The sequence below is a fragment of the Bos indicus genome, chromosome 12 (assembly GCF_029378745.1).
Source record: "Bos indicus isolate NIAB-ARS_2022 breed Sahiwal x Tharparkar chromosome 12, NIAB-ARS_B.indTharparkar_mat_pri_1.0, whole genome shotgun sequence".
Lineage (NCBI taxonomy): Eukaryota > Metazoa > Chordata > Mammalia > Artiodactyla > Bovidae > Bos > Bos indicus.
In genome coordinates, this window is record NC_091771.1 from 72068301 (window position 1) to 72129248 (window position 60948).

Genomic DNA, 60948 nt, shown 5'->3' on the forward strand with positions numbered 1-60948 from the left:
ATTCTGTCTACCAGATATAATCCCTTGAATCTATTTGTTACTTCTACTGTATAATCATAAGGGATTTGACTTAGGTTGATTTAAGTTATACCTGAATGGTCTAGTGGTTTTCCATACTTTCTTCAATTTAAGTGTGATTTTTGCAATAAGGAGTTCATGATCTGAGCCACAGTCAACTCCTGATCTTTTTTTTTGCTCGCTGTATACAGCTTATGCATCTTTGTCTGCCAAGAATATTATCAATCTTATTTCAGTATTGACCATCTGGTGATGTCCATGTGTAGAGTCTTCTCTTGTGTTGTTGGAAGAGGTTGTTTTCTATGACCAGTGTGTTCTCTTGGCAAAACTCTGTTAGCCTTTGCTCTGCTTCATTTTATAATCCAAGGTCAAACTGTTACTCCAGGTATCTCTTGACTTTCTACTTTTGCATTCCAGTCCCCTATGATGAAAATGACTGTGTGTGTGTGTGTGTGTGTGTGTGTGTGTGTGTGTGTGTGTGTGTTAATTCTAGAATGTCTTGTAGGTCTTCACAGAGCCATTCAACTTCAGCTTCCTTGGCATTAGTGGTTGGGACTTAGGTTTGGATTATCGTGATATTGTATGCTTTGCTTTGGAAATGAATGGAGATTATTCTCTCATTTTTGAGATTGCATCCAAGTACTTCATTTTGGACTCTTGTTGACTGAGCGCTACTCCATTTCTTCTAATGGATTCTTTCCTACAGTAGTTGATATAATGATCATCTGAATTAAATTCTCCCATTCCCATCCATTTTAGTTCATTGATTCCCAAAATGCCAATGTTCACTCTTGCCATCCAGCACCTATTTGACCACTTCCAATTTACCTTGATTAATGGACCCAACATTCCAGGTTCCTATGCAGTATTGTTCTTTACATCATCAGACTTTTTTTCACCACCAGATACATCTACAACTAGGCATTGTCTCTGCTTTTGCTTAGCCTCTTCATTCCTTCTGGAGATATTTCTCTGCTCTTCTCCAATTGCATATTGGACACCTACCAACCTGGGGAGGTAGGTCTGTGCTGTAAATAATAACACTGTTGCTTCCTCTAAATAGTAACTGATAGTGTATTTTAGGGCTTCCCAGGTGTCTCATTGATAAAGAATCCACCTGTCAATGTAGGAGACACAGGAAACAGGTTCAATCCCTGGGTTGTGAAGATCCCCTGAAGGAGAACATGGCAATCCACTCCAGTGTTCTTGCCTGGATAATTCGAGGGACAGAGGAGTGTGGCAGTCCATGGGGTCTCAAAGAGTCAGACATGATTGAGCAACTGAGAAAGTGAGAATGTATCTTAAAGGTCACTGCTGTAGTCACCAACAAAAGGAAGGACACCTGACTGCTGTGCCTAGAAGGCAAAAGGACTCCAAGGAGTCCTGATGTGCTCCAAGGACTACTGATGTCCTGACATTTATTTTTAGGTCCTATGGCCTACCTGCCCTTGGAAGCTTATGCTGGCATTTTTATCTGATGACATATTGGCATCTGATTATTAAGGGACTTTGGGGGCACAGTTTTGGAAAAGTGAGCATAGCAATGGTCAATCATGGACAAGTACATAAAACCAGGATGGCATTTTCTTGCCTTTCTCTAGTCAACTTTTTACATTTGGCAATGCCTCAATGATGAAGCCATACCCAAGTTCTATCTGAAAGATGCTGGGATCAACTAGCAGTGTCTGCCATGGCCATTGCTAGGGGAGAGTTAGCACATGTGTCAGGTGTATTAGGATCATGGGTCCTAATACACCTGTTTTAAGGGGTTCTCATGCCAGATTCCCAGGGACTTTGTTCAACATAAGGTAATTAATGGGGCTTCCCAGATAGTGCTAGTTGTAAATGCAGGGGATGTTAGAGATGCGGGTTCAATCCCTGGGTTGGGAAGATCTAGGTATTCTTCCATGGAGAATTCCATGGACAGAGGAGCCTGGTGGGCTACAGTCCATGGGATTGAAAAGAGTTGGACATGACAGAAGCAACTGAGCACAAGGTGATTAATAAAATATTCAATAATGGCTAAGGCTGTTGGATATTAGCTGAGTAAGATTTGGTGGTTTTCTGAACACAAATAAAGTCTGGAGAAAAATGCACATCATCACACACAGGCATCCTTAACCCTGATTATTCTCCCTCTGAGACACTGCAGCTGTGATTAAAAGCACAACCTTGGGAATAAGATAGTCTGGGTCTCATGCGCAGGTCTATCTCTTAGATGGGTTAATATAGTTAATACTGGGCAGTCAGTGCTCTTAATCCCTTAGTCTCTGGGGATCTCAAGAGGATTTCTTGAGTAGATTCTTGTAGAGTGCCTGCTGGCCACTACCAAAGGCATTAGAACCTTGAACAAGAGACAATTGAGAACTTATTCACAACTAGCAGGTCTCACATAGCTTGAATAATAACCTTCAGCAGGGCTATCAGCCAGGGAGGTCTCCCTGCCAAGGAATATCTACACCCCACACTTGTGGGGTGTGTTCCCAAATGTCCTCAGCATTATGGGAAACACAGCTGTGAGTCCTGTGAACTGTAGGTTTACACATCTGTGACTGTGGGCTGATGCTATGGCTGTGGCATAGTCTTCTTCAAGACAGTGAGCTCAGTGCTTGTGGGAAAAAGATGGTACTTTGGGCAACATAACAGCAGAGCCTTGACATCCCCTCTCCCCATGTTCTACTTAACTTTTTGGCAGACCTTCCAGTTCACTCATCCTGGCATTCTGCTCAGCCCTAAGTGGGGTTTGAAAGAAAAAGGATAGATTTTCATGGCTCCAGATTCCCTGGCCTATAACTCTTGGGTTTGAGGTGAAGTAGGTGATGGGGTGTTTGGGTTCCCTGGTTTTCAATGCTGAGATAATACCTGGTTTCTAAAGTCGACCCCACCTTCCATGCCTGCTGGAGAGAATCAGCTGCACTTTGATCTCCTGACAGGGAAGCAGGTGAGGGAGGCCACGCTGAAGAGTTCACTCCAGGACTCTCCATGGGGAAACAGCCATGTCTGCTTCCTCCTCAGAAGCCCTGTCTGTGATGAACAGTGTTGATGTCACTCTCTGTGGAGTGGAAATGGGAGCCTGGTTCTAGTGAGTTTTCTCTGCTCTCTGGAGCTGGGTTTTCAGGTCCTTCTGACAGGGTGATGAGCCCCAGAATTCACCTGTATCATCCCTGTGAGCACCCAGTGTTCAGACTGGCTGAGTTCTACAGAAAAGACCTGAATATAGCTCCCAGAATTTCTTATTTGGAGCTTGAGCTCAATCTGAGCTTATGTTGCTCTTAACACAAAGCTATAGGCAGCTAAAAAGTTACTCAATAGAGTGAAGAGAGAGAGCAGTGTGGATGCTGAAATGAGAACACAGGTACACAACTGGATGATCAAAAGCATCACTGAATCACTTTCAGCTCTGTGCCTAAATGAAGTAAAAAGGGGAAAGGTTAGAACATATCGCTGGTCAGAGAAGGGTTTTTCCTTAAAGTAATATTACAGCTGAGGGTCCCTAACAGTTAGGTTCCTGGTCAGATGTCCCAGATAGGAAAGAGTCCCACTCAGGGCTGAGTGGATGGTTACCTGGCCCCTAACCCAGGCTGTTCTCCCCTAGCCAAGGGCTTTCCACCCTCTCTGAGCCCCAAAGACTTACAAGAGGAAGCCAGCTCCTTCTGTCTTTTTTTTTTAAATTCATTTATTTATTTTAATTGGAGGCTAATTACAATATTGTAGTGGTTTTTGCCATACATTGACATAAATCACCCAAGGGTGTACATTTGCTCCCCATCCTGAACCCACCTCCCACCTCCTTCTCATCCCATCCCATCCCTCAGGGTCATCCCAGTACATGAACCTGAGCACCCTGTCTCATGCATTGAACTTGGACTGGTGATCTATTTAACATATGGTAACATACATGTTTCATACTACTCTCTCAAAACAGTCCACCCTCGCCTTCTCCCACAGAGTCCAAAAGTCTGCTCTTTACATCTGTGTCTGTTCTACTGTCTCGCATATAGAGTCACTGTTACCATCTTTCTTCAGTTCAGTTCAGTTCAGTTCAGTCGCTCAGTCATGTCCGACTTTTTGAGACCCCATGAATTGCAGCGCGCCAGGCCTCCCTGTCCATCACCAACTCCCAGAGTTCACTCAGACTCACATCCATTGAGTCAGTGATGCCATCCAGCCATCTCATCCTCTGCCTTCCCCTTCTCCTCCTGCCCCTAATCCCTCCCAGCATCAGAGTCTTTTCCAATGAGTCAACTCTTCGCATGAGGTAGCCAAAGTACTGGAGTTTCAGCTTCAGCATCATTCCTTCCAAAGAAATCCCAGGGCTGATCTCCTTTAGAATAGACTGGTTGGATCTCCTTGTAGTCCAAGGGACTCTCAAGAGTCTTCTCCAACACCACACTTCAAAAGCATCAATTCTTCAACACTCAACTTTCTTCACAGTCCAACTCTCACATCCATACATGACTACTGGAAAAACCATAGCCTTGACTAGACAGACCTTTGTTGGCAAAATAATGTCTCTGCTTTTGAATATGCTATCTAGGTTGGTCATAACTTTTCTTCCAAGGAGTAAGCGTCTTTTAATTTGATGGCTGAAGTCACCATCTGCAGTGATTTTGGAACCCAGAAAAATAAAGTCTGATACTGTTTCCACTGTTTCCCCATCTATTTCCCATGAAGTGATGGGACTAGATGCCATGATCTTCATTTTCTGAATGTTGAGCTTTAAGCCAACTTTTTCACTCTCCTCTTTCACCTTCATCAAGAGGCATTTTAGTTCTTCTTCACTTTCTTCCATAAGGGAGGCGTCATCTGCATATCTGAGGTTATTGATATTTCTCCCCACAATCTTGATTGTAGCTTGTGCTTCTTGCAACCCAGCGTTTTTCATGATGTACTCTGCATATAAGTTAAATAAGCAGGGTGACAGTATACAGCCTTGACATACTCCTTTTCCTATTTGGAACCAATCTGTTGTTCCATGTCCAGTTCTAACTGTTGCTTCCTGACCTGCATACAAATTTCTCAAGAGGCAGGTCAGGTGGTCTGGTATTCCCATCTCTTTCAGAATTTTCCACAGTTTATTGTGATCCACACAGTCAAGGGCTTTGCCATAGTCAATAAAGCAGAAATAGATGTTTTTCTGGAACTCTCTTGCTTTTTCCATGATCCAGCAGATGTTGGCAATTTGATCTCTTGTTCCTCTACATTTTCTAAAACCAGCTTGAACATCAGGAAGTTCGTGGTTCACATATTGCTGAAGCCTGGCTTGGAGAATTTTGAGCATTACTTTACTAGCATGTGAGATGAGTGCCATTTTGTGGTAGTTTGAGCATTCTTTGGCATTGCCTTTATTTGGGGCTGGAATGAAAACTGACCTTTTCCAGTCCTGTGGCCACTGCTGAGTTTTCCAGATTTGCTGGCATATTGAGTGCAGCCTCATCTTTCGGGACTTGAAATAGCTCAACTGGAATTCCACCACCTTCACTAGCTTAGTTCGTAATGATGCTTTCTAAGGCCCGCTTGACTTCACATTCTAGGATGTCTGGCTCTAGGTCAGTGATCACACCATCATGATTATCTGGGTCGTGAAGATCTTTTTTTGTACGGTTATGTGTATTCTTGCCACCTCTTCTTAATATCTTCTGCTTCTGTTAGGTCCATACCATTTCTGTCCATTATCGAGCCCATCTTTGCATGAAATGTTCCCTTGGTGTCTCTAATTTTCTTGAAGAGATCTCTAGTCTTTCACGTTCTGTTGTTTTCCTATATTTCTTTGCATTGATCGCTGAGGAAGGCTTTCTTATCTCTTCTTGCTAGTCTTTGGAACTCTGCATTCAGATGTTTATATCTTTCCTTTTCGCCTTTGCTTTTCGCTTCTCTTCTTTTCACAGCTATTTGTAAGGCCTCCCCAGACAGCCATTTTGCTTTTTTGCATTTCTTTTCCATGGGGATGGTCTTGATCCCTGTCTCCTGTACAATGTCACGAAGCTCATTCCATAGTTCATCAGGCACTCTATCAGATCTAGTCCCTTAAATCTATTTCTCACTTCAACTGTTTAATCATAAGGGATTTGATTTAGGTCATACCTGAATGGTCTAGTGGTTTTCCCTACTTTCTTTAATTTAAGTCTGAATTTGCAATAAGGAGTTCATGATCTGAGCTGGTTTGGTGGTGCTGAATTCTCTCAGCTTTTGAGTATCTGTAAAGCTTTCTCCTTCATATTTGAATGAGATCCTTTCTGGGTATAGTAATCTGGGTTGTAGGTTTTTCTCTTTCATCACTTTATGTATGTCCTGCCATTCCCTTCTAGTCTGAGGAGTTTCTATTGAAAGATCAGCTGTTATCCTCATGGGAATCCCCTTGTGTGTTATGTGTTGCTTTTCCCTTGATGTTTTTAATATTTGTTCTTTGTGCTTGATGTTTGTTAATTTGATTAATATGTGTCTTGGGGTGTTTTGTCTTGGGTTTATCCTGTTTGGGACTCTCGAGTTTTCTTGAACTTTGGTGGCTATTTCCTTCACCATTTTAAGGAAGTTTTCAGCTGTTATCATCTAAAGTATTTTCTTATGGCCTTTCTTTTTGTCTTCTTCTTTTGGGACTCCTATGATTCGAATGTTGGAGAGTTTAACATTGTCCCAGGTGTCTCTGAGGTTGTCCTCATTTCTTTTAATACTTTTTTCCTTTTTTCCTCTCTGCTTAATTTATTTCTACCATTCTATCTTCCACATCACTTATCCTATTTTATGCCTCAGTTATTCTACTGTTGGTTCCCTCCAGAGTGCTTTTGTCTCAGTTATTGCATTATTCATTATTGATTGACTCTTTTTTATTTCTTCTATGTCCTTGTTAAAATTTTCTTGCATCTTCTCAATCCTTGTCTCCAGACTATTTATCTGTAACTCCATTTTGTTTTCACGATTTTGCATCATTTTTACTCATCATTCAGATCATTTTTCTGAATTCATTTTTAGGTAGATTCCCTATTTCTTCCTCTTTTGTTTGGGTTGGTGGGCATTTATCATGTTGCTTTACCTGCTGAATATTTCTCTGCCTTTTCATTTTGTTTAGATTGCTGTGTTTGGAGTGGCCTGTCTGTATGCTGGAAATTTGTGTTTCCTCTTTATTGTGAGGGTTCCTCCCTGTGAGTGTTGTTGGACAAGTGGCTTGTCAAGGTTTCCTGGTTAGGGAAGCTTGCATCAGTGTTCTGGTGGGTGGAGCTGGATCTCTTTTCTCTGGAGTGCAATGAAGTGTCCAGTAGTGAATTTTGAGGTGTCTATAGGTTTGGTGTGACTTTTGGCCACCTGTATTTTAATGCTAGGGGTTATGTTCCTATGTTGTTGGAGAATTAGCTTGGTATGTATGTCTTGCTCTGAAATTTGTTGGCTCTTGGGTGGAGCTTGGTTTCAGTGTAGGTATGGAGGCTTTTGGAAGAGCTCTTGTTGATTAGTGTTCCATGAGTTTTCTGGTGTTCTCAAGTTTTGTATTTAAGCCTCCTGACTCTGGCTTTCAGTCTTATTCTTACAGTAGCCTCAAGACTTTCCCATCCATACAGCACCAGTGATAAAACATCTAGGTTAATGGTGAAAAATTCTCCACAGTGAGGGACATCCAGAGAGGTTCACAGAGTTACATGGAGAAGAGAAGAAGGAGGAGGGAGATAGAGGTGACCAGGAGGAGAAGATGGGGAGTCAAAAGGAGAGAGACCAATCTAACCAGTAATCAGTTCCCTAAGTGTTCTCCACAGCCCAGAACACCCAAAGAGATCCAACAGAGTTAGGCAGAGAAGAGAGGAGGGAGGGAGGAGATAGAGGTGACCACCTTTCAAAGAGAATGGGCTGCCTTTCTGAGTGGCTGGTGTCCTCTGCCAGCATTCAGAAGTTGTTTTGTGGAATTTGTACAGCATTCAAATGATTTTTTGATGAATTTGTGGGGGAGAAAGTGGTCTCCCCATCCTGTTCCTCTGCCATCTTAGGACCGCCCCTGCTCCTTCATTCTTTATAGAACTGGGGACACTAAACAGAAGAGGAGGTTCTGTGTCTTTACTTGTTTGTACCTCAACCCCTCCAAATGTGCAGTGTCCAGGTGCACATCTGTACTGACTGAACTGTCACCAGACAGGCATTCAGATACTGGACTAAGGAGTGAGGACCTGAAAACAGTTTAGAGTTTCCCCCTGGATTCTTTCCCCATCATTTTATAAAATCTTCATAGCCTCATGTAAGATGTATTACTAACTTCCCATAAACAACCTAGTTGTACTAACAGGTCTTCTCTAGGACCCGCACAGGTAACAAAGTGATGTCAGTATTCCCTGCTCATACAGCTCAAGTTATCACTCATCCCAGACAGAGGTCAGAGGTTCACTATGTGCCCCTGGCAATAGCAAGTTGCATCCTCATTCATGGTGGTGAATGAGAAATGTAAGGGTCCTCCCTGCCTGGTAGCCTGCAGCCCAGCTGTTCCCTGACAGGCAAGAGCCTGACCCTGGTGCTCATGGTCAGTGTGCTCTTAGAGAAGATGGCAGGAAATGAATGGGAAGTCATGTGACATCAGGCCCCCAACCACATGAAGTCACTCAAAAGATGGACACTGAGGCTGCTGTCAGATTATAAAAGGGTGATATGAGTGTCATGTGCCACAGTGCCTTTCAAACACCAGGACAGGTGTCCAGCAGGAAGATATAAAAACACCCATAAGGTTTCCAGAGCAGAAGTCAAGACCATTCAAAGGCTCCTCATCTGTTGGGTCATGTGGGCACAAGGGCAGTGCAGTACCGGGTGCTCTGTGACCACACAGAGGCTTCTGGCGCAGGTGCAGGGAGAGGCCCAGGATGGGGAAGGCGGCAGACTGTCTACTCCCTTACTCATCTCATTCCTGTCCTGTGTCTGGGTCTGGTCCAGGGTGGGGGATGTACTGACTCTATCCCAGTCCTTGGTTACTTATCTAAGGTGGAAACAATACACAGGTAGCTAATCAAAATTCAGTGTGGTGAGGACTCTAATGAGGAATTAAATTTTAAAATGCTATTGGTTAAAAAATTAGTGAATGATAATTACTCATCTATGGGGAAAAATATGAAATATTGCCATTTGCAGCAACATGGATGGATCTAGAGAGTATTATTCTTAGTAAAGAAAGTCAGAGAAAGACACATATGATATCACTTAAACATGGAATCTAAAAATAATACAAATGAGTCTATACACAAACTAGTAATAGACTCAGAGTCATAAAAAACAAACTTGTGGTTACCAAAGGGCATTGGGAAAGTGAGGAGCAAATTAGAAATATGGGATTAATAGATACACTACTATTAATACGTCAAATAGAGAACAAGGATTAAGTGTAAAGCACAGTGTCTTGTAATAACCTATAATGGAATATAATCAGAGAAAAGAACTGAATGACTACTACATACCTGAAACTAGCAGATTATTGTAAATCAACTATACTTCAATATACTTTTAAAAAATTGTGAGCAATTTCCACCTGGAAAGATGCCAGAAGTATATGGAGGGAGAAATGTTTGAGAGGATCTTGATGAAAGAACCAGTAAAGAATTTCTTTATCTAAATCTGGCTGGGATTTTGAATTTGATCAAAGATAATTTCAAAGAGAATCTCTCATTCCCAGGTCATTAAATTGAAACTTGGTGTGAGCAGGAGTTTGAAGGTCACATGGAGGATTCCCTTTGGCAGGACATGTGACCACAGAGCCCAGGAGGCAGTGGTTTCCTCGCATCCAACCTCCCCTGACTTTCTCTGTCATTTGTCTGTCTTTGCTCCCCCAGCTCAGAGCCTGGTGTTTTCCCACTTAGCATCTTCTCTCCGGGGACTCTGGACCATCCGGGCGTACAAAGCTGAACAGAAGTTTCAGGAGCTGTTTGATGCACACCAGGATTTTCATTCAGGTCTGTAAGTTTCTGAAGATGATTTCTAAGGATGGGATGAACTCCCTTCTGAGGCCTGACCTCTGTCTCAGGTGGCCTGGCTGGCCAGTGCCTCTCTGTATGTCAGCCCCTGTCTCCCTCTGCACACCTGCCTTCCCCACCCCTTCCTCTCAGCATCTCCTCTGTGTTCCCCTGTTCCCCTCTTCCCCCCTCACAGCCCTGCTTTTCTCCCCTGACTGGCCTGCATTGTCCTCCATCACTGTGTCCTGTGGATGTCTGTCTCTTTAAGGCAGGAGTCAGTAAACTTTTCTTTTTTCCAAAGGTCCAGATAGAAAATATTTTAGGCTTTGTGTGCTGTCTCTATTGTAACCACTCATCTTTGCCATTGTAGCACAAAGACAGACAAAAAGCATACATTAGTCAATGGCTGTATTCCAATAAAACTTTATTTTCAGAACCAGGTGGTAGCTGTTCTTCCCCCTCAGGGTGTGCTTTGCCAAGTCTTTTGAGAGCAGACATTGAGGGTAGCAGAAGTATTGAGGAAAATAAGTTCCTGATTTGCTACCCATTTGATTATGCTTTGTATCAATGAAATTTGTTTGTTTTCCATCTAGGTATAAAATTCAGAATTTCTTCTAAGTCTATAAAATCCTTGCCAAACTTTCCAATCATTAATGTATTTTGAAGATAACATGCCATTTGAAAGTCACATACAGATCCTGTTAACTGATGGTCATGTGGACACTGGTTCCTAAGAATAACCACCTCAGGCCTTGTAGTGAGGGCATAAGGTGCTGGAAACGGTGTGAGCTGTGCTCTCTGCTATCAGAGCTGGGAACAGCTGACCCTTTGAGAGGAGGATCTTCATGTTGAGGCCCAGAACTGCAGGGAACACACCAATGAGATGTTTTTCCATCTTCTTTCTTATCATGGTATTTCTCTTGATAACCTGTGGGTTGAACTTCTCAAAACATGCTTACTGGACTGATTCCTTTGTGTCCCATATGTTGTTTTGTGTTGAACCTAGTTTTCTGAAATCTTCAGGTTACTTTGAAGTTACAGGTGTGTAACTTTGCTGTCCTACCCCTTGTGTAAAATCTTCTGTAGCTCAACTGAGAAAATGCTCTCCTTCATGAGAAGCAGCTAACATGTTTTTTTCTGTTTATATATTGCACTTATTATGGTTCACAAATGCAGAGGCTTGGTTCCTGCTTTTGACGACGTCCCGATGGCTCGCTGTGTATCTGGATGTCATCTGTGCCATCTTTGTCACTGTTGTTGCCTTTGGGGCCCTGATTCTGGTAGAATGTAAGTACACATGTGAATATTTGTGGTATGTTTACATTTGATAGCTTTGTTTGTAGTTATTAAACTGTTGTCATCTTGTCTAATATATACTCTTTGATTCTAATGAGTTGTATTAAAGTGTCTGCAGCATGTGACTCCGCAGGGTGTCCATGTGAAGTCATTTATGTCTTGATGAGAACTTTTATCTTTTTTTTTTACTTTTACTTATTTATTTACAGTAAGCCCTTGTTGGGATAATTTTTAAAAAATTTTTTTGATTGGCATATGGTTGATTTATGATGTTGTGTTGGCTTTGGGTGTATAGCCAAGTGAATCTGTTATACATATATTCACGTTTTAAAAAATTCTTTTTCCACACCCCACGAACATTGGGGTGCCTGTATTCTTTTTAGTAATTTGCACTTGATTAATAATTCAAATGAATAGTCCTTTAGAAAAGAATTTCTGGTTTTGACTTTTGGAATCTTTAGGAGCAAAGACCAGGTATGACATGCCTGCTGCAGCAGACCTGTGGTGCCTTGGGCCCCTGCTTTGGCTCACTCAGGCCATTCTTTAATTTTTATTTTAAGTTTTATTGGGGTATAGTTCATTTACACTGTTGTCTTAGTTTCCAAAGTACAGCAAAGTCAATCTTCTATACACATACATATATCCACTCTTTTTTAGATTACTTTCCCATATAGATCATTACAAAGTTCTCTGTACTTTACAGTAGTTTCTTATTAGTTATCTTTTGAATATTTTATATATAGTAGTATGTATGTGTCAGTCCCAGTCTTCCAATTTATCCCTCCCCTCCCTTATCCCCTGGTAAACATAAGTTTATTTTCTACACCTGTTACTCTACTTCTGTTTTGTAGATACGTTCATTTGTAGCCTTTTGTTATAATCTATATGTAAGCAATATCATATTCTATTTTTCTCAGACTTATTTCACTCAGTATGCAAATCTCTAGGTCCACCCATGGTGCTGCAAATGGCATTATTTTGCCCTTTTTTTATGGCTGAGTAACATTCCATTGTATATGTGGTACCGCATCTTCCTTGTCCATTGATCTGTTGACAGGCATTTAGGTTTCTTCCATGTCCTGGCTGTTGTAAATAGTCCTGCAGTGAAGACTAGGGTGCATGTATCCTTATAAATTATGGTTTTCTCTGGATATAGGCCCTGGAGTGAGATTGCTGGATCTTAGTAGTGAGAGAGTCAATTCCTAGGCATATTGATAAGTCCAGGGGTCCCCAAGGAGAGAGGGGTCTGGAATTCTCAATGAGGAAGAAAGGACAAACTTTTTTTGTCCTTCTACATTCCTTAGGATTATATAACAATAATGTATGCTGCTTGAGGACAGTCTCTGGAAAAAACCTTCTGGCTAATCCTGTTATCTTAAGGTACAAATTATGGGAGTAAGTCTATTGAGGTCTTTACAACCTCCAGACATTCTTTTGATTCACTGTAATAACTAATTAGAAAGTATATAACTCCATGGCTAACATTAGCAAGGGGGTACTCTTTCTGTCCCCTTCTGATGCCTATGTCAGAAGCTTTCTCTATCTCCTTTATACTTTAATAAAACTTTATTACACAAAAGCTCTGAGTGATCAAGCCTCATCTCTGGCCCTGGATTGAATTCTTCTCCTCTGGAGGCTAAGAATCCTGGCATCTTTTTGTGTGTCTATTTTTAGTTTTTAAAATAACCTCCATATTGTTCTCCATAGTGGCTGTACCAGTTTACATGGAGGGTTCCCTTTTCTCCACATCCTCTTCAGTACTTATTGTTTGTAGACTTTTTGATGATGGTCATTCTGACTGGTGTGAGGTGAAACCTCACTGTAGTTTTTTGCTAAAAAAAAAAAAAAATTACTGTAGTTTTGATATTCATTTCTCTAATAATGAGATGTTGACCATCTTTTCATGTGCTTTTTGGCCATCTGTATGTCCTATTTGGAGAATGTCTGTTTTAATCTTCTGCCCATTTTTTGATTGGGCTGTTTACTTATTTATTTTTGGTATTGAACTGCATGAACTGTTTGTATATTTTTGAGAGTAATCCCTTATCAGTCACTTCATTTGCAAATATTTCCCCCCATTCTGCAGGTTGTCTTTGTTTTGTTTTGTTTTGTTTTTTTCTGTGTAAAAGTTTTTAAGCTTAATTGAGTCCCATTTGTTTGTGTTTTATTTATTTTCATTACTCTAGGAGGTGGGTTAAAAAGCTTACTGCAATTTATGTCAGGGAGAGTTCTCCCTATGTTTTAATCTAAGAGTTTTCTAGTGTCTGGTCTTACATTTAGGTCTGTAATCTATTTGAGTTTACTTTTGTTTATGGTCTTAAGGAGTGTTCTGATTTTATTCTTTTAGATGTAGCTCTCCAGTTTTCCCAGCACCAATTATTAAAGAAACTGTCTTTCTCCATTGTATATCCTTGCTTCCTTTCTCATAGGTGACACAGGTACATGGGTTTATCTCTGGACTTTTGTCCTGTTCCATTGATCTATATTTCTGTTTTTGGTGCCAGTAGCATACTGTTTCAATTACTGTAGCTTTGTGGTATAGTCTGATGACAGGGGACATGATTCCTCCTTGCTCCATTTTTCTTCTTTGTTTTTCTCGAGATTACATTGGCTATTCATGGTATTTTGTATTTCCATACAAAATGTAGATATTTTTGTCCTAATTCTGTGAAGAATGCCATTGGTAATTTGATAGGGATTGCACTGAATCTGTAGATTGCTTTTGGGTAGTTTGCTTCTTTGTTTATAGTAGGTTTTCATTGAGATCTTTTATCTTTTTATCTTTCTTTGAATGGGTTGAGATCTACATAACTGTAGCAAGATGGCCTCTGAACATCCTAGGTAGTGTCCTATAGCTGGATGGAGAGAACCAGGTTTACTCTTAAGTTTTTTGTACAGATTAGGTTTTAGGTTTTAGCTTTTGGGCTACGTGGAATCCTTGATTGTAGGGGTCTGAGAAAGATTCTCTATAGCAAAAACAGTATCCTCGCTGCTGTGTGGGTCCCAGATGAGCAGTTGTTGGAATGTGTGGCATGAATTCACCATCCCTCACTATTCCATAGAAATAGCCCTGAATTACAGTCTTTAATAATGGAAAAATGAGAGTAATATTTTAGATTTAAAAGCACTGGCTCTTAGAATCCATTGCCTTGTTTTTGTGATTTCAACTGCAGCTACATTGGATGTAGAAAGTGAAATTACATAATGGTAATTGTAGCATAAGGACAAAAATCTGAACAATGGCATCCTCAACTGTTTTATACTGTCAAGTGTATCTCACTCCAGGTGGGATTAAATGATAAAGGACAAAAATGGTAAGGACCTAAGAGAAGCAGAAGAGATTAGGAAGAGGTGGCAAGAATACACAGAAAAACTGTACCAGAAAGATCTTAGTGACCTGGATAACCACGATGGTGTGGTCACTCATCTTGAGCCAGACATCCTGGATTGTGAAGTCAAGTGGAACTTAGGAAGCATCACTACGAACAAAGTTAGTGGAGGTAATGGAATTCCAGCTTAGCTATTTCAAATCCTAAAAGATGATGCTGTTCATATAATATGCCAGAAAATTTGCAAAACTCAGCAGTGGCCACAAGACTGAAAGTTGTTTTCATTCCAATCCCAAAGAAAGACAATGCTAAAGAATGTTCAAACTATCATACAATTGCGCTCATTTTACATGCTAATAAAGTTATACTCAAAATCCTTCAAATAAGATTTCAACAGTATGTGAACTGGGAACTTCCAACTATAAAAGCTGGGTTTAGAAAAGGCAGAGGAACCAGAGATCAAATTGCCAACATTCATTGAATCATAGAGAAAGCAAGGGGATTCAAGAGAAAACATCTCCTTAATTGACTATGTTGAAAGGTTTTGACTCTGTGGATCACAACAAACTGTGGAAAATTCTGAAAGAGATAGGAATACCAGACCATCTTACCTGTCTCCTGAGAACCTGAAAGCATGTAAAGAAGAAACATAACTAGACATAGAACAATGAACTGATTCAAAACTGGGAAAGGAGTATGACAAAGCTATATGTTATCACTATGTTTATTTAACGTATGTGCAAAATACATCATGCAAAATGCCAGGCTGGATGAAGCGTAAGCTGGAATCAAGATTGCTGGGAGAAATATCAATAACCTCAGATATGCAGATGAAACCATTCTAATGGCAGAAAGTGAAGAGAAACTGAAGAGCCTCTTGATGAAAGTGAAAAAGCAGAGTGAAAAAGCTGGCTTAAAACTCAGCATTCAAAGATCTAAGATCATGGCATCCAGTCCCATCACTTCATGGCAAATAGATGGGAAAAAATTGAAAGCAGTGACAGATTTTATTTTCTTGGGTTCCAAAAATCACTGCAAACTGTGACTGCAACCATGAATGAAAAGACATTTGCTTCTTGGAAGGAAAGCTATGACAAATCTATACAGAATATTAAAAAGCAGAGACATCACTTTGCCAACAAATGTCCATATAGTGTAAGCTATGTTTTTTCCAGTAGTCATGTAAGAGCTGTCAGTGGATGTAAAATTTGGGCCATTAAGAAGGCTGAGGGCTGAAGAATTGAATGCTTTCAAGTTGTAGTGTTGGAGAAGACTCTTGAGAGTCCCTTGGTCAGCAAGGAGATCAAATCATTAAATCTTAAAGGAAATCAACCCTGAACATTCACTGGAAAGACTGATGCTGAACCTGAAGCTCCAATAATTTTGCCACCTAACTCGAAGAGCTGATTCATTATAAAAGACCCTGGTACTGGGAAAGATTGAAGGCAGGAGGAGAAGGAAGTGACAGAGGATGAGACGGTTAGATAGCATCACGAACTCAATGGACATGAATTTGAGCAAACTCTGGGAGATAACAAAGGACAGGGAAGCCTATAGTGCTAGAGTCTATGATGTCACCAGAGTCAGACATGACTTAGTGACTTAACAACAACAACAACTTTGTTAGTTCTTTCTAAATTCATATTTTAAAAAAATTAACTTAATTATTTGGCTGCATTGGGTCTTAGCTGGGGCATGTGGGACCTTCAGTCTTAGTTATAATAGGCAAGACTTTAGTTGCAGTATGTGAACTCTTAGTTGTGGCATGTGGAGTCTAGTTGCCTGACCAGGGATTGAACCCGAGCCCCCTGCATTGGAAGTTTGGAGTCTTAGCTATTGGACCACCAGGGAAGTCCCTCATAGTGATTTTTTTTGTTTGTTTGTTTTTAATGTATTGTTGTCTCATACAACAGAAGTAATATTATGAATGATACTATCATTACATGCAAATGATTTAAATATTATAAAGGAGTCTTCTCACTACTATATAATAAAATAGATAACTAAAAAGGACCTACTGTATAGCACAGGGGATTCTATTTAATACTCTGTAATGTCTGGATGGCATCACTGACTCAATGGACGTGAGTCTCAGTGAACTCCGGGAGTTGGTGATGGACAGGGAGGCCTGGCGTGCTGCGATTCATGGGGTCGCAAAGAGTCGGACACGACTGAGCAACTGATCTGATCTGATCTGATTGGCATATATGGGAAAATAATTTAAAAAGAGCAGATTATATGTATATATCTGGCTAATTCACTTTACTGTACACCTGAAACTAACACAACTTTGTAAATCAACTATACTCCAGTAAAAATCATAAAAATAAAGGAGTCGTCTTTGTAAAGTGAAGAGAAGGAGCTGTGTGAGGGGTTGAGAAGTAGACTAATTTTATTCCTCTTCTTCCTCATTTAGCCTTGGATCTCGGGCAGGTTGGCCTGGTCCTGTCTCTCTCTCTCGTACTCACGGGGATGTTCCAGTGGTGCGTCAGACAAAGTGCTGAAGTTGAGAACATGGTGATGTTTATTTTTCTGTTCTTAGCCTTTTCAGGTCTCCTTACTGTTATATGGAATAAAAGCAATTCTTACATAAAATAATAAAGCTTTTTTTTTCTTTTTCACATTATCTTACAAAGTTTTTTTATGTTCTCCTCCATTTGTTTAAGGGCTTCCCTTGTGGCTCAGATGGTGAAAAATCTGGCTGCAATGCAGGAGCCGCAAGAGAGAAAGATTTTATCCCTGGGTTGGAAAGATCCCCTGGAGAAGGGAATGGCTACCCACTTCAGTATTCTTGCCTGGAGAATCACCGTGGACAGAGAAGTCTGGCAGGCTACAGTCCATAAGGTTGCAAAGAGCAGAACACGACTGACTGACTTTCACTTTCACTTTCCATCTGCTTAAAGTTAATAAATATATATGTATATTTTCCCACATATGATGTCATGTCAGAGGGTTTTATATTCATCACAAACTGTCTTCAAATACAATAAATGTCTCTGTAGGAGAGAGGTTCTGAAATTCTGGACACAAGCTCATTTCTTAGCAGCTAGTTTATCTTTGCTTCTTAGAGGGTAATTCCTTATTTTTGGCAAAAGAAAAGAATCCAGTATTTTAAAGTTTATTTAATTAATATCTTCCTCCACCCCTCCCCTCCATTTTGTCACTTATTCGTGTGTGTATTGAGCACCTGAATTTGCTGGCAGTCCTTCTCTCTGGTAGGATAGGCTCTCTCCCAAAATGTGCTCTCAAAGGTATGGAGTTATGGTTGTTTAAGCCTTTGACTGTGTGGCTCACAATAAACTGTGGAAAATTCTTCAAGAGATGGGAATACCAGACCACATGACCTGCCTCTTGAGAAACCTATATGCAGGTCAGGAAGCAACAGTTAGAACTGGACATGGAACAACAGACTGATTCCAAATAGAAAAGGAATACATCAAGGCTGTATATTGTCACCCTGCTTGTTTAACTTATATGCAAAGTACATTATGAGAAACGCTGGACTGGAAGAAACACAAGCTGGAATCAAGATTGCCGGGAGAAATATCAATAACCTCAGATATTGCAGATGACACCACCCTTATGGCAGAAAGTGAAGAGGAACTAAAAAACCTCTTGGTGAAAGGAAAAGAGGTTAGTGAAAAAGTTGGCTTAAAGCTCAACATTCAGAAAACGAAGATCATGGCATCTGGTCCCATCACTTCATGGCAAATAGATGGGGAAACAGTGGAAACTGTCCGACTTTATTTTTTTGGGCTCCAAAATCACTGCAGATGGTGATTGCAGCCATGAAATTAAAAGATGCTTACTCCTTGGAAGGAAAGTTATGACCAACCTAGATAGCATATTAAAAAGCAGAGGCATTACTTTGCCAACAAAAGTCCATCTAGTCAAGGCTATGGTTTCTCCAGTGGTCGTGTATGGATGTGAGATTTGGACTGTGAAGAAAGCTGAGCACTAAAGAATTGATGCTTTTGAAGTGTGGTGTTGGAGAAGACTCTTGAGAGTCCCTTGGACTGCAAGGAGATCCAACCAGTCCATCCTAAAGGAGATCAGTCCTGGGTGTTCTTTGGAAGGACTGATGCTAAAGCTGAAACTCCAATACTTTGGCCACCTCATGCGAAGAATTGACTCATTGGAAAAGACTCTGATGCTGGGAGGGATTGGGGGCAAGAAGAGAAGGAGACGACAGAGGATGAAATGGCTGGATGGCATCACCGACTCGATGGACACGAGTTTGGGTGAACTCCAGGAGTTGGTGATGGACAGGGAGGCCTGGCATGCTGCAATCCATGGAGTCACAAAGAGTCAGAAACGACTGAGCAACTGAACTGAACTGAAGAGGCCTTAGTCAATAAGTAAATTATACACTTTTGAATATTTGTACCTTCTCTTAAAGGGAGAAAAACAATAAAAATGAAGTTTCTCTATTTATTTCTTCTAACAGAGTAGAAAGTGACTAATTATTAAAATGATGTTTGATGACTGTCCAGTTCTGGACATCTGTAACACGTGGCCCTTCTGTAGCCACACATACTGATTGATGTCCATAAGTGTTCTTTTTTTTTCAAAAAAAAATTTTTTTTTAATTTTGATGTGAAAGGTGGATCAATAAAATCTTACTATTCATTTCTCTAATTTTTTTAGCTTTTATATAAAATTGAAGGAAGTAGTCATGTGTAAAAGTTTTGCAGATGATGAGCAAGTTTGCAAATCATCCAAACTCATCAGACTCCTACTTCTGTCCTTTGCGGATGTTGAGACCTGAGATATTCTGAACCATAGAAAAGCAGGAGGTTTCATTTACAGTCTCTGAACACCCATAAACTGGATCCTCTGATACTAACTCATGTGATGTCATATGTCTTTCAGATGACGTCAGTAGAAAGAGTGATTGAATATACAGACCTTGAGAAAGAAGCACCCTGGGAACTTGAGTATCGTCCTCCACCATTCTGGCCCACCAACGGAAGGATTTCCCTTTTCAGTGTGAACTTCAGATATAACTTGGACAGTCCTCTGATATTGAGGAACCTGGAAACATCCATTTACTCAAGAGAAAAGGTTAGTTTAATCCATTTGCCTCTTTAAATCCAGCTAAAGATTTAGCACCACATCTGTTCTTGGCTTCCTTATCACTATGTCACAGGGATTGTTTGCTCCTAATGGATGCAGATTAGATCAGTGACATTGTAGGTGAATCTTTCTTGGAAACTGACCATGGGAAGGGTATACCAGCAATTTTCCCCCTGTGTTGTGAGCTCCCTCATGGTGGTTGATGGGCTCTGGGATCTGGGGTTCCATCTTAACCTGACTCAGGACACTATATGTGACACCTGATTATTCATACAAAGTCTGGGATGTCAGCCTTGTCTTCCTGAACTTAACTCCAATCTCATTCCTTTCCATCTTTCCTTGTTTGTATTTCTGAGATCTCCTCCTCCTCCCATGGTGCCCTCTGGTTGCAGCCTCCTTCCCTGTCCTTTAGCCCTTCCTGTAGCCTTGTCCTCCACTCACCCACACTGAGCTGCCAGCCCCCTGCCCCCTCTGCCGCCCCCACAGACTGCTTCTTTCTTAGCCCAGATCTGATCCTTACTGGGCTGTGTGAGCTGCTGCTGGAACCATAGCATAGCCTCAAGTCCACTCCCGCAGGGGCCGTGAGGTGACCTTGTGTCCATCAGAGAAGAGCTTCAATAATGACCCAGTCAGGAGTGAGGAACCAGGACTTCAGATAGAGGTAGGGTCTAGAGACTGGCTCAAAGTCAAAAGCAAGTTGAAGGGAGCAGAGAAGATCCATGTGAAAGATGGCAGAGAGGCTTGTGACCTGGACCTGTCAGCATCCATGTCTGCTGGTGATGTTCCTTCCGCACTCAGCTTGAAGCCCTCACCTGGGACTAGGACAGAGTCGAAGAAGACACTAAACCAGAACAGACAAGGTGTTAGGAAGCTCTTCCCCACCTCCCTCTGCAGCCGGTATGTCTGACATACTCACACCTGCACTCGGATTGTGTGTAGGTTCTCCCAAAGCTCCACATCCTCCCTGTTCCCAGTGCACATGCTCGTCCTCTACCTCAGAGACCCAGGCCCTCCATCATCTGGATGGTGAAAATCTCATTTTCTCAGTCAACTCGAATGCATCTTCGAGACCCTCAGTTTAATGTACCCTTAATATACCCTTATATATACTAATATATATTATATATGTTTAATATGCATACTTAACATAATATATACTTAATGTACTAACATATATTTAATATACTGATATACATATCAGTGTGTATATATATATATATATATATATATATATATATACACACATATACTTTTAGTATTAGTGTATATATATACTTTTATACACACACACACTAATATACCCTTAGTGTCTTTTATATTCTTTTAAGGTAACATTTATGGTACACCTATGTTCATAGCAGCCAAAAGTTGGAAGGAACTAAATCCTTATAATGAAGTATTATTCAGCCTTAAAAAGGAAGAAAATTCTGACCTATGGATAAACCTGATGACATCTTGCTAAATGAAATAAGCCAGACACAAAAGAAATGAATACTCTCATTCCATTTATGTGAGATTCCTAGAGTAGTCAAATCCAAGAAGACAGGAAGAAGGATGGTGGTTTCCAGGGACTGGGGGAGGGGAAATGGGGAGTTGTTTTTAATGGGTAAGAATTTCAGTTTTACGAAGCAAAAAAAAAAAAAAAAAAAAAAACTCAAGCTTTGTTGCACAGCAATGTGAATGTACTGAACACCAAACTATCCACTTAAAAATGGTTAAATGGTTAAATTTTATGTTATGTGAATTTCATCATAATTAAAAGATAGCACCTGTGGCATGCTTTGTAATTTGGGATCTGCATCTCATAGTACTTTGAAGCTTTTTATAATCAGGGAGCATCTTGTTTTCGTTTTTGTTCCCAGAAAGTAGCATTTTGCAAGGCACAGAGAGGGTGCTGAGGGACTGCTGGTTGTGAGGGTGAGTGACTTACACAGGTGTGAGCAAGCAGGAACCAGCACACACACATGACAACTCCGTAAATAACTGAAAGAACTGCTCTTTAAAATGCTTACTGTGCCAGACCCATCTAATGGCTATAGCTGTAATTTAATGAATGAAACCCTTGTAACATGAAAGAATATTCAATGTAATGCCCGAATGCTACCCAGGGAGCAGCTTCAGTTAGTTACAGGGCAAAAGCTCCCTCCTAATTATTTCCAGTTTTAGTGTAGGTCAGAAAAAATGTGAACTGTTGTGTCAGGAAAATATTAACCACAGCTCTTGATATAATCTTTTCTCTGAGAGCACTGTAGGTGGTGTTTACTTACTCTTAGACAATGTGTCTATCAGATTTTCTGTTGTAAATGTAATTCTGTTAACCTGCACTTGTCTTAAATTTTCCCCAAAGCCATAAAATATGACTTATCTAAAATACTCTGTAGTACAACTTAGGAATATAACAGATTCTTATACTTCCTTCTAAAAGCTGAAAATCATGGGATTGAGATTCTGAAATGTTTGAGGGAAAATTGAATTTGAAAACTGAATTAATAACTGCAGTAACTTGATTTTTGATCTGTGCCTTGGTCCACTCAGTATCACTGTTAGTTTCATTTCTGTGTTTGGAGATGATACCTGGGCAGTGTGTTCATGAATTGATTTCACTCTACCTGTCTACCTCCCAGGTTCCCTCTCCTGCTCACCTGTCCCAGCCCTCATCACTCCAGGACAGCCTTTTGGTGTTGGATTTGATTGAGAGAGGCTGTTGTGGAGTGGGGGAGAGGGGTGTGGTGGGCAGGGGACATGGGAGTGAGCCAGCCCAGCAGAAGTGGGGTTTTATTCTCTTTCCTGTATTTCCTCTTCTGTCCTGATTTCTGGAAGTTAGAGTCAATAGGAAAGTATAGTAGGTACTATTCAAGATTGCCGGGAGAAATATCAATAACCTCAGATATGCAGATGACACCACCGTTATGGCAGAAAGTGAAGAGGAACTAAAAAACCTCTTGATGAAAGGGAAAGAGGACAGTGAAAAAGTTGGCTTAAAGCTCAACATTCAGAAAACGAAGATCATGGCATGTGGTCCCATTACTTCATGGGAAATAGATGGGGAAACAGTGAAAAGAGTGTCAGACTTTATTTTTTTGTGCTCAAAAATCACTGCAGATGGTGACTGCAGCCATGAAATTAAAAGACGCTTACTCCTTGAAAGGAAAGTTATGACCAACCTAGATAGCATATTCAAAAGCAGAGATATTGTTACCATCTTTCTAAATTCCATATATGTGCATTGGGGCTGGTGCCCTGGAACGACACAGAGGAATGGTACCTGGAGCGGGGAGGGAGGGGGGTTCAGGATGGGGAACACGTGTATACCTGTGGCAGATTCATGTTGATATATGGCAAAACCAATACAATATTGTAAAGTTAAAAAATAAAATTAAATTTAAAAAAAAAAAAGCAGAGATATTGCTTTGCCAACAAAGATCCATCTAGTCAAGGTTATGGTTTTTCCAGTGGTCATGTATGGATGCAAGAGTTGGACTGTGAAGAAAGTTGAGTGCTAAACAATTGATGCTTTTGAACTGTGGTATTGGAGAAGACTCTTGAGAGTCCCTTGGACTGAAAGGAGATCCAACCAGTCCATCCTAAAGTAAATCAGTCCTGGGTGTTCTTTGGAAGGACTGATGCTAAAGCTGAAACTTGAATACTTTGGGCACCTCATGCGAAGAGTTGACTCACTGGAAAAGACTCTGATGCTGGGAGACATTGGGGGCAGGAGGCAAAGGAGACGACAGAGGATGAGATGGCTGGATGGCATCACTGACTCAATGGACATGAGTTTGAGTGAACTCTGGGAGTTGGTGACAGACGTCAGGGAAGCCTGAGGTGCTGTGATTCACGGAGTCACAAAAAGTCAGACATGACTGAGTGACTGAACTGAACTGATGCAGGATTTTAATTCACAGAAGAAATATAAAGTAAAAATTAGGAACTAGGACTCCCCTGGTGGTGCAGTGGATAAGAATTTGCCTGCCAGTGCAGGGGACACTGGTTCAGTCCCTGGTCTGAGAAGATTCCACATGCTGCAAAGCAACTAAGCCCTGCACCACAACTACTGAGCCATGTGCCACAACTACTGAAGTCTTTGCTCAGCATCAGTAGAAGCCCCCTCAGTGAGAACCCCGTGCACTGCAACAGGGAGTAGCCCCTACTCATCACAGCTAGAGACAGCTCTTCCAAGGCAATCAGGACCCAGAACAGCCAAACATAAAAGCCAACATGAGGTAAATAGGACCCTAGACTTCCTGGTTAGAGTTTGAAAACAGGCTACATTTTTCATTTAGATGATTTTGTGGTTGATTTGATCATTTTAGAGAATCCTAGGCAATAGAGTATTTTGCAGCTCTCGAGGTAGATTGATTTTGCTTTGTTTTTGCTCACAGCTATTATTTGGATGATACATTTTTACAGACGCTTAGTAGACCATGCTATAATGTGCAAAAGTATTAGTTTCTTACATTCCTCCTTTTATACATAATATTTTCTTAAAAGCCACTCTCCTTACTCCCAGATTGTCCCCCTTCCCCTGCTGGCTTCCTAATTCCTTGTGACTCATACTGTGGTGCCAGAGGCAGCAGCACCTACATCTCCTGGAGCTTCTTAGAAATGCAGAGTCTCAGGATCACCCAGACCTCTTGACTCAGCATTACAGCTGAACATAACCTCCTGCTTTGCCTCCCATGGGCAGTTTTTGATGAGTGATAACCTGTGATTCCCAAGAAGTGTGCTTTGACAGTTGGAAATTGAACTCAAGAATTCCCAATTCTCTGTTGTGACTGAGCAGGAGGCTCTAGAATATTCTGTGCCACTAGATTTCCTTACCTTTATGCTCTATAAATTGCACTTTTACATTACAATCTAATTCTGTGTGATTCCACTGCATTATTTGTGTCTTTCCAGTGGAGTCTGTCTTCCATCACAGGCATTTTTCATTCTGCTGTCCCGCCTTCCCCACACCAGCCTCCTACAGGGACCGGAGGGATTTCCCACAGGCTCAGCCCTGTCTGGACCTCGAGTCAGAGACAGCCCAGTGCAGCAGTGTATGTGTGGCTGTTTCACCACCTGATGGGATAAAAAAATGAGTCTTGCTGCCCCAAGCAGGGCATGAGGTCTGTTTGATCTGTTCCCCAGGCATCATGTGTACCACTAAGCTGCAGGTTTCTCTCAATCTGGCTGTGGATGCCAGTTCTTTCTGCTGACAGCTGGTCCACCTGACTTCAGGTACCCTCTTTGCTCCTGTTCACCACATATGCACTTGTGTCCACGTCATGCTTTAAGTCTCTGACTGTAAGTTCTCTATGGTAGGCCTGTTTTTTTTAACTGCAACTACACCTCTCCCCACTCTCTGTGTTCTAGCTACGAGGGACATGATAAGGTGTCAGGCCATCCAGGTGATAAAAAGTCCCATCAGCAGATGGAAAAGAGGCCAAAAGATGTGGATTTGAGTCCCATACTGCTATTTATGGGCTCTGATATTTCAGACAGACTAAGTCATCTAAGCCTCAATCTTTTCTTGTGCAAAATGGAAGTGATAGGATGTAACCTGTAGGGTTGATGTACAACTTAAACAACATAAGACATATAAAGCACCCAGAGTAAATGCTTGGACAAAATGATCATCATTTTCATAGGGTGTAAAATGACCATAACCACCTACATTGCAGAAAGTGTTGTCTGTCCCATGAAAATGAGCTGTTGGCCATTTGAAATTGTATTTATGGCTATAGGATCCATCTGCTGTGTCTGTCTCTGTCTGATTTATCTTATACCTAAATAATATGGTAATAGATTTTCCATAAATTTCTCTGGCCTGAGTTAAAAATCTCATCTCGCAGTGGAAGTTTCTTTGTCTCAGGACACCACAGGTAATAAAAATAAGAAAAAATCAAATCCAATACAGATCCTAATGTCAATGTATACAGTCTAGTTGAAGAAACAAGAAAATGGCTATATTAACTTTGTAAGCTAGAAGGAGGTCACGATTTTTATAGACATTTATATAAAATTACATAACATCAGCTAGAGTTGGAACAAGCCCACATGAGGGGACAGTGAGAGCATTTTCAAGGAGTTAGACATGTGAGACAGACTTAGTGATGTGTGGTTAGGGTTTCAGCAGGCGGAAATGCATGTAAGAGGCATTCTGGGAGGTGAGACCAAGATAAGCAAAAGCATGATGCTGTGATCCAGTGAGTGAAGACCTAGACATCTGCAAAGCATTCAGGAAAATGAACTACCAAGTGTATAACACACGTTTTTGCATTCAACCCTCACAATTACCTAGTGATGCCAAGGAAGCTGACTCATGTACATGAAGTATGAGAGGACAGTTTTGTAGAAGAGACATCCTAGGGTGTAGTGTTGGATGCTGAGCTGGCATTTGAGAGTTTAATCTGAGAAGTGAGAGCACATTGACCAGAGGGGGCAGGTGCAGGGGGCGGGGAGGCAGGAGCTGTTTTCCCTCCAGTAAGACATCGTGGGAAAGTGATGCCACTTTTTGGAATCAAACTGATGTCAATTAAAACAAAGCTCTAACACCTGGATTTGTGAATGTGCAGGGAAATGGGTGGGAGTAAAAAATGGTATCATACTTCTGGAGGGTAGGTTAGCAGCTTAACAGCTTCCTCTGAAAATGTTCATACTTTGTTGTTGCTGTTCAGTCACCTAGTTGTGTCCGACTCTTCACAACCCCATGGACTGACACACACCAGGTTTCTCTGTCTCTCACCATCTCCTGGAATTTGCCCAAGTTCATGCTCATTGTATCAGTGATGCCATCCAGCCATCTCATCCTCTGTTGTCCCCTTCCCCTCCTGCCTTCAGTCTTTCCCAGCATCAGGTCTTTTCTAATGAGTTGGTTCTTTGTGTCAGGTAGCCAAAGTATTGGAGCTTTAGCATCAGTTCTTCCAATGACTATTCAGGACTGATTTCCTTTAAGATTGACTTGTTGTCCAAGGGGTTCATACTTGACTCTCAGCAGTTCCAAATCTGAGAATTTATGTGAAGGAAATGCTTAAGGTTGTTTGCAAAGATTTAGCTTCAGGGATATTTAACACAGAGTTATTTCTAGTAGCTAACCATTCGACACCACCTAAACATCCAGCAATAGAGGATTTGTTAAATAAATGATCACATGTACTATAATATTATGAAAGCATTATGAAATACTAAATGAAAACACATATAACAGTATGTTCATATTAATCCCATTTTGCTTAAATATGTGAACTGTGTCTTTAAGAACACATACAAAAAAATACAGAAACAACAAAAAGAACACATACAGCAACCTAGAAAGTAAAAATATAATTTTAAGAATTTTTTTTCAGAGTGCTGGGCTATAGCTAGTATTTATTTACTTTTTAAATTTATTTGCACTGATTATGATTAAGCAGTTTAATTTGTTTTTTAAACACTGTGAGCCTGGGAAAGAAGTAATGAGAATAATGTAGGGAAGATGGATGAAGGGGTTGTTTTCTGTGGGGCATTGGGTGTTGAATATGTTGAGTTTGATATGTGAAGAGACATCCAAAAGCAAGTGTCTAATAAGTTGTGTCATCATCAGAGACCAACCTGGTTGGAAAAACAGAAAGGGGCCATTGTAAAGCCAATAACAGAAGATTTTCTTTAAGAGTCTTTATAATTTTATTTATTTATTTATTTTTGGCTGTGCTGGGTCTTTGTTGCTGCTTGGGCTTTTCTCTAGTTGCCACATGTGAGCCTTTCATTGTGGTGTCTTCTCTTGTTAAGAGCATGGGCTATAGGGTGCAAGGTCTTCAATATTTGTGGCATGTTGGCTCAACAGTTGTGGTTCCCAGGTTCTAGAATGCAGGCTCAATAGTTGTGGTGCATGGACTTAGTTGTTTCACAGCATGTGGAATTCTCCTGGACTAGGGATTGAACCCATGTCTACTGCATTGGCAGGCAGATTCTTTATCACTGAGCCACCAGGGAAGTCCCCTAACTGTCTTTAGATTGAAGAATGTAAGGTTACTGATACTGGGCACACTCTCCATGGGCAATTGTTAAAACCCTTTCAGTTCAGTTGCTCAGTCGTGTCTGACTCTTTGCAACCCCATGAATCGCAGCACGCCAGGCCTCCCTGTCCATCACCAACTCCCGGAGTTCACTGAGACTCAAGTCCATTGAGTCAGTGATGCCATCCAGCCATCTCATCCTCTGTCGTCCCCTTTTCATCCTGCCCCTAATCCCTCCCAGCATCAGAGTCTTTTCCAATGAGTCAACTCTTCTTATGAGGTGGCCAAAGTACTGGAGTTTCAGCTTTAGCATCATTCCTTCCAAAGAAATCCCAGGGCTGATCTCCTTTAGAATAGACTGGTTGGATCTCCTTGCAGTCCAAGGGACTCTCAAGAGTCTTCTCCAACACCACAGTTCAAAAACATCAATTCTTCAGCACTCAGCCTTCTTCACAGTCCAACTCTCACATCCGTACATGACCACAGGAAAAACCATAACCTTGATTAGACGGACCTTTATTGGCAAAGTAATGTCTCTGCTTTTGAATATGCTATCTAGGTTGGTCATAATTTTCCTTCCAAGGAGTAAGCATCTCTTAATTTCATGGCTGCAGTCACCATCTACAATGATTTTGGACCCCCAAAAAATAAAGTCTGACACTGTTTCCACTGTTTCCCCATCTATTTCCCATAAACCCTTCGGTTACTCAGAAAAGACATTCAAACTATAGCTTTGAAGACTGAACTCTGGAATAATCAGAGTCAGGTTTTCTTTGAGTTGCTTTTTTTTCTTTCTGGGGGTTCTGGGGCCATGCAGCATGTGTGATCTGTGTTCCCTGACCAGGGATCAAATCCATGCCTCCTGCAGTGGAAGCACAGAATCTTAACCACTGGAATGAATGCCAGGAAGTCCCCTGGTTTTTTAGTTCTCTTCACTGGAGTTTGGAACTCACAGTCTTGTGGTCATGAGCAGTCCTCGGTGCCCCAACATATCTCAGTCTATTTACCTAAAGTGTACAGATGTTCCTGTTTGCACAGATGGGTCAGTTACAGTGGAGCTGGTAACATGGGAACATACACACATTCTCATAGATCAGTTCTCACCTGTGTCCTGATGTGTGTTGGTTTATGTATGAGAACACACAGAAATATAGGCACACCTGTTTAACTGTGCTTCACAGATAATACTTAAAAAAAAAAATGGACGTTTATGGCAATGCTGTGTCAGGCAAGTACAATCGAACCATTTTTCCTATAGCATTTCCTCACTTCATGTCTCTGTCACATTTTGATAATTTTTTCAATATTTCAAACAATTTCATTATTATTATATTTATTATTCTGATCTGTGATCGGTGGTTTGTAATGTTACCCTATAAATGCTCAGATGGTTAGCATTCTTTTAGCAATAAAGTATTGGAAATTAAGGTGTGTATTATTACCTTATATAATGCTTTTGTACCTCATTAGACTACAATATCGGAGAAGGCAACAGCAAGTCACTCCAGTACTCTTGCCTAGAAAATCCCATGGATGGAGGAGCCTGGTAGGCTGCAGTCCATGGGGTAGCTACGAGTTGGACGCGACTAAGCAACTTCACTTTCACTTTTCACTTTCACGCAATGGAGAAGGAAATGGCAACCCACTCCAGTGTTCTTGCCTAGAGAATCCCAGGGACAGCAGAGCCAGGTGGGCTGCTGTCTATGGGGTCAAACGGAGTCGGACATGACTGAAGTGACTTAGCAGCAGACTACAATATAGTATAAACATAACTTTTATTTGCATAGAGAAACAAAAAAATTCATATAACCTGCTTTATTTTGATATTCACATTGTTGAGGTGGTCTGGAGCCAAATACAAAATATCTTTGAGGCCTGCTTGTACACAGAACAGATGAGCCACATATATACACACTACAACCTGCCTGCATGCAGAGAATGGCACATCTAATATTATATGAATTAGAGTTTAGCATAAGATACAAAATGTCCTGAGAAGCCTGTATGCAGATCAAGAAGCAATAGTTAGAACTAGACATGGAACAATGTACTGATTCAAAATTGGGAAAGGAGTACTTCAAGGCTATATATTGTTACCCTGCTTATTCAACTTACATGCAGAGTACAGCATGCGAAATGCTGGGCTGGATGAAGCTCAAGCTGGAATCAAGATTACCAGGAGAAATATCAGTAACCTCAGATATGCAGATGATATCACCCGAATGGCAGAAAGCAAAGAGGAACTAAAGAACCTCTTGATAAAGGTGAAATAGGAGAGTGCAAAAAGCTGGCTTAAAGCTCAGCATGCAAAAGACTAAGATCATTGCCTCTGGTTTCATCGCTTCTTGGCAAATAGATGGGAAAACAATGGAAACAGTGATAGACTTTATTTTCTTATGCTCCAAATCACTGTGGACGATGACTGCAACTGTGAAATTAGAAGATGCTTGTTCCTTGGAAGGAAAGCTATGACAAACCTAGACAACAAATTAAAAACAGAGACATTATTTTGCCAACAGAGGTCCATCTAGTCAAAGCTATGCTTTTTCCAGTAGTCATGTATGGATGTAAGAGTTGGGCCATAAACAAGGGTGGGCACTGAAGAACTGATGCTTTTGAACTGTTGTGCTGGAAAAGGCTCTTGAGAGTTCCCTCAGACAGCAAGGGGATCAAATCAGTCAATCCTAAAGGAAATCAACCCTGAATAATCATTGGAAGAACTGATGCTGAAGCTGAAGCTCCAATACTTTGGCCACCTGATGTGAAGAGCCATTTCATTGGAAAAGACCCTGATGCTAGGAAAGATTGAAGGCAGGAAGAGAAGGGGATGGCAGAGAATAAGGTGACTGGGTGGCATCACCAATTCAATGGACATGAATTTGAGCAAGCTCCAGGAGATAGTGAAGGACAGGGAAACCTGGCATGCTGCAATCCATGGTGTCGCAAATAATCAGACATGACTGAGTGATTGAACAACAATAAAATGTCTTATAGTCATTGTATTACCTTTATAAGATAATAAAATTAGGTAAACCCACTTTTCTTATGTTTAATCTCTATAAAGATAAATTCATTTTGAAATGCCATGATTGATTTGACAGACTAAGATTTGAAACTTTAGAAGTATTCAAATCAGAAAACATGAAACAGTCCAAACATTCTGATTATGTTGCTCAGAAAGATTTAGTAGTTCTTTTTTTAAAGCCATGAGTTTTAAAACTTTATTGATTTACAAATGATCCAAGCATATCTTACACTATCATCAATTCCAAATTTTAAATAGAGATGAAATAATCTCTTAGAAAGCTTCCTTCAGGGAATTTGCATTTGGGCTTCCCCGGTGGCTCAGAAGGTAAAGAATCTGCCTGCAATGTAGGAGACCTGGGATCCATCCATGGGTCAGGAAGATCCCCTTGAGTAGGAAATGGCAACCCACTCCAGTACTCTTGCCTGGAGAATTCCATGGACAGAGGAGCCTGGTAGTCTACAGTCCAGGGGGTCGCAAAGAGTTGGACACAAGTGATTAATACTTTCTTTCACTTAAAAATTCATTGGTAAAAAAGGCCAGTTTCTGCATATATATTTGAATGCAGTTTTATTCCTCACCAGCATTTTACGTGGGAGAAGGAAATGGCAACCCACTCCAGTATTCTTGCCTGGAGAATCCCATGGACAGAGGAGCCTGGCAGGTGACAGTCCATGGGGTCACAAGAGTTGGACACAACCCAGCAACTAAACCACCAGCCACCAGCATTTTACCTACACTGTACTGATTCTTGAATCTTACTGTTAGTGCGTTTAATTTCTCTCTGCTCTGGTTTTAGTAAATAGACTGACACCTGACATGTGTTTTTCCAAGGTTCAGTTGTAAGTATTAATGTATTGATAAAATGTCTTTTGACCTGCTCTGATGAAAGGTCTCATGTAAATAGCAAAGGTTATTTGTATCAATGTTGATCTCATTATGGAAATTTTGTCTACTGGCCTCTTTCAAGACTGAGATCTGCATTTTATATTTGAAGATGTTTCCTTTCAAGATATAATATAATTAAGATATTTAATATCAGGAAGTGATTTCATTTTTTTACCGAAGAATAATTCCTCTTAAATAAATAACACAGAAAGTGAGCACCTGTTTGTGTTAACACTCTGACTTGACTTGTCGACATCTCTGTAAAATTACCCATGTAATACTCAAGGTCAAATTATCCAGGGAGTAGGAATAAAACTAATTTAAAAGCTGACTTCTTATGGACCACTTAGGAGACTGCTAGTTTTTCACTGCAGGCAGATTATTTTTCAGGTCTTCTTCCTTTATTTGTGAATGTTAGTTACACACACACACACACATACACACACACACACACACACACACTGCATACACATATATGTCTCCCCCTTTAACATACCACATAATGATCAGTTCAGTTCAGTCAGTCACTCATGTCCAACTCTTTGCGACCCCATGGACTGCAGCACACTAGGCCTCCCTGTCCATCACCAACTCCCAGCGTTTACTCAGACTCATGTCCATTGAGTCAGTGATGCCATCCAACCATCTCATCCTCTGTTATCCCCTTCTGCTCCTTATATGATAATTATAGAAAACAAACAATCTTCAGCATATTAAACATTTATTCAGGGAAATCTGAATAAAATTGCCTGACATTTTTAGAAGGCATGAAAATCACTATAGTTTATGTTGTGTATTCTTGGGATGATGGTGATCTCAATCAGGGACATTTGTGAATTTCTGTCATTGTTGATTGCCACAATTTGGGGGTTGCATCTCGTGTCTAGTGGGTTCATGGCTACTGTTAATCATCATACAATATACAGGACAGGCCCCCGACCCTCAACAATGAATTATCTGGTCCAAAATGCCAGCAGGGCTATGCTTGAGAAACTTATGAAGTTGCTCGGTCATGTCTGACTCTTTGTGACCCCATGGACTGTAGCCTACCAGGCTCCTCTGACCATTGGATTCACCAGGCAAGAATACTGAAGTGGGTTGCCATGTCCTTCTCCATGGGATCTTCCTGACCCAGGGATTGAACCTGGGTCTTCTGCACTGCAGCCAGACACTTTACTGTCTGAGCCACCAGGGAAACCCTGGGAAACTTATAGACTAGTCTTTATATATAATAGAACTTTAAAAATTCGTCTTCAACAATCAGGGTCCTCCTGGGTTTTGTGCATCCTGTTAATTCTTCATCCCCCCTGGGTCTCTTTACAGTATGGCATCGTGGGAAGAACAGGAGCTGGAAAAAGTTCCCTCGTTGCTGCCCTTTTTCGGTTGTCAGAACCTGAAGGTGGCATTTATATTGATGGAATCTTGACAGCACATATTGGACTGCACGATTTAAGGAAGAAATTGTCAGTTGCACTTCAGGTACGCACAGCAGAGCGCTCTCACATGTTCTTTGTATGAGGCGTCTAAGTTTAAGTGCTTTTAATTTGATTGTTTTTTTTTTTCCAATTAAGTGAATGAGTTGATCCTTTTTTTATTTTCCCCCCAATGGAGCATATTTTTAGCAGCAGGTATTTTCAATAGACACTTTCATCAGATACCAGGTTTTTTTGTTTGTTTGTTTGTTTGTTCATTTGTTAGTTTTGTGTGCATGTGATTTAATAACTTACTGAGATAGATTTCTTGACTCAGACTTCCTTAGTTTCCACAATTTTATTCACTGATAATCACATAATTCTGAGAACAGAAGGATAAATGGTTTGTTTAGCACTGGAGAGGTTCCTATAGGGAAACATGAATTTTATTAATAAGTGTCTTACAGATGTAATTTTGTTGTGGGAAACCAGGACATCTTTTAAAAAGTGATTATCTCCTAGGAGAACTTTCTGTGAAATTGTGGGGCTTTGAGAATCATAGGATATTTAGATGCTTTGGGGAGACTTTGACAATTTAGCCATTAATTAATAATTTTCACCAGGGAGGCAATACAGAATAGTGAGGAAGAGCAGGGGACTCAGAATTCTGTCTCTATGTACTTGGTTTTCTCTGTCTTACAAGGCAGATAACAGTATCACCCCTTCAATCTGTTGTGAGGATAAAATAGGTCAATGAGTGTGAAGTGTTTCAAGTAGACCCATATGTGCCTGCTGTGATGGAGTGTTGAGTTGGCCATCTCTTCCTGGGCTCTGATTCTGTTCTATTTTCTTCTTCTTTGTAAAGTAGTGTAACTTTCAGGGAGTGTTTTGGAGACTGGAGTATATGCATGGTAGACACTCCTGTCATTCCTATGGTTCATTCACTCAACATAATTCTGTGAATTTTACTGAGAGATTACTATCCTCCAGGTATATAGCCAAGCACAACCTCGATCCTGTGTCCTCATCTATCATCCTGCCCTCTGCTTTGACAGACTTGCTGATTAAAAAAAAAAAAGAGTTTTTATTTATATACTTAGCAATCATCTGCCTATCAAAGGAAGCTCAGAAAACTACCGTCTTGAGATAAGAAATAGAGAGGAGATGAGACAGAATGAGCCAGGTAAATGTACTTCCTGGAATGTGAGTGTAATGTGTCCTGAAAAACCTGTTATCAGGAAGCATGTACAAGATGGCACCCAAAGGAAGGTGAATGTGGATTTGGGGACAGCTGTTGCTACCTGCCTGTGACCTTGAAAATACCTGGGATTACTCTAAGTAATTTTTAAATCAAGATAGTCTTTTCAGACTCTAGTGAAATGCCACCTCACACCCCTTAAGATGTCTGCTATCAAAGAAAAGAGAGAGAAAAAAAGAAAATTACTAGTGTTGGCAAGGATGTAGAGAAATTAGAACCCGTGTTCATTGCTGATAGGAATGTAAAATAGTGCAACCACTATGGAAATCAACTTGTTTGTTGCTCAGAAAAGTTAATGATGGAATTATCATATGACCTAGCAATTCTATTTTAGAATATAAACCCAAAAGAATTGGAAGAAAGGTCTTGAAGAGATACTGGGACATGCATGTTATAGCAGCATAATTCTCAACAGCAAAAAGGTGGAGGCGCCTAAGGGTCCATTGACAGATGAATCAACAAACAAAATGTGGTGTGCATACATACAGTAGAATATTACTCAGCCTTAATAAAGAAGAAAATTCTGACACATGCTACAGCACAGATGAACCTTGAAAAAATTAAGTGAAATAAGTCATTTACAAAGGACAAATACTGTATGATTCTGCTAATAGGAGTTACCTAGAGTAGTAAATTCATGGATACAGTATATAGAATGGTGGGTACCAGGAGTGGCCAGGAGAGCGGACTTGTTGTTTAATGGGTATGGAGTTTCAGTTCTTCAAGATGAAAGGAGATCTACAGCTGGGTGGTGGTGATGGCTGTTCAACAATGTGAATGTATTTAACACCACTGAAATGTGCACTTAAAGTGGCTAATCTAGCAAATTTATGTGTGCTGCTGCTGCTGCTAAGTCACTTCAGTCATGTCCGACTCTGTGTGACCCCATAGACGGCCTCCTACCAGGCTTCTCTGTCCCTGGGATTCTCCAGGCAAGAACACTGGAGTGGGTTGCCATTTCCTTCTCCAATACAGGAAAGTGAAAAGTGAAAGTGAAGTCACTCAGTCATGTCCGACTCTTAGCAACCTCATGGACTGCAGCCTACCAGGCTCCTCCATCCATGGGATTTTCCAGGCAAGAGTACTGGAGTGGGGTGCCATTGCCTTCTCCGAAATTTATGTGTATTTTATTGCAATTGAAAAATTTTTTCCCAAAGGTATCCCTTTCAGAAAAACTGGATAGTCCCCATATTTAAAGATTTCCTCTGGCTATTAGATTTATGACTTATGGTTACAGTAGAAAATAAATGAGCTTAAATTCCCAAGTTTTATGCTTTGATGGTACTCATCTCTGAAATGGCCATGTGAGATTAGTTAGTAGAAATAAAGGGCATGTCTGTAAAGTCCTTTCATATCCTTGGATACAAAGCTTTAGAAACATTCCCTGCATTCTTTTTAATGTTGTGTAATAGGAAAAATTTGTATGCTTGTGTACATAAAATAACTCTGTAAATAAATAACATTAGATGATTCTTGGCTCTGCCAATAATATTTGGAAGCATATCTGAGCAAAGACGAAGCATGCCTTGACGTCAGCATGTTTTGGTTCTGTTCTGTTGGTTTCCATCTTTCCTTTGAGCATGTTCTAGGTACACTCTTCAGAGAGCATCCTTACAAAATAGTGCTAAGCTTTGTATCCATGTAGATTCCACTTTTTTTATTACTTTATCTCCAAGGTGCAGTGTTGGTTGATTAAAGAGAAAGAATCTGGAGAGAACTTGGAATGTGTAAAGATTCCCAGGAAGCCATTCAGGAGACGGAGAGGGCTAGAATGTTTAACAGTGTAGACCAGGTGTCAGTGTGACCCACAGTTTATTCCTGCTATGCTTCGTCGACTGTGGGGCCTTGATGTCACTTGGCTGCCAAGCTTCAACATCCTCGTACTTAAACCCAGTCTGGAAATAATTGCCCCACAGATTTGTTGTGAAGATGTAACTTAGTGAGATAATGTTTGTGCCCATGTCTCATTCTTAAGAATGCTCGGTCATCAGGAAATGTTATTATTCTTAAGAATCAGGGCACTGGCCTTTTGGGTATTATTTCTACTTAAGTAAAAGAGTAACACCTTTTGAAATGACTTCACTTTTTAATTTCTGTTTACGTGTTCATGGTCTTTGGTGATTTTCTTTATATTTACTGTCTAATAATAAAAACTAAATTGGTTACATAAATATGAATGGTAAAGCCAAGAAACAGAAAATAAAAGCAAACTAACAAACACAATAGGAATTTTGGGGAAAAGTATAACAGAGAAATGTATCTAACGTTTTCCACCAAGAGCAAAAAATCAGACTAAAATATTTTTGTATTTTGATTTCTGGCTTTCCTCCCACAAGCTTCTTTTCTGACTATCACCTTGTACAAACTCTTTCTTTCCAATCCCCCACCAAGACCTCTGGCCTTTTTCTCAGACCTCCACACACTCTTGACTATTTTCTTTCTCTCTTTGAGGACAGGGCCTGTATCTCTCATTTCTGTTCCTCTAGTGCTTGCTGCAGTCCCTGAAAAGTAACACAAGTATTAATAATAATTACTAATATTTATGGAATCATTAACACATTTTAGTTTCTTATCCCACCATTTCCTGCTTAATCCTCACAATTTGTTGTTATCCTTATCTGACAAACTTAAAAACTGAGTCACTGGGAGCTTATCCTACTTTTCAAGTAAGGGGCAGTGCCAGGATTCAAAAAGTTATGACCAACCTGGATAGCATATTGAAAAGCAGAGACATTACTTGGCCAACAAAGGTCCGTCTAGTCAAGGTTATGGTTTTTCCTGTGGTCATGTATGGATGTGAGAGTTGGACTGTGAAGAAGGCTGAGCATTGAAGAATTGATGCTTTTGAACTGTGGTGTTGGAGAAGATTCTTGAGAGTCCCTTGGACTGCAAGGAAATCAAACCAGTCCATTCTAAAGATCAGCCCTGGGATTTCTTTGGAAGGAATAATGCTAAAGCTGAAACTCCAGTACTTTGGCCACCTCATGCAAAGAGTTGACTCATTGGAAAAGACTCTGATGCTGGGAGGGATTGGGGGCAGGAGGAGAAGGCGATGACAGAGGATGAGATGGCTGGATGGCATCACTGCCTCGATGGACATGAGTCTCAGTGAACTCCAGGAATTGGTGATGGGCACGGAGGCCTGGCGTGCTGCGATTCATGGGGTCACAAAGAGTCGGACACGACTGAGCAACTGAACTGATTTTTTTTTTTAAATTGAAGTATAGTTGATTTACAGTCTTTCAATTGTATAGCGAAGAGTTTCAGCTTAATCTCCAAATACTCCCATCGCAGCAGAGTAAGATCCAAAGTACTAGTCATATGACAGAGACCTATGCTCTCCAGTCTCCACCTTGTCTACTTCTCAGTCATGTCTGACTCTTTGTGACCCCATGGACTGCAGCAGGCCAGCATTCCCTGTTCATCACCAACTCCTGGAGCTTGCTTAAACTCACATCCATTGAGTCGGTGATGCCATCCAACCATCCCCTTCTCCTCCTGCCTTCAGTCTTTCCTAGCATCAGGGTCTTTTCCAGCGAGTCAGCTCTTCACATCAGATAGTAAAAGTATTGAAACTAGAAACTAATCTCCAGTCCAGGTTCGATGCAGGATACAGGAAGCTTGGCGCTGGTGCACTGGGATGACCCAGAGGGATGGTATGGGAGGGAGGTGGGAGGGGGGTTCAGGATGGGGAACACATGTACACCCGTGGCGGATGCATGTTGATGTATGCCAAAACCAATACAATATTGTAAAGTAAATAATAATAATAATAATTTTTTTTTTTTTAAAGAAGCTTCAGCATCAGTCCTTCCAGTGAATATTCAGGGTTGATTTCCTTTAGGATTGGCCAGTTTTATCTCCTTGCAGTCCAAGGGACTCTCGAGAATCTTCTCCAACACCACAATTCAAAAGCATCAATTCTTCAGCTGTGTTGTACTCATTAGATATTTTCCCCCTTTTTCCTACCATCCCACTTGAAAGGACTCCCCAAACCATAGCAAGAGTGAATAAGCATAGAACAAAGCCAGAAGATACTACTCCTATTGCTCTGTCCCTCATTTGGAAATATCAGTTTAGAAATGGGTTTATGTACTTGTATGTCATGGGTTGATATGTGTCAGGAGAAGATACTCAAAATCTTATCCCTCCCCAACCAAGAGCCCTTTGTCTTTACAGTGTCTTGCTAGCTGCAGAGGTGGAGAAAGCCTGTTAGTTTGGTTACTGGAATTTACTTGTCTAAGTGCAAAAACTTACATTCCTCTCCCCCCCAAATGAGTAGGAAGCATTGATGCTTGTGTCTCAACACCCCAATTTAGGGAATTTAGGAAGCTCAGAGCAGACTCTGCAGAGGGGGAGCCCGGTGCTGTTTCTTTGAGTTGCCTCTCTTAGCTGAGCCAGGCCCACATCATCTTCCTTGGATCCCTGGTCCCTGTGATCCTGGAAGCAGCAGAGAGCTTCCATGGTGGTCTCTCTTCCTCCCAGGCTCATCCCCATCACTGCTGACCCTGCATGAACAGGTCAGAACTGGGGAAGATGTGATGATAACAAGGACCTGGGTAGGAGCAAAGACAGGGGAGTGGGGACATAGACCATCAGTCATGGGGGGAACTTTCAAAGATGAATACTGTGTTCTTAAGAAGGTACTCCTCAACTTCTGTTCAAAATTTCAGGAATAAGCAAAAATGAAAGTTCTTCTTAAATAATTTCCTTAAACACAACAGGTAGCTGAAGTATGTGTGTTCTTTATGCTTAGGATCTGAAGTAGTTAAATATGTCCCCCAGAAAGACCACAGGTTGAGATTATATACAGGGAGTAGCCTGCTTACTTGAAAGAACCTAGAAAATGGAGAGAAAGAAGAAGAATACTGGGGACCAGCCTCCCCTCTCCTGGCTATGTCGCTTGTGTAAACCCCATGGAGACATGCAGAATATACCTGCATGTGGGAATCTTAAGGTTGATAATTACAAGAAGTAACAAGTTTTTATAAAAATCTGAGGTAGAATGATGGTTAGTCCCCTGACAAGGAATGCTTACCATTGTTTAGATGGTTGTTTAGTCTTTGATTCTAAATTCAAGTTTTAAGGGAGACCTTAAATTTGTGTTTCGAGTTTTTTTAGTTCAGTTCAGTATTCATTCTGAAATATTGTATGACTAGTGATTTTCAGTGCTTTGGAGGCATATTGGCTACTTAATCAACTTTGTGCGAATAAATCTCCCTTTATAATGTCTTTTTAATTGTGGATTTGCTCAGAGATATCTCTTTTTTGGTGGCATATCCTGAGTTTTCTGTATTCTTTCCTCTCTTACCAGACTTAAAACTTAGACCATATTGAAAGAAGGTTTGGAAGGCTTCCTGAGTATCATTCTTCCTTATGATTAAGGGAAATAAATGTCTGTCTATCTTTATCTTTCCTCTCAGGCTTTTGTGAAGTGAGGAGGAAAGTCCAGCCCCAAGGCTGATTTGAACATGGTGATTCAGAGCAGTTCCGGGCACTTGTGGAAAAGTCAGTTCTCCTCTTGTTCCCACACGAGTGCATTCCCTTTTGTGCCCCCTTCACTTAAAGGAGCTTATTGGGCTCTTCACTGCTATCCATATTCTTATGACCTGGCTTACTAGAGCCTTCCAGAATAAAATGTAAATGGCCTACATGAGCTTATGTACAGGATTCTCTCTTGAAGCCAAGAGGACACATATATTTCCAGAGTAATTTACTTATGGCTCCTCCTGAAGCAGATGACTAGGAAGAACTATTTAAATTAAAGTATCATGACACAGGTCACGGTGGTTTTCAGGTCCTCCTGGCCTTGCAGTTATTAACGAGGTTCTGTGAGGCAGGTTATCCTGACACACAGGTGAGAGAACGTGGGGACCAGCTGAGGCCAAAATCAGAGATGATCTCTCCATGGACAGAGGTGCTGCAGACCCCAGGAGCTGACGTTCCCCTTGCACATGTGGGGATGTTCATTTCACACATGTGGAGAGATTCCAGACCCTAGAAGAAGTCTGACCAATGGAGAAAATAGCCTAGTTTATTCTTCAGTGCTAATGTGTAAATATTTAGTGGTTTGCTTTGAGGCACAAACCTCTACTAATCATGCTGTTGGTATTTCCCAGTCACACCAGCATTGACAGTTAATTTATGTAGATCTTGATGTTAAATTTCTTATGTTTGTGTGAGTGTTTAAGCAGATATTTATTAGCAGGGTAGTATTAAAAAACAATAAAATCTTCCTTTGTCTTCAGTTTTTTCCTTAAGATGAAAAAACTTCTTCAACACTTTCTTCTGTTAGTGTTCAGTAGTCCAGAAGATATTTTGTAGCACACTTTGTACAATGAAAAATTATTTTAGAGATGCTTTTTTATAATCATACATTTGCAACTATATTATTAATAATTAATTAATTTAGATGTTTTTGCATTTTAATTTTGACATTCTGTACACATTGGAATAAAATGAAAATAGGTTAAGGTAATAACATTCACTATTTTGGGGTATTTAGGAACCTGTTTTATTCACTGGAACAATGAAGGAAAATCTGGATCCCTTTAATGAGCATACGGATAATGAACTGTGGAATGCCTTAGAAGAGGTAATTTATTAATAGTAACTGTAATTAACTTGTTAGCATTTGTATATGTGTGTTTACATTTAGAGCTTTGCAGATAATTAAGAGGAGTGTGTCAGTTTCATTGACTTCGGTAATAGGAAAACACTGATGACATGGGTGTGCTTAAAAATGTGTGTATTGATGATGATGAAAATCAACAATAATTATGTGACATGTTTTCATTTTAGCTATTTTCCTAGAACCCTGAACAAATAGACACATAATCTTGTCCTTAGCAGAGTACTCAATTAGATGTTAAAACTGTGGGATCAAATTCTACTAGTGACCTAGTGAATTAATTACTCCATTACATTCCAATATTCATTTTATTCCTCTGGTCTTAGGAAACATCTCCTAAGTGGAGACAATAGTAGTTTTTCCTTATTAACTAAAAGATATAAACAAGATCATACTAATAAAATGTAGAAGTTTCATAGGAAAGTGTTTGTAAAGATAAATTATATAGTCAGAACGAATGATGATTATTTATTGGTAATTATGTCATTTTAATGCTGTAGCATGAATGCAGATAACAGAACCCTGGAACATTTGCTCAACTTTTATATGGGAGGTTCATTTCTAGAGAATTTTCTGTTGTTTGTGTCATGTTTTTGCTTGCTCTGCTTCTTTGAATTTCCTCACCCTTGCATGAAAAATTTTTGACTACTAAGTTGCTGTCAGTTTATATTTTAATACAAACCATTTTGTGTATTTGTACTAGTTTTACAAATCAATTCTATTGTTGGAAGAAACCATGGACTTCTAAGCCATAGACAGACTTCTAATTTCTCCTAGGACCTAGCTCAGTCTTTTGCTTTTAAAAAGTAAGAATGAGTATTCCTATGCATTAACGATCAAAGATCAGAAAGAGAAATTGAGAAAGCCATCTCTTTACCATTGCAACAAAAACAATAAAATACCTAGGAATAAACCTACCTAAGGAGGCAAAAGACCTGTACTCATAAAACTACAAGGTACTGACAAAAGAAATCAAAGATGATGTAAAACAGATGGAGAGATATACCATGTTCTTGGATTAGAAGAAACAATATTGTGAAAATGACTATACTACCCAAAGAATCTTCAGATTAAATACAATCCCTGTCAAATTACCAATGGCATTTTTCATAGAATTAGAGCCAAAAAATTTACAGTTTTAATGGAAACACAAAAGACCCCAAGTTGCCAAAGCAGTTTTAAGAAAGAAAAACGAAGCTGGAAAAATTAGGTTCCCTGACTTCAGAATATATCACTGAGTTGGCCAAAAATTTGTTACATAAGATTTTATGGAAAAATTTAAACGAACTTTTTGGCTAGTTCAATATAGATCTAGAGTAATCAAGATGGTGTGGCACTGGCACAATGGAACAGGCTAGAGAGTCCAGAGAACTCACACACCTGTGGTCACCTAATCTGTGACAAACAAGGCAAGAATATACGATGGAGAAGAGGTGGTCTCTTCAGTAAGTGGTGCTGGGAAAACTGGACAGCTATGTGTAAAAGAAGAAAATTAGAACACTCCCTAATACTGTATACAAAAATAAACTCAAAGTGGATTGAAAACCTAAATGTAAGACCAGATACTATAAGACTCTTAGAGGAAAACACAGGGAAAACACTCTACATAAATAACTACTAAATGTTTGTTTGATCTTTTCATTTCAGAGAATTTTTCTGTTTGTTCGTTTGTTGTTACACAAATCTGAGAGATTGATTGTTCATGTTGGTTTGAACTGGTATGATTGTCATTTAGTGTCACCCTTCCATGGAAGCTCTGAAATCTGTAATATATAGATAAGCCTTGACTGTGAGCAGGCAGATTTGGAGGTATGACCATTTCCAGTCAGTAATTCTGGTTTCTGAAGGATATCACCGCTGAGTCTTTATACACCCACCCTGCTTTTCAGCAACATGTGGATTTTGTTTTCTTAAATTGGGTTGATTGCTTCACCTTCTCCTGCCTATAAAGCAGTGCACCTCTGATTTCATTTAAGTTTGTGAGTCTTTTACAATCAAATTCTGCAAGAGAAGAGGTGTGTAGAGCATTTAACTATTAAATATAAAGAACGATAGGATGATCCACTACTCTTGAATTCATAAGACAAATTTCATCTTTAAAAAAATAACTGGAAGTACTGGTGCATTATTTTTCAATTTGTTTCCCAGATTTAGACCTTTTTTCACAGATTCTCAGATAGCATTACTCTAGAATTTTAGAATATATTTTTCCATGGACAGAGAAACAGTGTTAATCTAAATTATAAAAATGCTGAAGTGGTAGATAATACTAAGATCTACTTCTATTAAACTACATTTGGAACTTTCTATAAAAAGAAAGAAATGTGAGTTTATTTCACAAAGTGAAGTATATGGTTTCCATGTATTGCTTTTGGAATTAGCCCTGATAACTTTGGTGATATCACTTAGAGAAATCATCCCATCATTGTGTTTCTCTAGGAAGTGATTCCTTATGACTGTTTTAAAAGAAAACTTATGAAATCGTTCATTGAAAAACATACAAATGTGATAAAGAAATAATTCCTAAAGAATCTGGATAAAGGGGTGATTTATCACTCTAAGTTATTGTTGTTCAGTTGCTAAGTCACCTCTGACTCTCTGTGAGCCCATGGACTAAAGCACTGGCTTTCCTGTCCCTCACCATCTCCTGGAGTTTGCCCAAGTTCACGTCCATTGAATCGATGATGTCATCCAGCCATCTCATCCTCCATCTCCCTCTTCTCCTTCTGCCTTCAATCTTTCACAGCGTCAGGGTCTTTTCCAATGAGTTTACATCAGGTGGCCAAAATATTGGAGCTTCAGCTTCAACATCAGTCCTTCCAGAGAATATTCAGTGTTGATTTCCTTTAAGATTGACCAATTTGATCCCTTGTTTTCCAAGGGACTCTCAATAGTGTTCTCCAGTACCACAGTTCAAAAGCATCAATTCTTCAGTGCGCTTTTATAGTCCAGCTCTCACATCTGTACATGACTACTGGAAAGACCATAGGTTTGATTATACGGACCTTTGTCAGCAAAGTGATATCTTTGTTTTTTAACACACTGTCTAGTTTTGTCATAGCTTTCCTGCCAAGAAGCAATCATCTTCTAACTTCAAGGCTTACAGTTGCCATCTGCACGGATTTTAGAGCCCAAGAAGAGGATATCTGTCACTGCTTCTATCTTTTCCCCTTCTATTTACCATGAAATTATGGGACAAGATGTCATGATCTTAGTTTTCTTAATGCTGAGTTTTAAGCCAGCTTTTTCACTCTCCTCCTTCACCCTCATCAAGAGGTATCACTAACTCAATGAAGTCAGTTTTTAAGTGAACCAAAAACCCTAGTTATTAATTTGTAAAGGATGCCTAACTGGATATTTGAACCTAAACTCACAGAGTTAACCTGAGAATGAGTAGGAGGAAACCACTGTTCTCCTCTTTATGAACTTCAATTAAAAGGAAAAGATGGCATTAAAAAAAAAAATTAAGGTCCTCTAGTTCTGTTTCCTCCTTCTTCCTTGGCAGAGATGGACACTCAGCAGGAAGACAGTCCTATGGATGCTGCCTGTCTCATTTTGGTTATTTTTCTAAATATGCCTAAAATACATTTTTCATGTACTGAAAACTTTCCAACTTACTGTAAACTGATAAAAGTTCATCAGAAATTAGTGCTATTGGGGTGCTAAAAAGCAAAGGCAGCTCCAAAAATATAACATGAGTAGTGCCTGAAGATGAAGCACTTTATCACACAGAGGTTAAAAGGTCATAGTAGATAAAACTCTGGAAGTGAATCATTGATGTGTTGCTTCCATTAAAAAGCAAAAACAAAACACCTTAGATACTGGGATTTGGAATTAAGAGTAGAGAATGGGGGCTTCCCCGGTTGCTGAGTGATGAAGAGTCTGCCTGCAATGGAGGAGAAATGGGATTGATCCCTGAGTTGGGAAGATTCCCTGGAGGAGGAAATAGTAACCCACTCCAATATTCTTGCATGGGAAATCCCATGCACAGAGGAACCTGGTAGGCTACAGTCCATAAGGTCCATGACTTAGCAACTAAACAATAACAAAAATGTCCTGTCAAAACTGGGAAGAAATTGTACAGTTAAATGTCTGACATTGATAGTGTCTCTGTTAGGACACAAGCGTGTCTCATCACACAGGAAACAAAGATACAGAAACCTGGGCATCAGCAGCCTGTGCATCAGGAACCACGTGGTTCAGTCCTTGCTGTGGAGACAGGTCACATGTCCATTTCCCGGGGCCTTGTGTTAGGCGAACTTCCTTTACTGCTGGCCCTGCTCTGGTAAAAGCTCTTCCCCATCTGTTGATTGCATTTCAGTGTCTCCTTCCGACCCACACCAGATTTTCTTCTTGAAAAGTAAGAAAGTTCCACAAAATGTGGAAACCACCTGCCCTCTGTGTTCCCTTCCTGTGAGGGGCGTCAGCACCTACTACACAGAGTGCACACAGCGATGATGGAGACAGGGCGCCTTAAAGTCCAGTTTATTATTCTTCAGTTTTGCTATATTCTATTATTTTCCCAAGCTCAAAAACAATTGAAGTATTCTATACTGAGATGTATAGTTTTGAATAGGAGTTATTTGTTATATTTTCCTTAAATTATAACTTTTTCAGTGCTTTATTTAAAGTGTGATATGATATCTTGGAGCCAGTTAATTATTATAAGAATATATCCTTTTTGCAATTACACTTAGTAAGAAAACAGTGTTATATATAAACTAATTATCCATATGAATTTAGTTTCTATGGTATATTTTATTTTTTAATATAAATTTATTTATTTTAATTGGAGGTTAATTACTTTCTAATTTACAGAAACAGGTATGTCATGCAATTAGAGTCACTTATGCTTTCATTCGGAGAAGGCAATGGCACCCCACTCCAGTATTCTTGCCTGGAAAATCCCATGGATGGAGGAGCCTGGTAGGCTGCAGTCCATGGGGTCGCTAGGAGTCGGACACGACTGAGCCACTTCACATTTACTTTTCACTTTCATGCATTGGAGAAGGAAATGGCAACCCATTCCAGTGTTCTTGCCTGGAGAATCCCAGGGACGTGGGAGCCTGGTGGGCTGCCGTCTATGGGGTCGCACAGAGTCAGACACGACTGAAGTGACTTAGCAACAGCAGCATGCCTTCATTCATGTTGTTGTTGTATGTCATGTCTGACTCTTCTGCAACTCCATGAACTGTAGCCTGCCATGCTCCTCTGTCCATGGGATTTCTCAGTCAAGTATACTAGAGTGGGTTGCAATTTCCTTAGCCAGGGAGTCTCACCCAGGATCGAACCCAAGTCTCCTGTTTGGCAGGTGGATTGTTTACCACTGAGTCACCAGGGAAGCCCACCTTCATCCAGCCAACAAATATCTACTGAGAGCTTGTTAGGCAATGTTGCAGGTCCTGGGGCTGTCACAGTCATCAACAGACAAAATATCTGTCCTTCTGGAGCTTAAATTCTCCTGAAGAAGTTGAAAAGCAAGCCAATGCATATGTAATGAAATCTCAGTGCTGATACATGCAAAATAGAAAAGTGAAGCAGAACTTGAGGAGGGGCTAGCCAATAGCATTATTAATAATGGACAATATATATATTGATCTGTTACAAATTCTGCATGTACTGACTCATTTAATATTCTTAACAATGTTAGGAGGCACACACCTTTATAATTATGGTATTATAGTCTTAGAGTTTAGGAAGCTAAGATAGAGTAGGTTCAGGAACTTGCCCAGTTGGTACAGCCAGGCAAGACTTAATCCCCAGGCTGCCTGGCTTCAAGTCTCCAATTTATTTTTGTTTGGCTGCAAAAAAAAAAAAAAAGTCAACAAAAGAACCTAAAATGCTGTACTTTGGTGGAATCTCCAAAATGACAGAATGATCTCAGTTCATTTCCAAGGGAAACCATTCAGTATCACAGTAATCCAGGTCTATGCCCCATCCTAATCATAGAAAGTGAAGAGGAACTAAATAACCTCTTCATAAAAGTGAAAGAGGGATGTGAAAAAGCTGGATTAAAACAACATTCAAGAAGCTAAGATCATGACATCCTATCTTATCACTTCATTGCAATAGATGGGGAAATGGTGGAAACAATGACAGACTTTATTTCCCAAATCATTGCAGACGGTGACTGCAGCCATGAAATTAAAACATGTTTGCTCCTCGGAAGAGGAGCTATAACAAACCTGCTGCTGCTGCTAAGTCACTTCAGTTGTGTCCGACTTTGTGCAACCCCATAGACGGCAGCCCACCAGGCTCCGCCGTCCCTGGGATTCTCCAGGCAAGAACACTGGAGTGGGTCACCATTTCCTTCTCCAATGCATGAAAGTGAAATGTGAAAGGGAAGCCTCTCAGTCGTGTCCGATTCTTATCGACCCCATGGACTGCAGCCTACCAGGCTCCACCATCCATGGAATTTTCCAGGCAAGAGTACTGGAGTGGGGTGCCATTGCCTTCTCTTATAACAAACCTAGACAGAATATTAAAAAGCTGAGACATGACTTTGCCTACAAAGTCCATGTAGTCAAACTTATTGTTTTCCCAGTAGTCATGTACCAATGTGAGAGTTGGACCACAAAGAAGGCTGAGTGCTGAAGAACTGATGCTTTAGAACTGTGGTTCTGGAGAAGATTGTTGAGAGTCCTTTGGACACCAAGGAGACCAAACCAGTCAATCCTAAAGGAAATCAACCCAAATTTCATTTGGAAGGACTGATGATGAAGCTGAAGCTCCAATACTTTGGCCACCTGATGTGAAGAGATGACTCATTAGAAAAGATCCTGATGCTGGGAAAGATGGAAGGCAGGTGGAAAAGGGTATGAAAGAGGACAAGATGGTTGGATGGCATCACCAACTTAATGGACATGAGTTTGAGCAAACTCCAAGCAATAGTGAAGGACTAGGAACACTGGTTTGCTGCTGTCCATGGGGTTGCAAAGTGTTGGGCATGACTCAGCAACTGGATGATAATAAGTATATGGACAATATCCATATACTGGGGGAAATAAGATGTTGTGTTTTCTTTTTCATGCATTTTCATTCACAAACAATGCATTTAAGACACTGAAGAAAATGCACTTGATTGGTCCACTATTTGTAGGATTAAACTTGGGAAAGAACCATCATCAGAATGGGCTCCAGTATTACTAATGTATAAGTGGCAGTTTACTATTGCTTGAACTTGCATATATTAAACTTTAGAAAATAGTAAAGGGCCAATAAGCTCATATCTTCAGATAACCAGGTTTTCTGTAAAATTTTTGAAAACTTTTCTCTAGTGTACCAATTCCTATGCAAAATGTACTTTAGGAAACTTGACTCAACCATAAAGATCCTTTTAACTTTTCTGTTTCAATCATATTGGGAGAAATAGCTTCACTTTTTGAGAAATTTCCTTAACTAACCCCTGGAGGGGGGTGGGTTCTGGTGGATGTCCTGTGGTGGGAAAGGGGGACACTGAGATCTTTCTGTCCTGAGATGACTCCACCATCTTTCTCAGTGAACACTCATTGGAAGGAGCTCTCTGCATCACCTGGCTGTACATGTAAGACACATTAAGAAGTCCTGAGGATGTCAAAGCTCTAATGTCTAAAAGGCATGTCTATTTCAGTAGCAGTTTGCTTAGAAAAATGTCATTCTTTCTGAATCCACAGGTACAACTCAAAGAATCCATCGAAGGTCTTCCTGCTAAAATGAATACTGAATTAGCAGAATCTGGATTGAACTTGAGTGCTGGTCAGAAACAACTGGTGTGCCTTGCCAGGGCTCTTCTCAGGAAGAATCAGATACTGATTCTTGACAAAGCCACATCATACGTGGATCCAAGGTGTGGAGCTGAGCCCCAGGAAATCTTGCATTGACTTGTAAATGTGGTAAATGGAAAACATTTAGTGAATCTTAGAAATGTTTTTAAGTGCTCACTTGGCCTCATGGATATCTGTTGATAATATTAATTCCAGAAAACAAAGGAAAAAAACAAGACATGTTATATGGTATTAATGTTATTTTGAGGCACCCTAAGAAAGCTGAATTCCTAAATCCAGCTGCTGATAGTTTCAAGTAATTTTGAGGGAAGACTAATTTTCCATCATTTTATGAAAAATAGTAAGTTTCTAAGTAGACATTTTATACTCAGTTTTTTAGGAACAAGACTATATGTTAAAGTATTGATTTTAAAAAACATTGTAAAAATATCATAGGGTGTTTTTAAGTCTTAAGTCTGCTTTTCCTGTCTTTACTGAATTAAATCAACTTCTTTGTTTCTAGAACTGATGAGTTAATACAAAAAAGAATTCGTGAGAGATTTGCCCAGTGCACTGTGCTGACCATTGCACACAGGTTGAGCAACATTATTGACTGTGAATGGATACTGGTAAAACCCTCACCATTTTAGTTATTTCCATTTATGTTCAATTTTCAATGTATCCTTCTGTGTAAAATTTTATAGGAACCTCCATTAATTTTTCTCTTAGTTTCTTCTCTCATTCCTGAAAGTTATTCAAGTACTTAACTATACTTTTAGAATGCATTATTAAATAATATATCCAATAATCTTATATTTTCATATTAGAAGTTTATTTAAATTGTCATTTTTTTATGACGGCCAACCATTAAAATATTCCAAACCCAAGTTATAGCTCCATATTTTAGTGGGATAGAACACAGTCATTTTCACTGTGTCATAGTTCTTTCAGCATTTTTGGGTTCCCTTATAAAAAAATTAGCCTCTAGTTTAGACTGCTAGGAGGTTTATGGCTAAAGTTGTAGATTTCCTCAGGAGTCCGTGAGAAGAAAAGGCCTAGTGAGAAAAACAGTATTTATTACATAGGGATTTAGAGGACTAGAAAAGTGAAACACTGGGGTAACAATTTTAGAAAGCAACTACCATATCCTAGGACAGATCTTCAGACCTGAGAATTCAGAAAAGAGGCCCTAAGGAATTGATACTCAGACCTCCAAGAAGAGGTCACTGCCTGCTTGCTGGTCATATTTGTGAGGGGGCAGGTGGAGAAGGCAATGGCACTCCACTCCAGTACTCTTGCCTGGAAGATCCCATGGAGGTAGGAGCCTGGTGGGCTGCAGTCCATGGGGTCTCGAAGAGTTGGACACGACTAAGCGACTTCACTTTCACTTTTCACTTTCCTGCATTGGAGAAGGAAATGGCAACCTACTCCAGTGTTCTTGCCTGGAGAATCCCAGGGACGGGGGAACCTGGTGGGCTGCTGTCTCTGGGGTCGCACAGTTGGACACGACTGAAGCGACTTAGCAGCAGCAGCAGCAGCAGGATGGGGCTAGTTCTCCATGTGCTAATAGCCAGGAGCTGAGTCAGGTCCCAGTGCTGAGGTGACTCTAGTAGCAGAATCAGATAGAACATTAGTTGTGTTTCCCTTCAGTCTCCCTCTAGTGCTACCTACTGGCAACCTAACGAAGGCCACCTGACAAAAGAGTGAACTGCTGCAGTGACTTGCAGAGACCCAGCTTCTGCATCACAGATGAGAGTTTGGAAATAAAGGAGAATCAGGGATGAGAGACTAAATAAACAACCAGTGAATTTCTTACACAATAGTTCTGTTCTGCACACATGGCAAGCTCTAGGCTTTGGTCTCTGTATATCTGTCTAGTATATTCCTTCCAGGTTTGGTTGGCTCTTCCTTAGTAATTTAATATTTCCTTCCTTAGCTTTATTTCCTTCCTCCATTGATTCTTTTTCTCTCTCTTTTTCATTTTCTCTCTTTCTTTGTCCTTTTCCTCTGTTGCTTGCTCAGTTTCAATACATGTTAGGATGGGGCTTTATGAAACAAGAAAAGCATTCTTCAAAGGATAAACTTTGGCAGCAAATAATCTCAAGGAATGCAAGATACTTTAAGGTATTTTGATGGTCCATACAAAACAGGCAATAATCACTAATGAGTGGTCAGTAGTACCCACAATTCTTTATGTCTGATGATAATGGAACTGTCTCTTTTGACTTGGGCAGTTCCTGGAATATCACCTCCCATCCTACCTCACATGCATTGTTAGATGGGACATCAGTGGGGCACTGAGTAGATCAGGTTGTCAGTACTGAGGCAGTGCCTGTAGCCCCACTCCTTGAGCTGGATGTGCACAGGAGTGAGCTCTGGGAAGGCAGATGACAGGAGTGGGGCAACCCCAACCAAAGGTATGCTCTAGGCTCCAAACAGTGCATCTGGTCACCTGGACTAGACATCACAGTAGGAAGTGGGCTCTACATGCAGACTTTCATGAGGCATGTGGTGACATTCAAGATTGCCCAACAGTGACTCTTAATTTCCAGAAATGTTTTGTGTCAGGCATCCTTAGTCGTTCATTTTGTGTTCTTGATGCTAATTGGAAAAGTAACCTTTTATTGCTAGATTTTACCTGTCACTTTGTTCTTACCTCTCAACATTGCATTTCAAAATTGTCCCCTAAAGCACCATTCTTCCATTATAAATAAATGATGCTGTGAAATTTACTTATTTCAAGCCCTTTTTTAGGCTTTAGAAACATGTCAGGCATCAGAAACATGGCTTGATCTCCAGCTCAGTTAAGGGTCTGTTCAATTAATTCTTTGCTCCTAAATGTGCCCTAAAGATTTATTTTTGGTTTTTGGTATTATAGCATTAATGACATTAATGGTAGCAGATTCTTTTTATTACTTAATTCTTAGAAATACTGTCACCTTGGAATGTGTGGTTGGTTAGGGAAACTGAGGAAGGACAGAATTTGGACATGTCACCTGGTCTCTAGTCTTTCCCATTCTATTGTTTTCCTCTATTTCTTGGCATTGATCACTGAGGAAGGCTTTCTTATCTCTCCTTGCTTTTCTTTGGGACTCTGCATTCAGATGAGTATATCTTTACTTTTCTCCTTTAGCTTCTCTTCATTTATCAGCTATTTAAATAACCTCAGATATGCAGATGATACCACCCTTATGGCAGAAAGCGAAGAGGAACTGAAGAACTAATTTCTTCATGAATGTGAAAGAGGAGAGTGAAAAATCTGACTTAAAACTCAGCATTCAAAAAACTAAGATCATGTCATCCAGTCCCATCACTTCGTGGCAATAGATGGGGATACAATGGAAACAGTGACAGACTTCATTTTCTTGGACTCCAAAATCACTGCTGATAGTGACTGCAGCCATGAAATTAAAAGACACTTGCTCCTTGAAAGAAAAACTATGACCAACCTAGACAGCATATTAAAAAGCAGAGACGTTACTTTGCTGACAAAGGTCTGTCTAGTTAAAAGCTATGGTTTTTCCAGTAGTCATGTATGGATGTGAAAGTTGGACCATAAAGAAAGCTAAGTATCAAAGAATTGATGCTTTTAAACTGTAGTGTTGGAAAAGACTTTTGAGAGTCCCTTCAACTGCAAGGAGATCAAACCAGTCCATCCTAAAGGAAATCAGTCCTGAATATTCATTGGAAGGACTGATTCTGAAGCTGAAACTCCAATACTGTGGCCACCTGATGTGAAGACCTGACTCATTTGAAAAGGCCCTGATGCTGGGAAAGACTGAAGGCAGGAGGAGAAGGGGATGACAGAGGATGAGATGATTGGATAGCATCACTGACTCGATGGACATGAGTTTGAATGAGCTCTGGGAGTTGGTGATGAACAGGGAGGCCTGGCATGCTGCGGTCCGTGGGGTTGAAAAGAGTCAGACACGACTGAGTGACTGAACTGAGCTGAACTGTCACCTTGTCAGTCCTAAAGTGTTATCACTCAGCACCTGATCTACAGATGTGAACATCTGTATCCTCTGAACAAAGCAGCTTTGTTGCTATTATCAAAATATGTTCATTTGTTTAATGCTTTACTTACAGATTTGTTGTTTAGTTGCTCAGTCGTGTCCACCTCTTTGCGACCCCATGGACTGCAGCACACCAGGCTTCCATGTCCTTCACTATCTCCTAGAGCTTGCTCAAACTCATGTCCACTGAGTCAGTGATGCCATTCAACCAGCTCATCCTCTGTTGTCCCCTTCTCCTCCTGCTTTCAATCTTTCCCAGAATCAAGGTCTTTTCTAGTGAGTCAGCTCTTCACATCAGGTGGCCAACGTATTGGACTTCAGCTTCAGCATCAGTCCATTCAATAAATATTCAGGGTTGATTTCCTTTAGGATTTACTTGTTTGGTCTTCTTGCAGTCCAGGAACTCTCAAGAGTCTTCTCCAGTACCATAGTCCAAGAGTATCAATTCTTCAGTACTCAGCCTTCTTTATGGTCCAACTCTCACATCTATACATGACTTCTGGAAAAATCATAGCTTTGACTAGATGGACCTTTGTCAGCAAAGCAATGTCTCTGCTTTATAATACACTGTCTAGGTTTGTCATAGCTTTTCTTCCAAAGAGCAAGTGTCTTTTTACTTGCCAATATCTCCTGGTAAATTTCTATAATCTCACATTTTTCTCTCTTGATCAATGCCTATGAACAAATCTTTAAAGAACTTTTATGAAACAATATCCAGCCAGTCCCTCCCCAACTTTCTAGTTCTGTCCCACTCTGCTCGCCCTCCTTCCTTTATAGCTAAAATCACACTGATGGGCTTTCAGTTCTCCAGATTCAGTATTCACTACCTTACAGTGTGCCCTCTCTAGACTTTTGGATTAGTCTAAGGTGACTGTGGTGGCAATGGTGAGATGGTGGGACTTGGGGTAGATAAGGAAGTGAAGCCAAGTGGACTGTGTGATGGATTGAACATGGGATCTGAGGGCAAAGAAAGAAGTTGATGTTGGTTTCTGGGTACAGAGACTGAGCATCTGGGTGAGTAGGGAAGACAGAGGGAGAAGGGAAATGCTAGAGTTCTCTTTGGAGCCTGTCACCTTCGTGATGAATGACCTTGTTTCTAGGAAAGGATCTTACCCTTCACTGTGGAGCTTCCCTTCTCACTCCTGTGTTGGGAGACCTTCAGTGTAGGGCTCCCTGGTTGCGTTCATCAGTGATGTCACAGGGAGATCCCACCAGGAGATGTAAACTCGGCTACTTGTTTATATCTTGTTCTGAACTGGTTGTGGTTGCTGACTCCTCTGGTAGGAATGGCAGGATTAGACCTCAGGGGACCTCTGCACACCCCAGTTACAGAGTTGGGGATTGTCCTCTGTGCCCCATTCACCCCAGGTATAAAGCTTGTATATTTTTCTAGAGCTTCTGATTACCAGTTGGCTTTCAATTCAGCAAAAACATCACCAGTAATGTTCTTTCTCAAAACTTTAATTTTTGAGGCAATCTTATTTTTATCATGTGCTTTAGAAATATAGACATACCTTGTTTTATTGTGTTTCCCAGATACTGCATTTTTTTTTTTTACAAATTGAGAGTTTGTCAAAAACCTACATTAAGCACATCTATGGGTGGCATTTTTCCAACAGCATTTTCTCATTTTGTGTCTTTGTGTCGCCTTTTGATAATTCTCACAATATATCAAACATTTTCACTATTATTGAAGTTGCTCTGGTGATCTGTAATATCAATGATCTTTGATATTACTACTATGACTTATTGAAGTCTCTGATGATAGTTAATATTTTTTAGCAATATTTTATTTTTAAGTTAAGGTATGTACATTGTTTTTTTCATTGTTTTTTCATTATTGTGCAATAACGATATTGCACACATGCTTGGGTACAGTATAAAGTAAACAAAGCTTCTATGTGCCCTGGGAAACCAGAAAATTCATGTGACTCACTTTACTGTGATGTTCATTATATTCTGGTATTCTGAAACTGAACCCACAATAGCTCTGAGGGATGACTGTACCTGTTTACTTTCTGGAAAACAAGTGATTGTCTGTACTGAAAGCTTTAAGGACATAAAGACAAGTCAATCTACTACAAAGTCTAATGTTCCAGAGGGCAGGTGGCCAGCCTGGAGGAGCGGCTGCAGAAGTGACAGATGTTTGATTTTCTTGAATCAAGACATTTCCCAATGCTGTGTATCTTATAAGTAGCCCTCAAAGCTCAGAGTCTGAGAGCTAAAAGCACTAACTAATGATAACAACCCCAAAGGCCCTGGACAGAATATAAAATGCTAAAGAGTGTTCAGTTCCAGTAATCATAATCATGATTAAAGCTTTCACTTTTCTGAAAATGAGAGAACTTTCATTTTCTTCCTTTCCTATACCCATATAATAATGAAAGGCTGGGCTGTGCCCTTGTCTCCCAGTGAAACAGGGGAATCAAACCATGTAAATACCACCAATCCTCCCACCCAAATTCTCCCTGTCCTGCCCCTTTTTGAGATATTGCCTGAGTTATGTTACTGGGGGATATTGTGTGCTAATGGGTTTCTTTCTGCTATTAACAGGTTTTGGATTCAGGGACACGGAAAGAACATAATCAGCCAAATACTTTGCTGCAAGATGAAAACAGCCTATTTTACAAGATGGTGCAACACCTGGGTGAGGCGAAGGCTGCTGTCCTCAGTAAAATGGCAAAATAGGTGAGGCTGTTGTGGGAAGCTGTAATTAAAATTCGCCTCCAGGATTCACTCTTCACAGGATCTCCACCAAGGGTCTGGGAACAAGCACTCTGTGTTCTTTTCAATAGAAGCCTCCAGAGAGGAAGCTTCATGACTGGGTCTTTAACAACACATGGCAGGTGGAAGGCAGGTCTGCTGGGAATCTGCAGCAGTGCTGGGGGTGGGGTCGGGATGTGTGAACCCTTCTGTGTGTGTGCACCTGTGCCTGAGAGAGAGATTTTGGATTTGGCTTTCCACATGTTTGGACTCTGGGTTCAGATTCTCATGGATCATAAGAACATTTGCATTTTGCAGACCCTTTACTTTCATTCTGATTGGCACTCAACACATTTGTGATACAAGTTCCATCAAATAATATCCAGGAAATTTGAGAGTTTAAGGGAAAAAAAATTAGATATTTGACTCTAGGAAGATCTTTCAGAGAAAAGTGTAGGTCTCTTCTGTTTCCTAGTCTGTAAAGAAAATTCTTACCTGAAATTATCACTTTCTACCTAATTCTTTGTTGTTTAGAATTAGGTCCATTTACATCCCCCTCTATGTTTCCTCTACCTTCTAGACGATGAACTTGTCATCAGTACAAATCAAGAACTCACAGTAGCTTCACACTGTAGTCTGAATGGTGCCTAAAGGTTTACAGAGCACTTTCTCAGAGAAGAGGTGTGTGAGGCACTAAGCACTGTGTGTGGTGTGAGGAAGGGGCTCAATGAGTAACATTCAGGTCACATGGTATCTTTCTAACAGAGGTGTACTGGTAACCAAGGTCTGGTTTAAGAGACTTACCCACTGTCATGCAGCCATCTGCAAGACTTTCTGGAACCAGGTGGGAGTGGGATTGGGTTTAATGGGAAGATAGAAGGAAAGAAGGAAGGTCTGGTGTTCTTGTTCCTTAACATGTGTGACTCAGGGTGGGATGTGGCTTCCCCATTGAAAATTTATCTCTGGGTGTTAAATTATGGATGCATTTTCCATTCTTCATACTTTTCTGTCTTTCCAAGATTTTCACTTGTAAACAGAATAAGATTATTTGTGTAATATTTGAAATGTCTTAAAGAAAACATGTCCCAGTATCTTAAGTACTTGTATATGAAAGATTTATCTAAAATGTGGCCCTTAGTTCATCACTCTCTCCTCTCAGTCCTCTCTAGAAATGAGGAAATGCAGAGCAGGACCTTCCACTGCTCATCAGGTAGGAGACTTCCTGGGTCCCAGAGCTGGCTGAAGAGTTGACAGAGCTAGAGTTCATGCTTAGGTTTAGGGACAAGGAAGTCTGTGTTCTGAACTTTTCATGAGTACTTACATTGTGTGCAAATGTTGAGAAGCTGAACAAGAAACTCTGTATTTTTTTATGCCTGAAATTAACAGAGTGCTTTTATCCACTAGAATGTCTCCCAGTCAGACCATCCCTCCTGACACCTCAAGAGCCAGGAATCTCCTAAACCCTTTTGCTCTTTTGACCTTAGGCATTTCACATCAAAAAGTAGTGTTCCCACCTATATGTCAAAGTCTTCATTTTAAAACTATATTATCATAACATTGAGTAATGAGAAATAGAACACAATTTTAGATTGGTTCAGATAATAAGATAATAGGATTCAACCCTCTCTTTGTACAGGTGAGGAAACTAAGGTACTTTAGAAGGAAAGTGGTCCTATGTATATAACTGGTGTTAAGCTAGTTTGAAGCAGACACAGAATTAGAAATTTGGTCTTTTAATAAATATTTTAAATCAAGTGTAACATACATACTGATGCAGACATAGGTCATAGAATTAGAAAGCTTGTGATTTCAGGTCTAGTAATCCTGCACCTACTCTAACAATATTAACGGTAAGTTACATTTGTGTAGTTCTTTATAATTTATACAGTTCTTACATGTATGATTTCATTTACTCTCCTGATGGTCCATTTTTATCCCATGTCATGGATGAGGAGAGTGTGTCCAGAGTTCACCCAAGGTGAACTGGTCCAGGAAGCACAGAGGGGGAATTGCTGAGGGAGGCTGGGTGCTGTCCTAGGTACTACGTTCTGTGTCGAGCCTGAGAACACTGCTCCTGTCACCTGGTAGCCAAGGTAGGGCCAGTCACCGAAGTTCATGGTGACAGAACTTCACTCTTGGATTTCAGTCCTGCCACTGGCTCAGGTCCCTCTACAGAAAGAAATACATTTCTGAATTCTCATGCCATCTTGACATTATTTCTGCATACTCTGCATCCTCTTAGGAGGAGAAGCTGTAAGATTATCAGTTTTTTTAATGTGCAAGCATCAGATATCAATGCATTGTTCAGAGCTATAACACGGGGACCATTAGCCTAAGTCACGAGGTTTCACTCTATTAGAACAGAATTAATTTATCTGAAAAGAAAACTCAACATCTGGAAGAAGGTGCTTCCACATCACATTTTCTTGAACTTGTAGCTCAGGGGAGCTGATCACTGTCTGATTGACTCTTTTGGATGATCCATGAAATAGTAGAGAAAGTACCTTTTAGATACAAAAAGCTAAAGGGGGCAGTAGTTCGCTAGGGCTGCCATACAAAGACCAAAGAGTAGGCGACTTATAAAACAGAAACTTATATCCTCACAACCCTGGAGGTTGGAAGTCTGAGGTCAAGGTGTCAGCAGGGTTGATTTCTTCTGGGGTCTCGCTCCTTGCCTTGTAGACACCATCTTCCCTCTGTGTCTCTCATGCTCTTCCCTCTGTGTGAGCCTGTTTCTTGGTCTCTTCTTATGAGATCTCCAGTCTGTTAGATTAGGACACACCTGTATGATTTCATTTTAACTTTATTACCTCTTTAAAGATGCCATCTCCAAATACAGTCACATTCTGAGGTACTGTGGGGTTTAGGGCTTCAACATGTAAAATTGGAGGTGAGAGGGTAACAGGCAAGAAGGCCAGGGGTCTCCAAAAGGAGGAAATAGTCTGCAAGTTTCAGACATTTTTCTAATTTCTCTCTTAAGCTGCAGGAGGAAACAAACTACTAGTGTTATATTTTTCCCCCTTCTCTGTACAAATTTATATCTGCTGAAAAAGAAATGCAAAAAGGCAAAATGATTGTCTGAGGAGGCCTTACAAATAGCTGAGAAAAGAAGAGAAGCTAACGGCAAAGGAGAAAAGGAAAGATATACCCATTTGAATGCAGAGATCCAAAGAATAGCAAGGAGAGCTAAGAAAGCCTTCCTCAGTGATCAGTGCAAAGAAATAGAGGAAAGCAGTAGAATGGGAAAGAATAGAGATCTCTTCAAGAAAACTAGAGCTATCAAGGGAAAATTTCATGCAAAGATGGGTACAATAAAGGACAGAAATGGTATGGATCCAACAGAAGCAGAAGATATTAAGAATAGGTGGCAAGAATACACAGAAGAACTATACAAAAAAGATCTTCATGACCCAGATAATCATGATGGTGTGATCACTCACCTAGAGGCAGATATTCTGGAATGTGAAGTTGAGTGGGCCTTAGTGAACAAAGCTAGTGGAGGTGATGGAATTCCAGTTGAGCTATTTGAAATCCTAAAAGATAATGCTGTGAAAGTGCTGCACTCAATATGCCAGCAAATTTGGAAAACTCAACAGTGGCCACAGGACAGGAAAAAGTCAGTTTTCATTCCAATCCCAAAGAAAGGCAATGCGAAAGGATGTCAAAACTGCACTCATCTCACACACTAGCAAAGTAATGCTCAAAATTCTCCAAGCCAGGTTTCAACAGTATGTGAACTGTGAACTTCCAAATGTTCAAACTGGATTTACAGAAGGCAGAGGAACCAGAGATCAAATTGCCAACATACATTGGATCATCAAAAAAGCGAGAGAGTTCCAGAAAAACATCTGCTTTATTGACTATGCCAAAACCTTTGACTCTGTGGATCACAATAAACTGTGGAAAATTCTTCAAGTGATTGGAATACCAGACCACCTTACCTGCCTCCTGAGAAATCTGTATGTAGGTTAGAAAGCAACAATTAAAACTTAACATGGAACAACAGAGTGGTTTCAAATCTGGAAAGAAGTACATCAAGGCTGTATATTGTCACCCTGCTTATTTAACTTATATGCAGAGGATATCATGAGAAATGTTGGGCTGGATGAAGCACAAGCTGAAATCAAGATTGCCAGGAGAAATTTCAATAACCTTAGGTATGCAGATGACACCACCCTTATGGCAAAGAGCTTCTTGATGAAAGAGGAGTGAAAAAGTTGGCTTAAAACTCAATGCTCAAAAAATGAGAATCATAGCATCTGGTCCCATCACCTCATGGCAAATAGATGGGGAAACAATGGAAACAGTGACAGACTTTATTTTCTTGGGCTCCAAAATTACTGCAGATGGTGACTGCAGCCATGAAATTAAAAGACGCTTGCTCCTTGGAAGAAAAGTTATGACCCACATGCTGCTAAGTCACTTCAGTCGTGTCCGACTCTGTGCGACCCCATAGACAGCAGCCCACCAGGCTCCCCCGTCCCTGGGATTCTCCATGCAAGAACACTGGAGTGGGTTGCCATTTCCTTCTCCAATGCATGAAAGTGAAAAGTGAAAGTGAAGTCGCTCAGTCGTGTCCGACTCTGTGCGACCCCATGGACTGCTGCCTACCAGGTTCCTCTTCCCATGGGATTTTCCAGGCAAGAGTACTGGAGTGGGGTGCCATTGGCATATTAAAAAGCAGAGTTGATATTACTTTGTCAACAAATGTCCGTCTAGTCAAAGCTATGGTTTTTCCAGCAGTAATGTATGGATATGAGAGTTGGACTATAAAGAAAGCTGAGCACTGCAGAATTGATGCTTTTGAACTGTGGTGTTGTAGAAGACTCTTGAGAGTCCCTTGGAGAGCAAGGAGATCCAACCAGTCCATTCTAAAGATCAGCTCTGAATATTCATTGGAAGGACTGATACTGAAGCTGAAACTCCAATACTTTGGCCACCTGCTGCGAAGAACTGACTCATTTGAAAAGGCCCTGATGCTGGGAATGATTGAAGATGGGAGGAGAAGGGGATGACAGAGGATGAGATGGTTGGATGGCATCACCAATTTAATGGACATGAGTTTGAGTAAGCTCCAGGAGTTGGTGACAAGGAAACCTGGCGTGCTGCAGTCTGTGGGGTCGCAAAGAGTAGGACAGGATTGAGGGACTGAACTGAACTAATGCAAATTTAAAAAGAGGTTTCTTTTAAAATTCTGTTTGCCATGAAGATACCTGATTCCACCTGAAGTTAACTTTTCTCAAACCTTGAGCTAACCAATGTGTTTTTCCTATTGAAATGTTTGTCTTAAGCTATGTTAAGGAACTATGCATTTACCCTAGACTCTGTCTTCAAGTGGGCTCCCCCTAAAACTCAGAACAGACTTGACAAACCAGTATGTTTTACTCATGCAAATGCTCTCTTAAGCTATGTCAGTGAGACTATATTTGCTTGGAAACCTGAGTTTCCTCAAGATTCATGTCAATCATCTTATGGCCAGGGACAATTCACCTTGTGCCAATGTTATCTCAAAATACATGTTGTGTGTGAGGGGCCTGGTGCCAGTCTCTGAGTTTTGACACATTTCCTTTCTCTAATTTGCAGACTGCTAGCAGCTATATGGCTCTTCCCTGTAGCTCAGATGGTAAAGAATCTGCCCAAAATGCAGGAGACCCAGGTTAGATCCCTGGG

At 40.4% G+C, this 60948-nt stretch overlaps 1 protein-coding gene across 1 annotated transcript; it reads left to right on the forward strand.

Moving 5' to 3' along the window:
* Positions 1-11053: 11053 nt before the first annotated feature.
* Positions 11054-55278, forward strand: LOC139186160 (ATP-binding cassette sub-family C member 4-like). The gene is made up of 9 exons (XM_070799965.1): positions 11054-11213; positions 16968-17068; positions 19424-19615; positions 20567-20710; positions 32840-32995; positions 40692-40781; positions 48470-48642; positions 49083-49188; positions 55129-55278. Exons 1-9 carry the CDS (start codon positions 11054-11056, stop codon positions 55261-55263), a joined length of 1257 nt encoding a protein of 418 aa, XP_070656066.1. The 3' UTR covers positions 55264-55278.
* The last annotated feature ends 5670 nt before the right edge of the window (positions 55279-60948 follow it).

Coding starts and splice junctions, on each gene's coding strand:
- LOC139186160 (XM_070799965.1), top strand. CDS start 11,054: ATGTTTTTTTCTGTTTATATATTGCACTTATTATGGTTCACAAATGCA. Junction 11,214..16,967: donor GGCCCTGATTCTGGTAGAAT/GTAAGTACACAT, acceptor TTCCTCATTTAG/CCTTGGATCTCGGGCAGGTT. Junction 17,069..19,423: donor GTGCTGAAGTTGAGAACATG/GTGATGTTTATT, acceptor TATGTCTTTCAG/ATGACGTCAGTAGAAAGAGT.